The sequence below is a fragment of the Tinamus guttatus genome, unplaced genomic scaffold (genome assembly GCF_059628265.1).
Source record: "Tinamus guttatus ecotype Peru unplaced genomic scaffold, ASM5962826v1 Tinamus_guttatus_pri_ptg000029l, whole genome shotgun sequence".
NCBI lineage: Eukaryota > Metazoa > Chordata > Aves > Tinamiformes > Tinamidae > Tinamus > Tinamus guttatus.
Window position 1 is genome coordinate 340,823 of NW_028288563.1, and position 71,526 is coordinate 412,348.

The 71,526-nt window shown below is 49.4% G+C and overlaps 1 protein-coding gene and 1 pseudogene across 1 annotated transcript; both read left to right on the plus strand.

Annotated features, from left to right (window-relative positions):
* The first annotated feature begins 19,941 nt into the window (after positions 1-19,941).
* On the plus strand, positions 19,942-36,402 carry LOC148596151 (uncharacterized; annotated as a pseudogene).
* A 3,612-nt stretch (positions 36,403-40,014) lies between these two features.
* Positions 40,015-40,947, plus strand: LOC104569358 (olfactory receptor 14A16-like). The gene has a single exon (XM_010216315.2). The coding sequence runs from the start codon at positions 40,015-40,017 to the stop codon at positions 40,945-40,947; it is 933 nt and encodes a 310-aa protein (XP_010214617.2).
* Positions 40,948-71,526: the final 30,579 nt, after the last annotated feature.

Below are 71,526 nucleotides of genomic sequence, written 5' to 3' on the forward strand. Positions count from 1 at the left end.
GCTCAAAATGAGCCAAAAGCAACTAAAGCATACAAAGATTATGATGAGGTCAGATTGCTTTGCTACTGGAATGCTGTGATTTTCTGAACTCCATTTTTCAAGTTTAGCTTTAAAAAAAACTTTGCTTTGTTATGTATGGTAATAAATACAAGCTGTCTGTAATAGACTTGCCCTGACTAGGAAGTAAAGGAGCAAATTCCTCTGCTCTTACTGGGAAACGAAATGTGAATTTTATAGAATCATAGAATCATCAGAATCATAGAATCATTACAGTTCGAAAAGACTTTCAACATCATCGAGTCCGACCATAAAATCCTCAGGATCATACCTGCTAAACCATGTCCCTAAGTACCCCCTCGTCTGCACATTTCTTGAAGACTGCCAGGGATGGTGACTCTGCCCCTTCCCTGGGCATCCTGTTCCAGTTCTTCACCACTCTTTCTGTGCAGAAATTTTCTCTAATATCTAACCTGAAGCTCCCTGGCACAACTTCAAGCCATTTCCTCTTGTCGTATCAGTAGTATTCTGGAGATCAACACCCGCCTCACTACGACCTCCTTTCAGGTTGTTGTAGAGAGCAATAAGTCTCTTATCGCTTCTCTTTAGTCCTCTTCTCCAGACTAAATAAGCTCCCCAGCCACTCCTCATAAGCTCTGTGCTCCAACCCCTTCATCATCAATGCGTTCTGCAGACACACTGTAGGGCTCCATGTCTTTCTTGCAGTGAGGGGGCCAAAAGCAAACGCAGTATTTGAGGTGTGGCCTTACAAGCGCCGAGTACAGGAAGATGATCACTTCACTAGTCCTGCTGGCTACACTATTGCTCAAACAAGCCAGGATGCCATTGGCCACCTGGGCACAAGGCTGGCTCATGTTCAGCCTGCTGTCAACCAACACCCCCAGACTCTTTTTTTGCCACACAGCTCTCCAGCCACTCTGCCCCAAGCCTGCAGCAATATATGGGGTTGTTTTGAGTGAAGTGCAGGATCCAGCACTTGGCCTTGTTGAACTGTTGCACCTTACGAAAGAACGGACTCAGTCTAGGATGCAGAGTGAGACAACTTTATTCTCAAACCAACTCCTTTTATACTCTTTTAACACAAGTGTTGCTAAAATTACAATCAGTCAGCATCTTGCCAGCCGTGCAGTTGTGGTTATCTTCTTCTCCTTGCTTTGTTCCTTATCTGCTGACAAGACATTCCACATGTGGTTGTAGTCCTCCTCCTTTTCCTGCTTTGTTCTTTGCTGATAGACATTAGTCCTTGCGGGTCAGCCCATCAACCGTGCACTACTAAGGCATTCTTGTGATTAACTATCTACTAATAAGGCATCTATTATCTACTGACAAGGTACTATGCCTCCACATTGAACCTCATATGCTTGGTTGCAGCCTACTGATGCAGTCTGTGAAGATCCCCTTGGAGAGCCTTCCTACCTCAGGGAGATCAACTCCTCCTCCCAGCTTGGTGTTATCTGCAAATTTGTTGAGAGTGCACTCAATCCGCTCATCCAGATCCTCGATGAAGATCTTTAATAGGACAGGTCCCAACACTGACCCCTGGAGAACTGACCAATGACCTGCTGGATTGAACTCCAAAGTCTAAGTAGACCATGTCCACAGCCTTTCCCTTATTCACTAGGTGAATCATCTGTTCAAATCAGCACAACTCCTGCCTCTCTGAAGTGCCTGTACCATGTACACTAATGCATGTATCATGGAAAGCAAATGAGACATGAGAGTTGTGTGTTGTTGAAGAGTTATGATTCAATTGAGGTCACTGAGACATGATGGGATATCACAATCTCTGATGTCGCCATTGCTTGTCACCCTGCAGAAGATGATCAGGCTCAGACTCAGTTGTTTTCCTTCCCCCACCATTCAAGCCCTTTTGCGGCTTCCCACCTGTAACATGTATTTGGGAAAAAAAAAGAAAAAGAAGAAGAAGAGAGGAGAGGAGAGGAGAGGAGAGATGACAAGAACAACAGACACCTGAGACTGAAGGAGACTGTGTGAATCAGTCTTTGGTATGTAAAGAAATCTGAAGAAAACAAATCCCTGTTGTCTGAATATGTCTGCCCCTGTGAAAGTATCTTCAAGTCAAAGAGATGGTTGGAAAGGGGAAGCATCTGTGTAAGAGATAGATACAGGTCTGTGAGCATTGAGAGCATTTGCACATTGGCAGCATGCTTGGAGAGTGAAATTCTGCTTACAGTCCTGGGACACATTCCCTGGATCTGCAGTTTGGAGCAACAATGGGTCTTCTGTTGAAAACATCACACAGTTTGTGAAAGATAAATCTTGCCTAGAAACTGCGAGTGGCTTCACCTCTCACCCAGCATTGTGTTTAAGCTGGAGGAGTGGATGGCCTTGGATGGTGTTTATAAATCACGATCTTACTGAGATATTCATCAGGTGCAGACAATACTCCCACCCCAGAACCCACCTCTTTTGGAGCCTCACCATCTCCGTTATTTTTTTCCATCTATTACCTCTCCCTTAGTAGTCCACACAAAAATACCTCAGCCTGGCACAGGTTCCCACAGTCCCCAAAAAAGAAAAATGCTGCCATTCAGCTCCTGTGTGTGAGAACAGGAGTATGGGAGAACACACCAGACTGCTCGCCAGAAAATGCAGGTGTTCTGGAAAAGGGACCAGGACACAGAGGTTGTAGAAGAGCAGAGCCCAGGTTGTTTCCTGTGTTGCAGGCACACACTGGGGAAGCTGCACCAGGTCCATCCTCCCAGAGCAGCCCCTCACATCACCCCTTTCCAGCACTGGCTCCTCACCCCAGCAGTACTGTGGGAAATGGCCATCTCCATTCTCCTGCACATCTCTCCATGCCCAGTATGTTCCCAAAGACAGCATGAGAGCCCTGGCCCTGCAGTCATTCCAGAAGTTCCTGCTGCCCAAAGACAGAGCAGCCTGTCCTGAGCTCATGGCCTGGATCCAGCCTGTGGTCACTAGCAGATCACACAGGGACAATGAACTTGTCCTCTGGACTCCACTAAGTTCACAGGCAAATCATGAGGCCCTTTTATTGACCCGGGTGTATTTTCAACTCCATCTTCTCAGGAAGATGTCAAGTATACAGCTGAGGAGATCCCCTTGTATTTTAAAGGTGCCCATTACCTGCTCCTGCCAGTACTCACAGGAATGCAATGGAAACACCACCAAGTTGTGAGAGCTCTTGGGTGCTATACACATACCAGAGCACAATGCAGAGTGTGCAAATGAGGAGAGCAACCCTGACAAGAGAAAGTCCTGCTGCTGGAAGTGGAAGTGTCTCCAGGAAAACTGCAGACCCCATGCGATGGCTGCAGCCAGGAAATGCCTGCTGTAGCAGTGAGGGGATGGTCCGGAAGAGCAGAGGGTCTATCCCCATAGGTTGCATCCAGGCTCTCGTCCCCTCCATTCCCACTCCACTGTGAGCACTGGAGCACTAGAAAGGGAAAAGGAAAAGACCATCCCCAAGGCATACCAGGCTGGCACCCTTGCAGGAATGAGCGTGATATCACATGGTGACTCTGGCCAGGAGAGCTGTGTCCTCCTAATGGACACGGGTCCCATGCTCTCAGCCCATCTTGACTTGCCAGACCCCTTGGTGTCGTTGCTGAAAGAGACACCGCAAAGGGAAACTCTCTCCATGGCACTGAGGACATCTGAGTGAGCTGAGATTAGCAGGTTATGAGGTTCCCACATCTTTGCTGATGAAGGGAGAAGTCCGTCCTTCTCTTTCAACAAGGTCTCTAGGTCACATTCAAAGGATTCCTAAGGACAAGGGGCATGACCAAAAATATATTTTCTTTTAATAACAAAGAAATGAACAGCAGCCTTGATACCAGCTACCCTGGGAATGAGGAGGAAATGCACACGGGACACCTAGGAGTGCTCACATTGAACCTGCCGAAGCAATTTTCTCAGCGCATCCTTGAGCTCCTTGTTCCTCAAGCTGTATATGAGGGGGTTGACTGCTGGAGGCACCACAGCATACAGAACAGCCACCCCCCAGTCCAGGGATGGAGAGGAGATGGAGGGGGGCTTGAGGTAGGCAATCATGGTGGTGCTGACAGAAAGGGAGCTTACGGTCAGGTGAGGGAGGCACGTGGAAAAGGCTTTGTGTCGAACCTGCTCAGGGGGGAACCTCAGCACAACAGTGAAGATCTGCACGTAGCACAGCACACCAAAAATGAAGCACCCAAATATTAAACAAAGACTAAATACCATAATAACAACTTCCCTGAGGTAGGCATCTGAGCAGAAGAGCTTGAGGAGCTGGGCAATTTCACAGAAGAACTGCTCCACAACATTGCCTTGGCAGAGTGGTAGTGAAAATGTGTTGACTGTGTGCAGGAGAGCATTGAGAAAACCACTGCCCCAGGCAGCTGCTGCCATTTTGGCACAAGCTCTGCTGCTCATGAGGGTCCCATAGTGCAGGGGTCTGCAGATGGCCACAAAGCGGTCATAGGCCATGACAGTGAGAATAGAACACTCTGCTGAAAGTAGGAAAACAAGGAAAAAGACCTGGGCAGCACATCCCAAGTAGGAAATGGCCCTGGTATCCCACAGAGAACTGGCCATGGATTTGGGAACAGTAATGGAGATGGAGCCAATATCCAGGACAGAGAGGTTGAGAAGGAAGAAGTACATGGGGGTGTGGAGGTGGTGGTCATAGACTATGGCTGTGATGATGAGGCCATTGCCCAGGAGGGCAAACAGGTAGATGCATAGAAACACTGGAAAGTGCAAGAGCTGCAGCTCCCGTGTGTCCACGAATGCCAGGAAGAGGAACTCATTGAAAGAGCTCGTGTTGGACATTTGCTGTCTTGCATCACTGAAGGGGACTGTCTAAGGAAGAAGAGATGTAGCAAAGTTAGTAAAGACTGCCATGAGCAGAACTTTCTCATAACTCCCCTCCCCATCTCAGCAAAACCATCACTGAGCTCCATGGCTTAAGCTCCATTTTGTGCCGAGTTTGCTGTGAGGACATAGAAATCATCTGGATTTCTCCTCCATTTCGACTGAGCCACTGTGATTCATAAGAGCAGGAGTCACCATGGTGGTAATGCAGAGTGAGGAGGGCTCCTTGTCCACCCACCTTGTTCGCAGCCTCTCTACTTGCACCTCTGAAGTGCAGGACCTTTGCATTCATGTTACCCCGGAAAGAAATGACACCACTGAGCATATAGGAATCAAGTACCAAAGCTCACATCAGTAAACTCTGCACCCTTCCTCAGATGATCTCAGGATCTGCAAGGTTGGTCTCTGAACTGCATCTGAAGCCCACCCTGGCCAGATAGTCCCAGGGCAAGAACAGAAGCAGCATGTGCAAGTGGGAAACACAGAGCAATACCATAATACTTCTGCTGAAAGCAGACGGGACAGGGAGAGGGAGAGGTTGCTGAGGAGTATGAGGTCCTTCCCAAATGGAGAATGGACCTGCCCTGCAGGGGGTCTGCTTCCCCCAGAGCTTCTCCCTGCAGTCGCCAGGCAGGCTGAGTGTTGACCCTTGCAGGCAGCAGAGTCACTATCCCAGGCACACGGCACCCTGGAGTGGCAGGGACAATCTGACAGTGTGGCAAGGAATCCCGGCTCTGAAAACCTCCTGCTTCACAACAGGGAAATGGGGAGAGCCAAACTGGCAGATGCTATCGGCCATGGGATGTGGTAGCTTTAGAGGACTCCTCAGGATATCTTATGGTCTTTGCCTGGCAAGGGATAGACTTACTGTGTTAGAGGCTATGAAGATTTCTCCACCACGGAGCTCTCAGAAATCCTCCTACTTCTGAATATCTTTAACTTCTTTCTGTCTCACTTGCCTCACTCATCTTGCTTGTCTCGAGTTGGCACCTGTAGGAAATGCCTTGAGCTCTGTTGCTCTTTGCAGAGGAGCTTCTTCTGGACACACTGCTGCCAGGTTGCTATGAGCTCCACCCCAGGAGCCTGGCCATGCTCAGAAGAGTGGCACAGCTGGAGGCATGACTTGATTTGTCCTTTTGCTCATTCCTCCTCCTCCTGGGAAATAGTCATTGAAGCAGACTAATTATCTATGGTCTCCCTCTGAAGAACAAAGACAGACTGAAGCCAGCATTAGAAATTGTCTCATCAGAGGGCTGTTATCTAGGAAAGATGGAACTGTCCCACTCTGGGAGGCCCTATTTCCACCTCTTAATTATATAGGAAACTTTTGATGGGGTCAAGGTGTGAGTTCATTTACCCATCATTCAGGTGAGTTAATCTGAGAGAGCATCTCATGCCAGGTTTCAAAGCCCTGTGATGGAATGGAATTCAGATCCCTCTTGTGTACTCTGCAAACTCATAAGTAGTTGCATTCCTCTTGCCAAAGCTGATGTGTACATAACAGATATCTAAATGTGATTCCCTTTTCTAAGGTCTCGTTATAGTCACCAGAGATGGAAGGTCAGTTATGCACATGCAAACATAGAATAACACAAAGAATCACAGAATGGTTGAGGTTGGAAGGGACCTCTGGAGATCATCCAGTCTAACCTCTATGCTCACGAAGGATCACCTAGAGCATATTGCACAGAATTGTGTCCAGGTGCTTTTTGAATATTCTCAAGGAAGGGAGACACCACACCTGGAAACCTGTTCCAGTGCTTTGTTATTCTCACAGGAAATAGGTTTTTCTTCTTATCCTGATGGAATGTCCTCTTTTTCAGTTTGTGCCCATTGCTTCTCATCTTATCATAGAATCATAGAATCATAGAATGCTTAGGGTTGGAAGGGACCTCTAGAGATCATCTAGTCCAAACCCCCTGCATACGCAGGGACACCTAGAGCACGTGGCACAGGACTGCATCCAAGCGGGTTTTGAAGATCTCCAGAGAAGGAGACTCTACAACCTCTCTGGGCAGCCTGTTCCAGTGCTAATCACTGCTAATCACTGGGCACCACTGAAAATAGTGTGGCCCCATCCTCTTGACACCCACCGTTAAGATATTGGTGTATGCTGATGAGATCCCCTCTCAGTATTCTCTTCTCTACTCCAGGCCGAACAGTTCCAGCTCTCCCTACCTTTCCTCATAGGAGAGATGCTCCAGTACATTCAGCATCTTTGTAGACCTACTGCAGAAGTCCATTTCGAGACACCATTAGCCTTCTTGGCCACAAGGGCACATTTCTGGCTCATGGCCAGTTTGTTTTCCACCAGGACTCCCAGGTCCCTCTATGCAGAGCTCTTTTCCAGCTAGCTGGAACCCATACGGATATTTCTCCCTAGGTGAAGGACCCTGCCCCTCCCTTTGTTGAACTTCAGGAGCTTCTTCTCTGCCCATCTCTCCAGCCTATGCAGGTCTCTCTCCATGGCAGCACAGCCCTCTGTTGTTTCAGCCACTCCTCCCAGTTTTGAATCATCAGTAAACTTGCTGAAAGTGCGTTCTGTTCCTTTAATCGATCATCGATGAAGTTGAACCAACGTTAGACCAAGTGCTTATTTCCAGGGAGGGCTTCTAGCTACTGTCATGGAAAGAGTGGTGGTGGATGTGAGTGACACAATGCACTTCACTCCTGTGAAAGGAATAGTAATAAGTTTTATGGATATGGATAATGGTTTAAGGGGATTCTATGGGAAGGTCACTTATTTACTGCATGGGGTGCTAGATATTCACCGAATTATCAAGGAGATCCTCCCATTGAGTCACGGGTTTGAGATTGGACTCTCTTGCTTTCCAAACTCCTTCTGACAGGAGTCTGGGTGCAGCTGGATCCAATCCTAGCCCTAGACCTGATCAACAGTTTATGACTAAAGCATTTTGTGCACAGTTACATCCATAAAGTTTACAAATTCAGAGAGTGTAATATAGTCACTTCCCACGGATCTGTTGTGGCAAGGATCTATTAACCCCAAGGAATATCCTTGAGAGGTGCCCCGATCAAAGGGAGATCCTGACGTGCAGCTCACTACCGTGCTAGGAGAGTTCCATGGGCTCTCAGACTCTCCCCGTATTTATGCGTAAGATGATTGACTTATTCTTTCATTTCAGCCAAATTTTGGCTGGTGTATGCTCAGCTAGCCCTTATCTCCCTGTCAGAATGCAGCCATCGGGACTGTTACAGTTATTGCCTGAATGGGGGAAGAGATCAGGGAGGCAACCATCAGGATCAGATAATGTCACGGGTGGTTAACACCTGCGTAGTGCTGCCTGTGAAAAGTTGTGGGAGTCATCGAAAGGAGCAGGGGCTTAAGGTTTAGGACAAGAAGCCATTTTATTGAGCATCAGACCAAACATATATTCTCCGCGTATGTGAGCATACACTGTCCACGCGCTGTCCACACGCTCCCTCCCCCTGCCTCCAGCCAATTCCTTGACTCTATTGCTATCTGGGTCCAATCCTGCTAATGGACAACAGGTAACCAACCAGAGATCGGTGCGTCCAGCCTGTGTTTTAGGTTTCTCTATCTGCTAATCTGTTATTCCTAACTTTCACAGTTTCTCACTCCTAACTTTCACGGTTCCCACAGCTTCCCACAGTTTCTCAGTTTCCCACAAAAAGTCAGGTTGGGCTGACCCATCACAGCTACAGGCTTCCAACCAGACTCTGCACTACTGATCATAACCCTCTGAGCTCTGCCACTTAGCCAGATCTCAATTCACTTCCCTGTGCACTCATTTAACCCACACTTCCTGAGATTCTCCACAAGGGAGACGGTGTCAAAAGACTTGCCAAAGTCAATAAACAACATCCAGTTTTTCCACCCCACAGCCAGTCATTCCATCAAAGAAGGCTATCAGATTAGTTAAGCATGACTTCCCCTTGCTGAATCCATGCTGACTACTCCAGATTATCTTCTTATCCTTCCCATCTTAGAGATGGTATACTGGATGAGATGTTGCATAAATGTCCATAAGTGGATTTCTGACCTTGGCTTCCACACAGGGTGCTCCTAGTGGGAACCTCATTTCACCCTTGTGCTGCCACTTGCTCTCTATACCAGCATGTCCCTGCTCTGAAGCAGGGCCATTGCACACATGGTGTTCTTGGCTCTTTGTAACAGCTTTCACCATGACCAATCTGCGCTCTGTGCCACCACTGATGCTCTGCAGCCTAAATCTGCACAAAAGCATGCAGCCAGGGGCACAGAGAGGAGGTGATGGAGATGCAGAAGCTGTCACAGGTGTGCCACATTGTTGGAGTGTCTGAGAAGTGATGGTCTCACTCACATAACTGCAAAGCTACATTGGGAGGGTAGAAGCTCATCGGAAAAGACCAGCAAGGACATTAATGCTGGGGAGATGCCATTTGTGCGAAGGGGTGATTGGAACATAAGGATGTATATCCCATATTACATGGGATATAGAAGGGGCTGGATGCTTGTTGTTGGGCATCAGAGTGGCTTTGTGATGAGATTTACAGACCACTGTATCAGGGTGAGGCGTTTGGTGCAATCTTCTTTAAGCAACTTGGGAAAGTCTTTGCATTCCAGGCCTTGGTTCTTACAGGAGGTGGGCTTTAATTTCTCTAACATTCATTTAAATGAAGTAGAGAAGGTTTGTGGAGGGCCCTGAGGACAATTTCTTAGCATAGCTGACAGATAGGACAACAAGGGTGATGCTCAGCTGCATCTAGTACTCGAGGAAGAACTGGTCAGGGGTGTGATTAGCAGTAGAAACTTTGGCTGCAATGACTGTGAAATAGTCGATTGCCAGATCCCGAATGGATTGAGGAAGGACAGTAGCAGCCTGCAGACTTTGGCCTTCAGAGGAGCAGACTTGAGTCTCTTCAGGGGACTGGTGGTGGAATCGCAAGGGAGACAGTTCTGAAGAGCAAAGTGGCTCAGGAAAGGCATTAGGTCTTTAAGGACAGCACCCACCAAGCATAAGAATGTTCCCCACCCATAATCAATAAAATCAGTAGACATTTCAGGAGGGTAGCCTGGCTGAACAGGGAAGTCATGACTGAGGTACGTTAGAAGTCTACATACAAGTGCCCCTACAGCAGGGGCAGGCTGTAGAGAAGGAAGTCAGAAATACTCTATGGAGTGGTGAAACAGGTTTGGTGTAAGGGAAGCCAAAGCTCTCTAGGATTGACACTTGCAGGGGATTTCAAGGGTATGAGGAAGTGCTGCTACTACTCCACTAACAGCGAAAGAATAAACAAGGAACTCATGGGCTCACTGCTGAATGGGACAAGGGCTCAAGTAATAGCAGATGTAGATAGGTCTGAGGACCTTCTTAGATTCAGTCTTCACCAACAAGGTGCTCCGAGCTTTTCCGCCTTGAGTCAGGTCTCCAAAAGAGAAAAGCAATGTGCAATGATGAGCGAAAGCAATGCTGAAGGCTGAGAGGGATTATTTGCAAGAACAAAACATATACGTGTTTATAGGAATAGTTGTATGGTGTCTGTGGATGTTGAGTGAGCTGGCCACTGTCATAGCAAGGCCACTTGCTTTCATCTTTGAAAGGTTGTGGAGATCAAGGGAGACCTCAATGAATAGGAAAAAATGGAGTATGTTCTGCCTATCTTCAAAAGGAGACAAAAGAACAACCTGGGGAACTACGGTCTGTTCAGCCTCACTTTGGTGAGGAGCCTGTCATGGAGCGAATGCTCTTGGATCACATTTCTGGGTGCATGAATGAGAAGATGTCTGGGAACAGTCAGCATGGATTTACTGAAGACAAATCACTCCCCACCAAACCTATTATTTTCTCTGATAAAAGTCCTGTCCTTGTGGAGGAGCAGAGAGTTATGGATGCCATTTAGCATGAGTTTAGCAAGGCGTTTGACACACCACTGGCTGGCACACTGAGACTTCCATTCATGATGAGAGAATGATGCAGGGAGTCACGAGTCACATAAGGACACATAGTGATCTTAGACCATGGCAGACAGGCTTTTGGTGTTGCCCAGTAAAATGAAGAAATGCACCTGGGTAGCATAGTCAAGGAAGGAGAACTTGCCAACTTCGACCAGGAAATCCACCACCATTTCTAGCTGAGTGACTGATATGTAGCAGATAGCCTTAAACTCTGATGAATCAAGAATGAGAACAGCTCCTTAGAAAATATGTTTACAAAAGCATTGTAAACATTCAGATTATCCAAATAAAAAATACTGAGTGGTTTTCTTAAGAGAAGATTTGAATTCACAAACACACAAAGTTCTTTTATTTTTTTTTTTAAGTTTATTTTTGTAGCTTTAGTGGTGCCAAATCTCCAAGATAAAATTAGGGTTTTATGAGGGGTAAGTGGCCAGCATCTGATTCCTAATCTACCTATTTTTGCATATGAATGAGTAGGAAGATTAGAGTTTTTACTCATTTGTCCCATCACTTCCTTAAAAGAAACAGAGAACCTTTCTATCACAGGCACAGATCTGATTTTGGATTCCTCCACCCCACTGTTCAGTTCTAGCTCTCTTTTTGGTACTCCTCAGCATTTCTTCTCTTTCTGCAGTCCCCTATCTTATTTGCATCATCTATAGCTTGCACTTTAAAGATGAAGCAGTAATTGATGTTACTCTCCAGCAGAACACTTTATATGAATCTTGAAAGCTTTCTTTGAAAACATGATTATATGATGAACATTTAGTAAAATTTGTAATAACTAATTGTCAGCCATTACTTTTCATTTTGCGGCTTTTTTAGTGGTCTTTCTGTTCCTTTCAGTCTTACAGTCTTTTGGTCAGATTAGGAGACTGTTTTATGCCCAGCTAGCACATAGCACCACACAGACATCCATCGCTACCTAAAGTGCAGGAGAATTTCAGCGGGGCCTGACACAACAGTGCTGCCATGAAGTTGACCTTTGAGACGTGTGCTATTCCTCAACATCGGCCGTAACTGGATGCATTCTGACAGAAGACACCATGAATGCTGAGATCCTGTTGAGATTAGTCGAGGATTGACTTCCTACAAGCCACGATGATTCTCATGCCTTTCTGGCCTCCTCAGCCATCCCTAGCCATTTGTGCCAAGCATTTTTCCAGGCTTCTTTCATTTGCTGATTCCTTAGGCTGAATATGAAGGGATTTAAAAGAGGAGTCACAATGCTGGAGAGAACAGAGGATTTTGTCGAGGTGTCCAGCGTTCATCTGGGAAGGCCTGACATAGATGAAGATGGAGATGCCAAAACCTAGGAAGCAACAGTGAAGTGAGAAGCACAAGTAGCAAAGGTTTTCTGCCTGCCCTGGGCAGATGGGATACGGACTATGGTCAAAATGATCCAGGTGTAGGAGAACACAGTCACTGCCAAGGAGCCGAGGAGCAGGAGCATGGACACCACAAAACCACTTAGTTCAGCAACCCAAATGTTCGTGCAAGCGAGGTGCAGGAGAGGTGCACTGTCACAGACATAGAGGTCAATGATGTTGGGACCACAGTATGGCAGCTTGGCTTTCAGGTCATTTTGCTAATGGCAAAATGAAGACCATGCCACCCACCCATGCACCCAGGAGAAGCTGGCCACACACCCTTTCTGTCATGATCATGGGATATCTCAAGCGGTTGCATATTGCCACATATCAGTCATAGGACATGACAGCAAAAAGGATGAACTCTGTTGCAGTCAAGGAAAAATAAAAGTAGAATTGGCTAAATCAGCCAGCAAAGGAGATGGTCTTCTTCTCTGACAGGAAGTTTGCCAGCATTTTTGGCACAACAGAGGAAGTCACGGAGATCTCAATGAAGGACAAATTACTGAGGAAGTAATACATGGGAGAATGGAGATGGCAGTCTGGATAGACCAGTACACTTCACACCTTCCAAAGGCCGCCTCAGCTTGTGATGCCCACCTTTCCTCCATCAGTCAATGCCTCGCAAAGGCTGCTTCGCCCTGGTCACTTCACGTCTTCCAAAGGCCGCCTAGCCTCGCAAAGGCCGCCTCTCCTCACAAAGGCTGCCTCTCCTCCATCAGTCCACGCCTCGTGTAGCAAAGGCGGCCTCGCCTCGCAAAGACCATTTTACCTTTGTCAGTCCATGCCTTGCAAAGGCTGCCTCGCCGCACAAAGTCCACCTCATTTCCATCAGTCAAAACATCGCTTGGCAAAGCCGCCTCGACTCACAAAGGCTGCCTCCCCTTCTGTCAGTGCACGCCTAGCCTTGCAAAGGCCAACTCGTTTCCTTCAGCCCACAACTCACTTGGCAAACACCACCTCGCCTCGCAAAGGCTGCCTTGCCTCGCAAAGGCCACCTTGCCTCTGTCAGTCCATGGCTCACAAAGGCTGCATCACCTCAAAAAGGCCACCTCCCATCCACAGTACATGCCTCATAAAGGCTGCCTCGCCTCGCAAAAGCCTTCTTGCCTCCGTCACTCCACACCTCACTTTACAAAGGCCACTTCACCTCACAAACATCACCTCCCATCCATCAGTACATGTCTCGCTTCGCAAAGGCAGTTTCACCTCTCAGACTGCCTCGCCTTCATCATTCTATGCCTCATAAAGGCCACCTCGCCTTGCAAAGGCCGCCTCGCCTCCTTCAGTCCATGCCTCCCTTTGCAAACGTCGCTTCACCTCTCAAAGGCCGCCTCACCTCTATCAGTCCACGCCTCACAAAAGCCGTGACATCTCCCTTAGTCCACACCTCGAAAAGTCTGCCACGCCTCGCCTCCGTCAGTCCATGCTCGCCTAGCAAAGGCCACCTCACCTCCGTAAGTCCATGCCTTGTAAAGGCCGCCTCAGCTGGGAAAGGCTGCCTCGCCTCCATCAGTCCACACCTCGCTTCACAAAATTCACATCAGTTCTCAAAGGTTGCCTCACCTCCGTCAATCCACGCCTCAGAAAGTCTGCCTCGACTCGCAAAGGCCGCCTTGCCTCTTTCAGTAAATGCCTCACCTCGCAACAGTTTTCTTGCGTCCGTTAGTCCATGCCTGGCAAAGGCCTCATCGCCTCACAAATGCCACCTCGCCTCGCAACAGCCTCCTCGCCCCCGTCAATCCATGCCTCACAAAGCCTGCCTTGCCTCACAAAGGCCATCTCACCTCTGTCAGTCCACGCCTTGCAAATGCCACCTCGCCTCACAATGGCCACCTCACCTCCACCAGTCCATGCTTCTCAAAGGTCACCTCGTCTCTCAAAGGCCTCCTCGCCTCTGTCAGTCCATACCTTGCAAAGACAGTCTCGCCTCGCAAAGGTCACCTCACCTCGTAAAGGTTGCCTCTCCTCCATCAGTCCATGACTTGCAAGGGCCACCTCGCCTCACAGAGGCCATCCTCACCTCCGTATGTCCATGCCTTGCAAAGGTCAGCTTACCTCACAAAGGTTGCCGATCCTCTGTCAGTCCACCCCCCGTAAAGGGCTCCTAGCCTTGAGGAGACCACCTAGCCTCCATCAGTCCACACCTCGCAAAGCCTGCCTCACCTCCTTCAGTGCACGCCTCGCCTCGCAACGGCCGCCTCATCTCCATCAGTGCCCCCTCATCTCTCAAGGGCCGCCTTGCCTCCATTAGTAGACGTATAGCCTTGCAAAGCCCGCCTCGCCTCTGTAAGTGCACACCTGGCAAAGGCCGCCTGGCTTTGCAAAGGGCACCGTGCCTCCATAAATCCATGCCTCACAAAGGCCGCCTCGCCTCACAAAGGCCGCTTCGCCTCCCTCAGTCCATGCCTCGCAATGGCCGCCTCACCTCACAAAGGCCTCCTTGCTACCGTGAGTCCACTCCTCGTCTCACAAAGGCCGCTCTCCTCCATCAGTCCATGCCTCACAAAGGCCACCTTGCCTCAAAAAGGCCCGCTCACCTCCGTCACTCCTTGCCTCACAAAGGCCGCCTCTCTTTGCAAAGGCAACCTCCCATATATCAGTCCACGCCTTGCAAAGGCTGCCTCACCTCCATCAGTCCACGCCACAAGTACTGAGGTCTGACACTGACTCTCCCAGTATGGCAGATGGCCCCTTTTTTCTGCTCCTTGTCCTGATGTCATGCCTCATGTTCATAGGAGATGGTAGTGCTCTTTCTTTTCATCTGTGGATGGAAGAAAGCATTGCATTACACTTGGCACTTATCTTTGCAGCATGCTTTGAATTTCTCTTACGGAGAGATGATATCAACCCACCTGAGCTTTCCGGTAAGTTAAAGAAGGCTAAATGGGACAGAGCAGCTGGTAGCACCTCTTCTTAGCATGGAAACTTTTCCGTTTCTCCTTTTCTGCTTCTAGTCTTTTTGGAATCCCACCAGGAGTATGAGTGAATGCATTAAGTGAATGAATGGAGTGAGCGTATCAGTGAAAGTGAGTGAAAGTAGGACTGAATGAACTAATACTACCATTTCAGGACCTTCCCAGGCACACGGACAGTCCTTGTCTAGAGTAATTTAAGCTCTCTGGACAGTTTGTCTTTAGCATTTAGAGGACTTGGCAACGAAGAACACCCTGGCAATAGCTGTATTGGGTCCAACCATCCAGCCTGGAATCTCATCCCTATGTGCTTAGGAGAAAAGCATCCAAGAGAAGGGTGGGTCTAGTGTGTTCTCCCAGTAGACTTCCCTCCTCCCTGGATTAGTGCCCCTTTGTGTCAGCATCTTAATGGAACCCATGTCTCCTGTGGCTGGTGTGCTGAAGAAAAGTAAACCTGTTTGCTGCAGTTGCTTCCTTACTCTATTTGTGCTGACTAGCCCTCCTCAGTGCCCTGGAGTCACAGCAGACCAAAGGACGTCTTTCTGTCCTAATGTGTGTATCGGCACACTGCTAGTGGTGACTACAGCATCCCACAGAGAGAGAATCATTCAATCCCAGTGCCCTTTTCCACAGCCATTGTCCTCCAGGGTGGGTTTTTAGGTACATCTGGAGCGGTGAGATGCAAAATCAGGTGGATTTGAGCCCCTTGAGGGTTAAGACAGAGATGCAAGTAGGCTGTTTTTGAAGGGATTGTTGCCTACTCCATTACTTTGGGCAAGAAGTAGAAGCACAAGCAGAGCAAGGACACGACATGCCCCTTGAACACACCGCAGAGGTTTGGCCCTCCCCGTTGTTACGCAGTGTGGAAAGGTAAAGGAAGAGGTTTGTCTGTTTCTTCCTCAGTCGTGGAGGGGCTGCAGTGTGAATGTTGGGAGAGACTGTGGGGTTAATCCCACATCTGATCCTTTTTTTTTCCTCAGCTCAGGAGGGATCAAGTCCGGACAGCAGGGAAAACACAGTGGTCCAGCTGGTGAAATGTCTCCTCATGTGCTTCCCTCCCTTGATTTCTGCAGTACGAAATACCTTAGCTAACTGAGTCACTGAATGCTGAGCCTTGCAAAAGGCCTGAGCATGCTCCTCCCCTTTCTCCTTTGTTTCTGCCCAGTTGTTGTGCATAACTGAGGTGCTGCGGAGAGGAATAGAGGAAATGTATGTTTCAGAGGCAGCTTCTTCTCTAAGCAGTAGAAAAGATTGCTGTTGTTCTTTCTCCGAGCCACGGAGCCAGGGTCAAACGGATGTTCATGCAGAGGTTCAGTCGCCGCCTCATACGGTGGTGCCTATGGTGGTGGTGGTTCTTTCTGGCCAGTCTTATCATTTGGAGAGGCCCCCACCGCCTTCAGAGTAAGCATAATCTGCCACCAGGTAGTCATATGTTTTACTGCGGCTGCATCACCATCTGCCATCACCTCGTCAAGGGGCTTTCCAAAATCTTCCCACACCTCTGACTGGAATGGACCCTCTTTCAAAAAGACAGGCACCCTCTCCCAGATCCACTCTGGCAAGTCTTCTCCAGAGACTTCCTGGTTCAGCTTGCACACCTCTCACTGCAGCTCATCCAGACTGCATTTCTGCTTGCACACCTCTCGCTGGAAGGGGTCCAGACTGCATTTTTGCTTGCACACTTCTCGCTGGAGCTCATCCAGCCGCTTACACACCTCTCACTTCAGCTTGTCCAGACTGTGTTTCTGCCCTCGAGTCACAGAATTCTCCCATCACGCCCTCGGCTGCTTACCTTCTGTCTAGCAGCAACGTAATTGTGTGCGCTGGCTTCCTTTCAGCCCTTGTTCAGCTGAGCTACGCCACCAATATGGCAAATGTGTCTGCCACCTATTCAGGTCCCTGTTCCAGGCACCATTTGTGGTGTATTGAAGGCCCGGATTCAGGGCAGATGTGCCGAGACAACTTTATTAGACCACTTTATCAGCAAAACAACTTCTATTTATATCCTACTACCTGACGCCCCATCCCTGTTGGGACTATCTGTGGTTGCTCCAAGTAATTTTCCACTATGCCTGCACTGGCACATAAACGCCTCCTCATTCCAAAAACGTAGCGATTCCACCGCCTATCACTGCTCCCACGGATTCTCAGCTATGAGGCCTTGCTCGCTAGACCAAGGCCTCCGCAGGGTCAGGATTAGCAGATTAAACAGTTCAGTGCCTTCTCCCACATGCTGGATCCAATCCTGTTCCACTTCTTCATGAGTGACTGGATGAAGGGACAGAGTGCTCCCTCAGCAAGTTTGCTGATGATACAAAAATGGGAATAGTGCAGAAATACCAGAGGGTTCTGCTGCTATTCAGATGCACCTGGACAGGCTGGAAAGATTGGCAGAGAGGCACCTTAGGAGGGCTTTAAACTAGGTGAGAAGAGGGAAGGGGAGTGTCACACAGACAGGGCAATCAGTACCACGCAGCCAAAGTCAGATGGCATCCAGCGGGCGTATGGTAGTGGGGGAGTGAGGATAGGACATGATTATAGAGGGTCCTCTTTCATCCCTCCTGGGAAACCTGCAGGCTCGATTACTTCCCTGAAATTATTACTTCCCTGTAATTTTTAATTTAATAAAATTAATCCAATTAAATCGGATTACTTCCCTGTACAACAATGCATGAAGCATGGGGAATAAGCAGGACGAACTGGAGATCTGTGTGCGGTCCCAGTGTCATGATCTCATTGGAATCACAGAGACATGGTGGGATAGCTCACACAACTAGAGTGCTGCCATGGAAGGTTACGTGCTCTTTAGGAAGGACAGACTGGAAAGGCGAGGTGGTGGAGTTGCTCTTTATGTGAGAGAGCAACTGGAATGCATGGAGCTCAACCTGGGAGTGGAGGATGAGCGAGTTGACAGCTTGTGGGTAAGGGTTAAAGGGCAGGCTAATGTGGGAGACACTGTGGTGGGTGTCTGCTACAGGCCACCCGACCAGGATGAGGAGGTTGATGAGGCCTTCTATAGTCAGCTGGATATTGCCTCACGGTCACAGGGCCTGGTCCTCATGGGGGACTTCAACTACCCCGACATCAACTGGAAGGACAACACAGCCAGGCACAAACAGTCCTGGAGGTTCCTGCAGAGCACTGACGATAACTTTTTGACACAGCTTGTGGAGGAGCCAACGAAGAGAGGTGGGCTACTGGACCTCGTACTAACAAATAGAGAGGGACTTGTAGGAGATGTGGAGGTGGGGGGGGGGTAGCCTCGGCTGCAGTGACCATGAGTTGGTGGAGTTAAGGATCCATCGAGGAGGTGGCAGGGCTGTAAGTAGCCTTGTAACCATCGACTTCAGGAGGGCCAACTTCAGCCTCTTCAGAGACATCCTCGGAAGAATCCCATGGGCTAGAGCTCTAGAAGGTAGGGGTGCCCAAGAGAGCTGGTTAGTTTTCAAGCAGCACTTCCTCCACACCCAGCAACAGTGCATCCCTGTGTGTAAGAAGTCAGGCAGAGGGGGCAGGAGACCAGCGTGGATGAGCAAGGAACTTGCTCAAGCAGAAGAGGGCGGTATGCAGAATATGGAAAAAAAGCACAGGCCCCCTGGGAGAAATACAGGAACGTAGTCAGGGAATATGAAGAGAAGGCGTATTCATGGAATGTAGTCAGGGAATGCAGAGATGTGACAAGGAAAGATAAGGCATGTTTGGAAAGCAATCTGGCAAGGGATGTTTGTTGGGGCCTTAGCACTTTTACAGGAATACGAGGAGCTGAAGTGATGAGAACTGAGGAGCTGAAGTGATGAGAACCGAGGAGCTGAGGCGGTGAGAACCGGGAACTGAAGCGATGGGAACCAAGGCCACCCGGAGAAGATAACGCTCGTTAGCAACTTTTTAATGAACTAGGCCGGCCATAGCCAGATAAGCATCCGGGAGGACCAGCAATAGAGCATCGGAAAGGAATGTCAGCCAGCTGCAAGCTAGTTATGCATGGACACTATAGTTTAACCAATGAGAATGCTGTTGCTTAGCGCGTGTGTACGCTTACAGGTGATAGAATTGTATAAAGCTACACCGTAGAGAATAGTAAACGAATTGAACCTGCTTCACATTGAAGTGTCGTTCATTCCGTCTCGCGGGGTGGGCCTCGGCATCTGGTGACCCCGACGTGATACGACCGTGGGTAGAGTGGAGCCGAGAACGCGAGGGATCCTGCAGCCAGCGGAGAAGTAGCTGGGCGCCCGGGAGAGGTGGATCGTGGCCACGGCTGACCTAGTGAGTCAGGACTGACCTGGTGAGTCAGGGGCAGGATGGGGATTGCTGCATCAGCAACTAGGATGGAAATTACTGCATCAGCAACGGAGCGTGCTATTATAGAAAGTTTGTTAAAGCTCGCTCAAAAGACTGAAACTGAGATCTCAAAAGACGATTTAATTGACTTGCTGCTGTTTTGTAAGCAGAAAAAACTCATAGAAGAAACTTCTCAGGTATATAAGATCGAGTCCTGGGAACGAGTGGGAAAAGAACTGTGGGATGGTGTGCAAGTAGGTTCAAAGGAAGCTCGGCGACTTGCGAAAATATATCGTCCCGTGCGGCTAATGCTTGAACAATTGCACGGGGAGGCTCAAGTCGCTGCTGCTTTGCGAGAGGCACTCGGCGGAGAAAAGGGGGAGGAGAGTGGCTCAGGAGACTCCGAGTGGACTGAAATTATTGAACCGAATCCATACGAGGAAATGGACAATAAGGAAAAAGGGATTTCATCTCGACAGGCGTGTCCAGTAACTCTAGCTGAACGTGAAGTATGGGGGGAGTGGATGAGGATCTTCCACCATGGGAGGGGGAGGAACGACCACCCCCGGAACGACCACTCCCCACAGCGCCCGAAATGGACGTGGATCCGAGTAAAGTACCGATCCCGAATGGGTCGGATGACGATGACAGTACCATCCAAGGAATGCGACGAGAACTTCGGGAGCAAACAGAGAGAATGACGGAGTTATTGGAACAGATGCGGCGCTTAGATTGTGGGTCCAGGGCAAGGGATGTGAAGGCAGCATATAAAGCTGCCCATAAGGCTATCGTAGAGGGGTTGGAGAATGTGGATAAACAACTGGGGCAATGGGAGGCGCGAAAAGGTGCTTCTAGCTCTAAGGTGAATGAAGAGGTTATGAAACGACAAAAGGAGTGGGTACTGCAGAAGGTTAAAGAAGGGAGTATGACAATTGACGAAGCAAAAAATTATCTACAGGCAAAATTTGGTATGGAGGGTTACATTTTGGGTGGAGAGATTGAGGAGTTATGGAAGGCTCAAAAGAAAGGGGAAGCAGCTGGAGGGAGCGATCCAGATGAAGAAGGGTTGTTGTCGTGGTTCCGAGCCACTGTATGTGGAAGTGATAGTGCGGGAAAAAGTAAGGATGTGGCGCCACCTATTGATCCAACTTTTAACGCGGGAGCGCGGTATAAGGGGTTGATAGAGAATGCTCGGTTACAGGGGGACTTTATATTAACTCCAATAGCAGCCCCCGTAGTAGTGGGAGCCCAGGGCCCCAAGTGGGAGCCTTTAGATTGGAAATTGGTGCGAGATTTACAAAAAACAGTGATGCAATATGGACATGATAATAAGCTTGTTCGAAACCAAGTCTCTGCTTTGTTTAAATATTCGAGTATGGTTCCTGCAGACAGCAGGGCTATAATGGAACTTCTGCTTTCCTCTACTACCTATATGCTCTGGCTAGCAAAGTGGCAAGAAAGGTTAGAAGAAAAGCAATTGGAAAATCTAAATCGTAGTATGGATGATCCGTTAAGGGTCGCCACTCTCGACCAACTGATGGGAAATGGGCGTTATCGGGCAGTTGAGGCCCAAGCAGCGCTTCACCCTAGAGTATTACAACAATCAAAAAATGCAGCTTTAGCAACCTTTCTTGCCCTGCCACAGATTGGAACACCTCAATTGCCATATACTAAAATAATGCAAAAGCCAGACGAGCCTTTTTTCGGTTTTGTCGACCGGCTGAAGGATGCCCTGGATATGGCACCTAATGTGCCTCCAGAGATGAAAGCAATATTGGCTAAGGAATTGGCAACACAAAACGCAAATCAATCCTGTAAACAACTGTTGGCTACTCTGCCACCAGGGGCCTCGATTATTCAAATGATAGAAGTATGTTCCCGAGCACCACTGGTCGAAGAAGAGCAGAAGGCTAAAATACATGCCGTGGCTTTGGCTACAGCACTCAAGGAGGGGAGAATATCTGGAAAGGGGGATAAAGGATTTCATGGAGTGTGTTTTCAATGTGGCCTACCAGGACATGTGAAAAGAAGGTGTCCTAACAAATTTAGAGTTGAAAGTGTGGGCCCGAAAGGATTTAATGGGAACTGTGCTAAATGTCAAAAGTTTGGGCATAAGGCAGCAGAATGTCGGTCACGATGTTATAAGAACGGTACACAGTTGCAGGGAAACGGGAGCTGCCGCGTTATGAGGGACGCGGCGAACAAATATCCCCGAACGATGGCTGCCTCTGCGAGCTCTCCTCCGCAACTTGCGGAAGTGCAGGAGTCGATTTGGCCGTGGCAAAATCCACAGTAATTAGAGATTCTGATGTGCACATATTGGAATCTACGTGCACTGGTCCCCTGGGGAAGGGCCTATCCGCTTTGGTGATTGGCCGTTCCTCAGCTTCAAAAATGGGTATTTTTGTTCTACCAGGGTGTATTGATGCTGATTACTCTGGAAATATTGGCATAATGATTAAAATTTTCAATCCTCCTGTTACTATTCCAGCACTGAGCAGGATAGCCCAATTGATACCTTTTCGAGCTCTAGTTCCTAATCCTGGACAGGCCCAGCGTGGAAACAAAGGCTTTGGATCTTCTGGACCCCCCCAGGTTGCCTTTTGTGAAAAAATAACTACTCAGCGTCCGACAAGACTCGTGAGTATGGTGGGACCGGATGGTATTCGTCTTACTGATGTTGCCATGATGATTGATACAGGTTCAGATATCACTATCGTTCCCAAGTTTGCATGGCCACCTCAGTGGGATCTGCAAGAAATTGATGCTCCTGTGACAGGTATCGGAGGGCAATCTCCTACGCAGGTTAGTCGATGCTTTGTAACCATCATGGATAAAGAGGGAAACAGAGCCATGATAAAACCTTATGTGATGTGTACATCACTGTGGCTGTTGGGAAGGGATGTTCTGGCCCAGTGGGGAGTCATCTTGCAGACACCTTTTCCCTAGCGGCCATTGGGGGCAGCTTCCGCCCCACCTTAAAGTTAACATGGACCACGAAGGACCCTGTGTGGGTGGACCAATGGCCGCTGCCAGAGGAGAAGCTGCGTTACCTAAAGGAACTAGTTAAAGAACAATTAGACCAAGGTCATATTAAGCCGTCAACAAGTCCTTGGAACACCCCTATTTTCACCATTAAGAAAAAATCAGGAAAGTGGAGATTGTTACATGATCTCCGAGCTGTTAACGCATGCATGGCAAACATGGGAGCATTACAGCCAGGGTTGCCTTCACCTGTTATGCTCCCACAAGCATGGCATTTGTTAGTAATTGATCTGAAAGATTGTTTCTTTACAATACCCCTCGACCCGGAAGACAGTGACAAATTTGCCTTTACGGTTCCTACAATTAATAGGGAAGGCCCATCGGAACGATATCAGTGGGTAGTTCTTCCACAGGGAATGAAAAATTCGCCAACCATCTGTCAATGGTTTGTGAATTTGGCCCTGAAACCGTGGAGGAAAAATCACCCAGATTTAATTACGTATCATTATATGGATGACATCCTAATAGCAAGCCCTGAAGTTTTACCAGCTACGCACGAAGAGGAATTAATTACTTGTTTAAAGGAATTTGGTTTGGTCGTTGCCCCTGAGAAAGTGCAAAGGCAAGCTCCTTGGAATTATTTGGGTATGGTTATCACAGAGGCTAGAATTAGACCCCAAAAGCTTAAATTGCAGACAAAAATTGACACTGTTAACTGTGTGCAAAAATTAGTGGGAGACATTCAGTGGATCAGAAATTTTTGTGGTATTACCAATGAGGAAATGGAGCCGTTGTTTCAACTGCTCAGAGGAGCTAAAGAGCCTGCGGAAAAGCGGAGCTTAACTCCACAGGCTGCCACAGCCTTAGAACGAATTGAGGGGAAGATAGCCGGAACAGCTGCCTATAGATTACAGGAAGGGTTACCAATATCTTTGGTGGTTTATAATCGGAAAAGGGAGGTAGCAGTAATCATTGCCCAGATAAATGAGAAGGGGATCTTGTTTATACTCGAATGGGTTTTTCTTCCAAGTCACCTACGACGCACCTTAACTCAGAGGCATGAGGCAATTGGAATGGGAGTTTTGAAAGCCCGGCAGCGTTTACGAACAATTGCCGGTAGGGAGCCTGACAGTATTATTCTGCCTCTAAAGGCTCTGGAGATAGTCGAAGAATGGTGCTTGAACAGCGTAGAATTTGCCTTAGCCATTCAGGGAATTAAAGTGGACAATCACTATCCTAAGCATCCTCTCTTCCACACCTCTTTGGAGCTGGAAGAGCGAGAAATCCGGAGCTCAAGACCATTGTCAAACGCGATTACTGTATTCACGGATGCTAGTAGCAAAACTGGAAAGTATGGGTATGCTTTCCGGGAGTCAGATCTCTGGAAAACACAAATTCGGAAAGAGACTGCATCCGTGCAGGTCCTAGAACTAAAAGCTGTAGTTTGGGCATTTTTAACCTTTCACGATCAGCCCATAAATATAGTCATTGATTCCTTGTATGTGGTAGGCATTGTTCAACGAATTAATAGGGCAATTATAGGGCACGTAAACAACCATAGTCTCCAAGCCTTGTTTGTTCAGCTTTGGAACATCATACAACAGAGGAGGTATGCTTTTTGGGTATCACATATCCGTAGCCACACTGCACTCCCTGGTCCTTTAACAGAAGGCAATGCAGTCATAGATAGTGTTGTGTCAGCAGCAGGTATTCCTTGCTCGGTGGAACAGCAGGCATCATCTTCTCATTCATTTTTTCATCAGTCTGCTCGAGCGTTACAACGCGAATTTAAAATTTCCCGAGCAACAGCTCGTGCTATTATTGCTGCTTGTCCTGATTGTGCACGCTTGACCCCTTTACAGGAAATGGGTACTAACCCGAGGGGATTACAACCAAGACAGATATGGCAGTCAGATGTAACAGAGTTTGCACCTTTTGGGCACCTCAAGTATTTACATGTTACTGTGGATACCTGTTCAAAGGCTTTATGGGCCACCCCAGCCACTTCTGCAAATGCCAAGTCAGCCTGTAAACATTGGACTCAGGCAATTGCTGTTTTAGGAAAGCCTGACATCATAAAGACAGATAATGCACCTGCGTATAAGAGTAACACCTGTGCAACCTTTTTCCAGCAATGGGGAATAATCCATCAGACGGGTATCCCTTATAATTCTGGTGGTCAGGCCATTATCGAGCGTCACCATAAAAATTTAAAACAATTATTGTTTGCTTTGAAAAAAGAGGGGGAGAAGAGTCCCTACGAGTTAATCAGTAAAGCATGTTATGTTTTAAATTGGCTTAACCCTCGAAATGATGATAGTATACCTATTTTCATCCATTTTTCTAAAAACCCAGCTGATCTTTCAGGAAAGAAGGTGCAGGTAGAAGTTTTCTGGCCGCAGAAACAGATCTGGGAAGGTCCGGTCGAGTTAATTACGTGGGGACGGGGTTATGCTTGTGTACTTGCAGGAGATGGAGCGACCTGGGTACCAGCCAAGTGGGTACGACCGTGGTTGCGGAACAGACAGGAACAATCAATGGACCAGGATGTCAGAATGGACCAGGTTCAGCTGTTTGGTAATCATCTTGATAACAGTGACAGGAATAGTGCAGGGGAAATGGCAGACAGAAATTCAGCAGAGGGAGAACATTTGGGTCACCATAGCTAATCAGACAGGCCAAAGTGCCTTCTGTCTTAGCTTGGAACGTCCAGGAGACCCTTTTCGCACTTGTTTGATAGGAGTCCCTGTTTGGCAACCTCAAGAATTCAATGGGTACGTAGCTAATTTTGCTGTGCTTAATGATACTCTATTAAATACTACTATGTGCTCTTACCGATCAAAGCGAACGGCAGAACAGTTAGACGGGTGCTGGCAATGTGAAATCATTAAAAGTCTGAATGGCACTCTGACTTCCCCGCCGGAGGAATTAGACTTGTTGGGAAGTCTGAATGCCACAAATACCACCCGAAACGGTGGATGGGTTAGTTTTGAACCACATGGCAAAGGTGCACTTGAAGAAAGTACATCGCAATGGGCAACAGTTAACTCGGGGCTGAAAATTAATGATGTTTATCTTCACACATATACCCAATGTAAATTAACGAGCTTCTCTGCAAAACGGCTACCACCAGGAGTGTTTTTAATATGCGGAGACCGGGCATGGAACGGAGTACCGTCCAGTCCACAAGGAGGTCCATGTTATCTGGGGAGACTGAGTTTGTTTCACCCTAATATATCTCAAGTGATGACCTTTGTATCCAAAAGGAAGAAAACGATCGATACATGAGTTAGATTGTACAAAAGTTGGGGGATCCAAGATTTTGGTCAAGGGTCAAAACTATCTTCGTGTCCCTGCTTATCCCAGGGAGCACTGCCGCACGAGCAATGACTTCCTTGAAACAGCTAGCATGCTGGACAAGGAATGAATTAAATTTAACATCAGACATTTTAGATCAGCTATCGCAAGATGTAGCTAGTGTAAATCATGTAGTATTGCAGAATAGAGCCGCAGTAGATTTTCTGCTTTTAGCACATGGGCATGGGTGTGAGGATTTTGAAGGTATGTGTTGTTTAAACTTATCCGATCATTCAGAGTCTATCCATAAAAAGATTGCACTCTTGAAAGAAGGGCTGCACAAGTTGAAGGAAGAAAGTTGGGGATTAGAAGATTGGCTCAGATCGTTAGGCTTAGGACCATGGATTACAGAAATGTTGTACCACTTGTGCGTGATCGGGATGGTTATACTCGTGCTTGTGATTATGTTACCTTGCTTTTGCCAATGTTTGCAACGCTTGATGCATAATACCGCTAATTCTGTTTTTGAAAAAAGAGGGGGAAATGTTGGGGCCTTAGCACTTTTACAGGAATACGAGGAGCTGAAGTGATGAGAACTGAGGAGCTGAAGTGATGAGAACCGAGGAGCTGAGGCGGTGAGAACCGGGAACTGAAGCGATGGGAACCAAGGCCACCCGGAGAAGATAACGCTCGTTAGCAACTTTTTAATGAACTAGGCCGGCCATAGCCAGATAAGCATCCGGGAGGACCAGCAATAGAGCATCGGAAAGGAATGTCAGCCAGCTGCAAGCTAGTTATGCATGGACACTATAGTTTAACCAATGAGAATGCTGTTGCTTAGCGCGTGTGTACGCTTACAGGTGATAGAATTGTATAAAGCTACACCGTAGAGAATAGTAAACGAATTGAACCTGCTTCACATTGAAGTGTCGTTCATTCCGTCTCGCGGGGTGGGCCTCGGCAGATGTTAAAAGTAACAAGAAAAACTTCTTCAAATATATTAACAGCAAAAGGAAGATCAGGGAAAACGTGGGTCCACTGGTGAACGGGATGGGCACCCTGGTTACAAATAACACAGAAAAAGCAGATTTGCTCAATGCCTTCTTTGCTTTGGTGTTTACCAAGGGCAGCCCTTTAGAGTCCCAGGCCCTAGGGACAAGAGAAGAAGCCTGCAGAGAGGAAGACTTGCCCTGGGTAGAGGAAGATGGGATCAGAGAGCACCTACGGAAACTTGATACCCACAGATCCATGGGCCCTGATGGGATGCACCCTAGAGTTCTCCATGAGCTGGTGGATGTCATACCTAAGCCACTCTCCATCATTGAAAGATCCTGGAGAATGGGAGAGGTGCCAGAGGACTGGAAGAAAACCAATATCACGCCAGTCTTCAAAAAAGGCAAGAAGGAGGACCCAGGCAACTACAGGCCAGTGAGCCTCACCTCCGTCCCTGGAAAAGTGATGGAATGGCTCCAGGCACATGGAGGACAAGAAGGTGCTCTCGAGTAGTCAGCATGGATTCACCAATTCACCAAGGGGAAATCTTGCTTGACTAAGCTGATTGATAGCCTTCTATGATGGAATGACCGGCTGGGTAGATGAGGGGAGAGTGGTGGCTCTCATCAATCTTGACTTCACCGAGACTTTTCACACTGTCACTCACAATATCCTCCTGGGCAAGCTCCAGAAGTATGGGATAGATGAGTGGACAGTGAGGTGGATTAGGAATTGGCTGGATGGCAGAGCTCAAAGGGTCGTGATCAGCGGTGTGGAGTCTAGTTGGAGGCCTGTAGCTAGCGGGGTTCCCCAGGGGTCAGTCCTCAGCCCAGTCCTGTTCAATCTATTCATCAATGACCTGGATGAAGGCACAGAGTGCTCCCTCAGCAAGTTTGCTGATGATACCAAACTGGGAGCAGTTGATGATACCCCAGGGGGCTGCGCTGCCATCCAGGGGGACCTGGACAGGCTGGACAAGTGGGTGGTGAAAAACCTCATGAAATTCAACAAGGCCAAGTGCAAGGTCCTGCACCTGGGGAGGAATAAGCCCAGACACCAGTACAGGCTGGGGAGTGATCTTCTGGAGAGCAGCTCTACAGAGAGCGTCATGGTAGATGACAAGTTGACCATGAGGCAGCAGTGTGCCCTCGTGGCCAAGAAGGCCAACGGGATCCTGGGGTGCATTAAGAAGAGCATCTCCAGCAGGTCGAGGGAGGTGATCCTGCCCTTCTACTCAGCCCTGGTGAGGCCACCTCTGGAGTTCTGTGTCCAGTTCTGGGCCCCCCAGTACAAGAAGGATGTGGAGCTGCTGGAGGGAGTCCAGCGCATGGCTACAAGGATGATCAGGGGCCTGGAACATCTGCCCTATGAGGAGAGGCTGAGAGAGCTGGGCCTTTTCAGCCTGGAGAAGAGAGGGCTGAAAGGGGATCTAATCAGTGTATATAAGTACCTCAAGGGAGGCAGTGAGGAGGATGGTGCTGGCCTCTTTTCAGTGGTGGCCACCGACAGAACTAGAGGAAATGGCCACAAATGGAAACACCAAAAGTTCCACAGGAACTTAAGGAAAAATTTCTTAACAGTGAGGGTGACAGAGCACTGGAACAGGCTGCCCAGAGAGGCTCTGGAGTCTCCTTCTCTGAAGATCTTCAAAACCCGCTTGGATGCAGTCTTGTGCCACATGCTCTAGGTGACCCTGCGTGTGCAGGGGGGTTGGACTAGATGACCTCTAGAGGTCCCTTCCAACCTTAAGCATTCTATGATTCTATGATTCTCAAAAGCAGGAATAGGCTGAGCCGCAGGCTTTTGAAATACGAAGTCCTGGGTAGGATGAAATCCCTAACCTGACACAGGTAGATCCACCAGAAGCTGATGATCCTTTTGACTGCGGGGAAGCAGACCCCAACAATGAACCTGATTTGTACCCATAGAATCATAGAATCAATACGAGAATATGATCTCCAGGCTTCGTTTACTATAAACCTTATGCAAGCTATAAGAGAATCTTATGTCATGATTCCTGATTGGCAATACTTAGAATGATTCTATCACGGGCACAGTATACCGTATGGGCATTAGAATATAAGGAGCTAATGAGTGCACAGGTTAAGGATAGTATTGCTGTTGGACAAGATATTGGAGAAAACAAGTTGCTGGGCCGAGGCAATTACATCATGGCGAGGGGAGGGATGCAAGCTGCACAAGTGCAAGACCAGTATTTATGCAAGCCATGGAGTTAACTATTAAGGACTTGCAAAAGGTGCCAGATTTGGGCCAGCAAGAAGCATCTTTTGCATCAATTCAACAGGGATCTCAGGAATCTTATGTTCAATTCCTAGATTGGTTACAAACTGCTGTTATGAGACAAATTGAACAAGAGGAAGCCACTGAAATTTTGCTATTTGAGCTTGCAATTGAAAAATGCAACTGCAGACTGTAAGAGAGCAATTGATCCTGTACGTAATTCAGCAAAACCGATTGCTGATCTCATAAAGGCTTGTCAGAACATTGGATCAGAACAGCATAAAGCAGAAATGCTCGCCCCTGATTTAGCTCGGCAGATGGTAGTGGCACAGGTTGTGCTTAAATGCTTTGAGTGGGGTCAAGAGGGGCACATGAAATGAGATTGTCCCCAAAATAGAAAACAAAGGCAAAATATGAAACAACCACCTACTCAGCTCAACCAATGTCAAGCCAATGTCACTCAGAAATTGATAAGCAAGGAAATGCTATCCAGGGAAATGGGGTGCAAGACCTGGCACCCCGAAAATGCACAACAGGGTCCCTCAACAACACTTGGCATACCCAACCTGGGACCAAAGCATGGTGAACTCCAGCATAAAACCATTCAGTCTCTCCGATACAGCATAGCCCATAGCACCAGGTTGGATCTGGACACAGCGACAATCAGAGCAGATGGATCAGTTAACCTTATACCTACTAGGGTACATGGCCCCCTACCTCACAATGTATGCGGTCTATTAATTGAACATTCTTCAACCACCAAGTCAGGACTTTTCGTATTACCTGGAATTATCAATTCTGATTTTCATGGAGAGATTAAAATAATAGTCTGGACTGCAAATCCTTCCTGTAGTATCCCGAAAGGGGAGCATATTGCACAGTTGATTTTATTAGCATTATGCTGTCTTGTCAGACAATAAACAAAGGCAAGAAGGAGCATTCACCTTTGTGAGCTGAGACGGCTTTTGTGAGGCATGGACTCATGGAGGCAAGCTGGCCTTTGCGAGGCAAGGCAGCCTTTGTGAGGCATGGATTGATGGAGGCGAGGCGGCCCTTCACGAGGCAAGGCGGCATTTGCGAGGTGTGGACTGACGGAGGTGAGGCCGCCTTGTGAGGTGAAGCGGCATTTGCGAGGCATGGAGTGATGGAGGCGAGGCGGCGTTTGAAAGGCGGAGCGTCCTTTGTGAGGCTACGCGGCCTTTGCGAGGCAAGGTGCCCTTTATGAGGCATGTACTGACCAAGGTGAGTCGGCCTTTGAGAGGCACAGCGTGGACTGACAGAAGCAAGGCAAATTTTGTGAGGTGAGGCAGCCCTTGTGAGGCGAGACATGGACTGACGCAGGCAAGGTGGCCTTTGCGAGGCAACAATGCCTTTTTGAGGTATGGGCTTGTGGAGGCGAGGTGTCCTTTGTGAGGCGAGGCATCCTTGGCAAAGGGAGGCGTGAACTGACGGAGGCGAAGCAGCCTTTGCAAAGCTAGGGCTGACACAGGTGAGGCGGCCTTTGTGACGCGAGGCGTCGTTCCGGATGGGCTCGGGATTTGGCAATAATCAGCCAGAACGAGGTGACTACATCGAGCATTTATTCAGGTGAAAGCACATAAAATAAGCCAAGTATGGATAACTACTCACGAGGTGATACCTGCCGATCTGGACCCGAAGATCCTCTCAAGCTGGCAGACCAGGGAGAGAGAGTTGCTGTCCGGCTCCCACGGAGACAGCGTAGGCCTCAAAGTCAGGAGTTTCTTCTCCCCCTGCCCGCTCTCTCCGCGCTGTCCACTTTTATGCCCGGTGCATCCTGGCACATAGGGTCAGTCCGACCCAGGAGGCAGCCCCGGGGGCAGACAGACTCCACCTCTAATTGCGCAACTCTCCCCTCTGGGTGCGCAGGTGCGCATACCAGTTGGGAGTCCCAGCCCTCAATTCGAGGGTCCTGCCTTCCTCCTCTTCTTCCTCATTTCCGGGTATTTGACCTCCAAAGCTAGTTTGGAGAACGTCTGTGGTTAAGTTGGCTACAAGCCCAGCCGAGCGGCCAGCTTCAACAGTTTTCCAGAGGGAGGCTGCCTGTGAACCCAGCTGAGCAGCTGCCTCTGTGCTCCTTATCACTCAGCCTAGGCAGGCAAACATCTTCTTTCCCAAGGTCTGGCCTCTTCTTCTCACAGGAGGTTTTTATGACTCTACAGATCACAGAAATTTCCATCTCCAGTACAGACGTGGACTGCCAGATGTGAGAGGTCCTATATGGGGTGAGGAGGCCTTTGCAAGGAGTGGACTGATGGAGGAGAGGTGGTCTTTGCAAGGCGAGGCAGCCTTTGCGAGATGTGGATGGATGGAGGCGAGACTGCCTTTGTGAGGTGAGGCAGCCTTTGTGAGGCATAGACTGACAGAGGCAAGGCGGCCTTTGCGAGGCGAGGTGGCTTTTGCAAGGCGTGGACTCATGGAGGTGAGGCATCCTTTGCAAGGACAGGAGCCCTTTGCAAGTTTTGGATGGATAGAGGCAAGGCCGTCTTTGTGAGGCGACACAGTCTTGGCAAGGCGATGCAGCCTTTGCGAGGCATGGACTGACAGAGGAGAGGCGGCCTTTGTGAGGTGAGTCGGCCTTTGCTAGACTATGCAGACTTTGCGAGGTGTGGACTGACGGAGGTGAAGCGGCCTTTGAAAGGCGAAGCGTACTTTGCGAGGCGAGGCGGCCTTTGCTAAGGGAGACGTGGACTTACGTAGGCGAGGTGGGCTTGGGAAGGGAGGTGGCCTTTGTGAGGTGAGGCATGGACTGACGGATGTGAGATAGCCTTTGCGAGGCAAGGCAGCCTTTAGGAGATGTGTGCTCACAGACATGAGGCGGCCTTTGTGAAGTGAGGTGTCCTTTGCGCGGTGAGGCAGCCTTTGCAAAGGGATGTGTGGACTGACGGAGGCGAGGTGGCCTTTGTGAGGTGAGATGTGGACTGCCGGAGGTGAGACGGCCTTTGCGGGGCAAGGTAGCCTTTTTGAGGCGGCCTTTGCGAGGCCAGGAGGTCTTTGCGAGGCGTGGACTGACATAGGCGAGGCGGCCTTTGCAAGGCGACACGGCCTTTGCGATTTTTGCACTCACAGAGGCGAGGTGGCCTTTGCAAGATGAGATGAGCTTGGTGAGTTGTGCACTGATGGAGGTGATGTGGCCTGTGAGAGTCAGGAACCGAAGGAGGCAAGCCGGCCTTTGTGAGGCAAACTGGCCTTTGTGAGGCAAACCAGCCTTTGCGAGACTAGGCAGACTTTCCAAGGTGTAGGCAGACAGAGGCAAGGTGTGGCCTTTGCAAGGCAAGGTGTCCTTTGCGAGGAGTGGACTGATGGAGGCAAGGTGGCCTTTGCAAGGCGAAGTGTTCTTTGTGAGGCAAGGTGGCCTTTGCGAGGCAAGGCATGGACTAATGGAGGTGAGGCGGCCTTTGCTAAGTGAGGCGGCCTTTGCAAGGTGAGGTGTCATTTGTGAGGCGAGGTATGGACTGATGTAGGCGAGGCGGGTAATGGGAGGTGAGGCAGCCTTTGTGAGGTGAGTCGTGGACTGACAGAGGTGAGGCGGCCTTTGTGAGGCGATGTGGCCTTTGTGAGGCGTGGACTCACAGAGGCAGGTGGCTTTTGTGAAGGGAGGTTGTCTTGATGAGTTGTGAACTGACGGAGGCAATGTGGCCTTTGCAAGGCATGAACTGATAGAGGCCAGACGGCCTTGACGAGGCGAGTCATTGACTGATGGGTATGAGGCGGCATTTACGAGGCAAGGCATGGACTTGCGGAGGTGAGGCAGCCTTCGTGAGGCAAGGGGGCCTTGGCGAAGCATGGACTGATGGAGGGAAGGTGGCCTTTGCAAGGTGAGGCAGCCTTTGCGAAGCCAGGCATGGACTGATGGAGGCGAGGCATGGGCTGATGAAGGTGAGACGGCCTTTGCGGGGCCAGGAGACCTTTGTGAGGCATGGACTGATGGAGGCGAGGTGGCCTTTGTGAGGCGAGGCGTGGACTGCCGGAGGGGAGACAGCCTTTGCAAGGCAAGGTGGCCTTTGCGAGTCGTGGACTGATGGCAAGGGGGTCTTTGCGAGGCGAGGCGTGGGCTGACAGAGGTGAGGAGGCTTTTGTGAAGGGAGGTGTGGATTCACAGAGCTAAGGTGGCCTTTGCAAAGCAAGGTTAGTGCCTAATGGCCTCTAAGATGGTTGTGGCTTGTTACCCAGATACGATGTCACAGTCTCTGATGCACCATTGCTGGTGACCCTGCAGAAGATGGTCAGGCTCAGACCTGTTTGGCTTCTCCCACTTTTAAAACCCTTTTGGGGCTTCCAACCTGCAACATGTATTTGGGTGAAAAAAAAAATAATAATAATAAAAAAAAATGAGAGGAGAGAAGAGGAGAGGAGAGAGGAAAGGAAAGGAGAGGAGAGGAGAGGAGAGGAGAGGAGAGGAGAGGAGAGGAGAGGAGAGGAGAGGAGAGGAGAGGAGAGGAGAGGAGAGGAGAGGAGAGGAGAGGCCAGAATGGTAAGGCAACTCCTCACCTCTACTCATGTCTCTGTCCTCACTTGTTTCTGCTTAGAAACACCAAGCCAGAGGATGATCACAGAGATCCCTCAGAGAGAAACCTGGAGCACCACAGGCCTACTCTTCAAGTTCTCTCAACCTCCCTGCATGGACACAGTCATCCCCCACTATGCGTAGGACTTGACACTTCTCTTGCAAATCTCCGTGAAGTGCCTGTTCTCCAAATCAGACAAGTTTCACAAGGACCTTCAGGACTGAAGTTTCCCTCTGCCAAACAACAACAACAACAACAAAAAACACCAATGGAGAAAGGGTAGACAGATTTGGGCTCTCTGTATCAGAACATGGTGGTGGAAGACACAAATTTAGAAGGGGGAAGGAGAAAAAAAAAGGGGAGGAATTGAAAGTTAAGCAAAAGGTTGATCAGGAGCATTTGGGGATTCCTTCCTAGAAGTTTTGCATCTGAATCATGGTGAATGGAGGAGTTCAAGAAAGCTGACCTACTTCCACAGACAAGGAGAATCTGTATGCAGATACAGAGATAGAAGGAAGAATCATGGGCTCCTTTAGGGTGGAAGGGAGCTCAGGAGCTCTCTAGCCCTATCTTCTTGCTCCCAGCAGGGTCAGCTCTGGGCTCAGCGAAGTTGCTCTGCGCTTGATCCAGTCTGAGCTTGTAAATGTTCAAGTGGGGAATCTGCAAAAGCTCTCTGGGCAACCAGTTCCCACTTGCTTGACCATCCTCTGAAGGGAAAAACTTTTCCTTATCTCCTCCATGAATAAGTCTTCTTTCAATTTATGCCCTTTATCACTTATCCTCCCATCATGCATCAGGATGAAGATCCTTGTTCCATCTTCTTGATGAACTCCTTGCAGCAATGGAAGGCCTTTCAAATGAGGTCCCTCCAAAGCCACATCTCCTGCAGGTTGAACAAGCCCCGTACCATCACAGTCAAAGTGCTTCAGCTCCCCAGTTTTCTTGAGGGGCCTCGAACGTATTTCCTCCCAGTTACCAACTTTTTACTTCTCCCAGGGACCCACACTGGACACAACATTCTAGATGTTGTCTAGGGAATATTGATGAGAGCAGGACCAGCATTTCCCTCCAGCTCCAGGCTCTGTTCCTGCTCATCCGGGCCTGGATGCTTTTGGCCTTCTTTCTTGCCACCAAAAACTGCTGGCCCACATTTTCGCTGCTGTCCATGTCTTTTCTGCAGATGTGCTACTCAGGCTCTCAGGCCCCAGCTTGTTAAAGACTCCAGCTTGTGACAGAGCAACTGTGGCGTGTTGTTCTGTCCCTAGTACAGAACCTGGCATTTTCCTTGGTAAGCTTTGTGAGGTTTCTGCAGCTTCTTTCTCCTGCCTGTCTAGGTCCCTCTGAAGGGCAGCCCTCAAGCATATGCCTGGTCTTTCCCTTGCAGTTTCAGGTCATCAACAAACATGGCAAATGTTCCCTCCTGTGTGTCACTAACAGAGATGGTAAAAGGGTCAGATTCCTGGAGTCATCCCTGTTCCTCCATTTCTCTCTTGACTCTCCAAGAGGGCTACCCATTCATCACTGCCCTCTAAGTGTGACCATAAAAGCATCCTTCTATGCATCAGGTTGCCTAACCCTCTAGATGGTAAATCCTTAAGTTGCGTGCAAACATATGGCAGGAGGTGATGTTAAACACCTTGCTAAAGTCTGGATAAAAGATGTTTGCTCCTCTCCATCTACAAATGCACTTATTTAATCAGAGAAGGCAATCAGACTGGTGAGGCACAATTTCTCCTGGGAAAACCATGCGCCCAGAAATGTGGTGTGGAAGGATTCACTCCATTGCACGTTCCTCACCAAAGTGAGGCTGAACTGCTTGCAGGTCCCCATGTTGTCCTATGGGCCTTTTACAAAGAGGGATGTAACATTTCCTTTTTTTGCAATAATTGAGACCTCTACCAATCTGCACAAGCTTTCAAAGATGATAGGTAGTGACCTTGCTATGATAGAGTTAATTTTAAATGCATCCTCCTATGCAGCTCATGCAGTGCCATTGATGGACATTGTATAGTTTGAGTTCTCGTGAGTACTTCCTCAGTAATCACAAAACCTGCTGGTTGTTTTTCTCCTCAGAGTCATGACTGCAGGCACAAGAGACTGGGAAACCTTTTGGGTGAAAACCGAAGCCAACACTGTGATGAGTTCCTCAGACCTTTCTGCATCTCCTGCTCCCTGACCACTCAGCAGTCAGTCTACCTTCTCCTTTTAAGGAAAAATTTTTTAACAGTGAGGGTGACAGAGCGCTGGAACAGGCTGCCTAGAGAGGTTGTGGAGTCTCCTTCTCTGGAGATCTTCAAAACCCGCTTGGATGCAGTCCTGTGCCACGTGCTCTAGGTGACCCTGCATGTGCAGGGGGGTTGGACTAGATGACCTCTAGAGATCCCTTCCAACCTTAAGCATTCTATGATTCTATGATTCTTACTGGAGCAGTGGCAACTCATCCTCATGCCTTTAACATCCCCTGCCAGTGTCAATCCTAGGGCAGCACTGTCTACCCTAACACTATGTTTCTTTCATAGTTCTAAATTTCTGATGTGCAGCCTCTCTTCCATCCCCCTCCTGTATGTTACCTTATTGCCCTGGTGCTCAGCTGTGAGTTCCCTGTTTAGTCAGGTGAGTCCTCTGAGGTGTTTATTAGCTTTACTGAGCATGAGAATTGAGCATTCTTGTGCTTGGTGGGTGCTGCGCTTAAAGACTAACTGGCTTTCTGGAGTTCCTGGTTCCTTCAGAGGTGGCTCCCTTGGGATCCCCCACCTAGATCACCCTACTCTGCTTCTGTCCTTCCTCACTCCACTTTTTCAAGGCTGCTGTAGGAAAGTCTGGAGCTAGCCATCCCAGGACCAGGGCCTGTGAGCCACAGATTTCCTTGGGATGTTTAAAGGCATCTGTGTCAACCTCACCCTAATCAGGTAGTCCATAACTTCAACTGCAGTGTCACCCTTATCCTCTGATGCTCCCCCACAGGCCCTCACTCAGACCCTTGTCTCCCCCAGCATGAAATTCCACACATCTGAGTTTCCCCTTCACACAAAAGGCATCCTCCCTCCTCTTTGTCTTCCCTCGCAAGCTCTCCTGAAGTGCCTGTACTATGTTGTCATAGGCTGCCAGTTGTTTGAGTGACCCTACCACATGCCAGTTATTCTAGGAATGTTTCTGCCCTGTGATAGCTTGTTTATCTCCATCTGCTCCTGTTTGTGCCCCAAGGTGCATTCAATTATGAACAAATGGTCTGCAAAGCCTCTACTGTGGCAGAGAGGATGCACTGATCGTGGGGAAACCTGTTACGAAAGGCCTAGACCACCCTGTGTGCAATGCCCCCACTTCAGAGCAGTGACGTCGTGGCATAGATAGCTGGTGGCAATGTAATAGTGGAATGTGACTTTCCCTAACAGAGCAAACGCTGCAGGACCTGAAGCCAGGAAGAAGGAGAACTGGGCTGGCTGCAGGAGAGAGATTGCTGCCTGAGCTTACTTCATAACACTTTGGGCCATATAACAGAGGTGAACTAGTCTCCAGGAAGGATAAGGTGCAACTGAAAAAGTTCCTGGGCCTGTAATCCAGTCACTCTACAGGTCAGCCTGTAATCCAGTCACTCTGGGGAGATCATTTACACAGTCCCTGGTCATACCATCTGTGGGCGAGAAGAGGTTCAACAGGTGTAGAACTAGAAGAGTTTGTGAATGTAGAAACTACAGTGTAAGCTTTGCAGTGATGTGCCTCTCATGTATGCAGCATGCTTGGTTGTAGATGGGATGCACCTTGACTAAACACAATGGCAGAATTTAGTTGTTTGGGCACAGGTTGGTAACCTGGGATGCCCAGGGTCGCTTGCCGAGCAACCACCTAAGAAGGAAATGGCTTCTCAGGAGTTCCAGGAGCTGTATCTGCTCAGTTCTCAGGAGTTCTCAGGAGCTGTATCTGCTAGACATGTGTAGTTGTGTTGGACAAGGCAGACATTAGACATGGCCCTAAGGACCTATTTTTATGTCAGTGAATCAAGTGTCCGCACTGAATTACATGAGCTATTTGCACTGTCGGGGTCTGCCTGTGACTCGATTTGGTAGTGCATGGAGCTGTAGTGGTAGCAATAGGTCTCTAGAACAATTGCAGATAGCCAATGAAATTCCACACCTGACCCCCATGTGATGCTCTAGAAGCTTGAAGGTCTCAAACTTGTTCCATCAAAGCAAACAAACACTGGCACAAATCTGGAAGCACCTTGTCTCTTCAAAGGTCACCTGGTATTTTTGTGTGGGCAACTGTCTCTCAACCTGCATTTCCACTGATTTATAATAGGAGCTTGGACAAGGAGCTTGCGTGCATACATCCCTGTTGTGTACCCTTCAGCTTGGGCAAAGGGAATGCCACCTCCTGTGTGTTTGTGGAGTTCATGGGAGTGAGCTGAATCCCACTTCACGTCAAGAGTTTATAAACTGGCATGGTATGTCCAGACTGACTATCTCAAGAAACACTTGAACCCTGGGAAAATGAGCTCCCTTCTTGTTCCTTTTCAGGGGTCCACTGTAGCTAAGAGATGGGAAGAGGTCTTTCCAGAGTGGAGCATTTCCACCTCTTGTAGTTAACCATCCCCCAGTTTGACAAACTGCAGTGTTGGAATCAGTCTCTCTGCACTGTTCAGAGAAAAAACATAGGGTGACATCAGTGATTGCTTCCCAGCAGGAAGAGAAATTCATGCCTTTAGCAGGGTCTCTGCCAGGCTCCTGGGATGGAGGGAGCTTGTTGAAACCTGGCAGCACTTCCAAGAGGCAGCTCTGTGTGACCATGAGCTCCTCCTCCCCCATCTCCTCCTCAGGTGGTCTTCTACCTTCACCCTCAATTTGACCAATCCATAAACAATACATAGGGAGGGGCTAATTGAGTATGAAGCAAGTAAAATCCATCTAGTATGCAAATATGACTATGAGTCAATCATCTTTCTTCCCTCCTCCCAATAAATAGCATGGGCAGCCCAGAGCGCATTGAGCTCTCCTTCACAGCAACGGACTGTACTGCAGAAACTCCTCTTGAGCAGGGACAACTCTCAAGGATTCTCCTCGAGGATGAAAGATTCCTTACCCATGACAGATCCTCGGTAAGTGACTAATATCATGTTGAAGCTTTGCAAACCTTTAAAATTTTCCTCAGCTGTATCTCTGATTGATTGTGCGTATAATCCTTTAGAGGTAACCTACTGACCGCATCTGAGACCAGGACGGGATCCAACCACCTGCAGGCTCCTTTGACAAGGCATTTGGAAAAGTGAGGGGGTCCATTCTGAAACTCGTGATTCAACAGGAGGGTCTTCTTGATGCTTCTATCTGACCCTGTTCTTCATGCAGTACATAAGTGAGTAAACCTTGCCATGGTTCATTTTTAAATCATTATCTTATTTATCATGAAACTATGTTAAATCACTGTATCTTACCTCAGTAAAACATATTACTGCTTCTCTTTTATGGGAGACTCACATCGTTCTTCACCATCCTCAAAACTCTGTCCTGGAGCAGTTCATGGAAAAGAGTAATAGGGCTGCAGGAACTGCCTGCTCTTGTTGCCATAATGTGACAGAAGGTAGAGAGATGTGAAAGGCAGTGTGGAGCAGGAGGGCAGAGGAGAGCTCCTTGTGGGAGAAACCTTCACAGCCTTTTGCGTGGGAAATATCAGGTTGTGGATTAATGCTACTAAGGTACCTGGAGGAGTCTTGTAAACTCAACCTGTTCCATGACTTTGAGTGGGATCACTCTCCCAACTTCTGCAGTAGGGAGGAGGAGGAGATATTTCCATTTGGAATTCACTGCCACATGGTCTAAAGGACAGAGTGTTCTGCTACCTTCCCAGGGACGCTGCAGGGAGACGAATCTAGTGGATTCACACAGGTCCATCTAGAGCTGTGATTCAGAGCAGTTCTGAGGGCCCAGTGGGTGGGATGTGGTCTGCGAGCACTGAAAAGTGAGAGATGTGGGAACAGAGACACTGCTTCCTGCATGGACAGCTCCAGGCAGCAGAGTAAATGTGCGGGTGTAAGCTACGAATGTCAGCACCTCTTCTCCTCTCCCACTCAGAACAGCCCTCAGGCCTGTAGAGTCTAGGGCAAGTGTTATTTCTTTGGTGGTTGCATACCCAGAAGAGGAGAAACACCAGAGTGCCTTCCTGTTTCTCTGTGTCTCTGCCTCCCTTGGCAGTAATATCATGCCATTGCTCTATGTCTCCCCACCTGTCTTGCTGCTCTTGTCCTTTCCTTTGGACTCGCTGGTAAGGAGAATTCAGATGCAGCTCAGACAAGGCACTTGCGGCATGTGCCATGCAGACCTGTCCTTAAAAATGAGGTGCCCAAGTCCCCCTCTGACATGTGCAATTCTGGGCCATGAACTGTGGGGTGAGAGCGGCTGTCTGGGAATGAGCCAACCTCTCTCTTCAGGACACCCCATCCACAGGACATTGTCCATTTGACTGTGAAGGCTCTTTGACATTTGACACTGCACAGAAAGAAAAGATGGGGAGGGATAATATCTGCTTTTGCAGGGAGGGCAGAGGTGTAAGAATAAGAAAGCACTGCTCAGAGAAGTCTGTCCTAACTTGTCAATGTCTTTCTTTTCCTGGACAGTCCCCATGCCCAAAGGGAGCAAATGTTCAACGGAAGCTCCTTCAATGAGTTCCTCCTCCTGGCATTCTCAGAGACACGGGAGCTGCAGCTCTTGCACTTCTCACTGTTCCTAGGCATCTACGTGGCTGCCCTACTAGGGAATGGCCTCATCATCACAGCTGTAGCCTGTGACCACCACCTCCACACCCCCATGTACTTCTTCCTTCTCAACCTCTCTCTCCTCGATCTTGGCACTATCTCTACCTCTGTCCCCAAATCCATGTCCAATTCCCTGTGGGACACCAGGGCCATTTCCTACTCAGGATGTGCTTCGCAACTCTTTCTGCTTGTCTTTTTCATTTTTGCTGAGTACTTTCTTCTCACTGTCATGGCCTATGACCGCTTTGTTGCCATCTGCAGACCCCTGCACTATGGGACCCTCCTGGGCAGCAGAGCTTGTGTCAAAATGGCAGCAGCCGCCTGGGGTTGTGGTTTTCTCTGTGCTGTCCTGCACACTGCTAATACATTTTCACTACCACTCTGCCGAAGCAATGCTCTGCACCAGTTCTTCTGTCAAATTCCCCAGATCCTAAAGCTCTCCTGCAGAGGCTCCTACCTCAGGAAATCTGGAGCTATTGTGGTTACTGCCTGCTTAGGCTTTGGATGCTTCATTTTCATTGTGGTGTCCTATGTGCAGATCTTCAGAGCTGTGCTGAGGATCCCCTCTGAGCAGGGACGACACAAAGCCTTTTCCATGTGCCTCCCACACCTGGCTGTAGTCTCCCTGTTTGTCAGCACGCTTGCATTTGCCCAGATGAAGCCCCTCTCCATTTCCCAACCAAATCTGGATCTGGTGCTTGCTGTTTTTTACTCGGTGGTGCCTCCAACAGTGAACCCCCTCATCTACAGCTTGAGGAACAAGGAGCTCAAAAATGCCAGAAGGAGATTGACCCAATGGGTATATTGTCAGCACTAGTAACAATCTCAGGTGCCTCTACTACCCATTCCCAAGGTATTTGATATCCAATCTATGTATTGTTCATTTCATTGTTGAGTCACTTTTCTTTGATGCATTCTTGTGAAAAGGAAAGATTTTGGTTCTTGTAGCTTTCTGACTGACCAGTAAACCCCTACCATATAAGAAGATGTAGAGGACACAAGTAGAGGGTGAGGTGCCCAGGAATCTGAGGAATCATGTAGCATGTAACCCACTAATCACTGCTGTTGTACAGAGTACAGACTTCATTCCAACACGCAGGGCACCAGAGGATGACCTTCATGTTAGAGAAGCAGCTATATCTCTCGAGCAGATTAACAGGTGTAAATGTTTATTCTTGAGTTGATGAAATGAATGTGAATATCTCCCTGAGATTAGCCAGGGAAGCGTATTTGTGGCTCAGCCCAGGATAGGGTATAAATCCTGAACAATTAAGAAAGGAATTTTGAGGACAGTAGTGGGCTTGTGCTCACTTCATCCCGTCTATTCCTTTCTGGCAACTAGGGATGCCCAGCATTGCGAACATGAACATACTGTAGATACTGATAACAGTAATCACATTGGTATTGAGACTCAACTGTGTAAGTACATTTGTGGTTTCTGTACACCATGGAATCACACTGCTTGTAAAATTTCTTGTAACATCAACTGTCTTGAAAATAAACTTGTTCTGTGAAACCTTGCACTCTCTATATGAATGAAATATCAGGAAGAACCTGCTCAGATAATACTGGACTCTTACAGGCAGTTGCTGAGCAACCACTCCAAAAGGGCATGGTTCTCCTGTGGGTCCTGTGCTCTATCTGCTAAAGACATGCTAGACAATGCCAAGCATGTGACATGATGCTGGTCTATTTTTCTGTCACTAGATCAGGTGTCTGCACACAATTTTATTAGCTGTTTTAATAGTCTGCTCAGTGAGCATCACCTAAGATGAGAGAGTATAAAGCAGAAATCATGTCATCCGTTGAGCTGTGCCATTGTTCCCAAGGCTCTTGGGATAGGATGGCAACCATGCTGCAAAACCAAGAAACAGCTCTGTCCAGGAGCAGCTCCTCTGTGAAGAGCAGCAGAGCTCCAGGCACTGCCCGCTTCTAGTGACATTAGATGAGAGAAGATAGAATGGGAGAGAGAAGTTAGGGTGTAGAGTGAGGGGACAGAAGAGGGCTCACTGTTGGAGAAATCTGCACAGATCTTGATGCAGCAAGTCTCTGGCAGAGGAGCAATGCTACTGGGGTCCTGGGAGGAGTCTTCTCAAATCATCTCAGGGTTGTTAATTCAGAGCAATGTCCTGTGCCACAGGTTGCTGTGTGCCCAGGGCAGACACTCTGCCACTTGCAAGGGTCAGTGCTCAGCCAGCCTCGAGATTTTCTCATGAAGCAGCAGGGAGAAGGTCTTGGTTTCTGGAGAGCACACCTGAGCACAGAGAAGATAGAAGGGGACCATAATATCAAAGCATCTCTGTGAGTGCTGGCACAGAAAAGATGTTGGGACAGAAGAACAGCTCCAGGCAGGGACAGCTGCAGGCAGCACAGAAGGACAGAGAATGAGAGGAACTAAGAGAATTGTCAGGGCAGAATAGATGTGGGCAAGTCATGGCCAGTCCTGCTCGTGCAGACACTTTCCTCTGATCAAGTCCTCCACCTCTACTCTCCCATGCAGCAGAACCTCTGCCCTGCAAGCCATGGAGTCAAGGGCATGAACCGCTTTCTCTGCACTCACAGCCCTGCACAGGACAGGCATGTGTCTCCTGCCACGGGCCTATTTCATGATGCCCAATAAAGAGGTGGAGAGCGAATGCTTTGCCATGTTGCTGCCTGCAAGGCAGCATGACTAGCTGGGAAAAATGGTGGCCGTTCCTGAGGACCTGTCTGCCTCTAGTGCTCCTTATGGCCCCTCTTCTCCAAGCTGATCCTGTTCTGTGCTTGAGTTCTTTGGGGTGACAGGTTTTCAGCTGCAGTTCAGAGAGCTGCCCTGCGAGCTGTGCTACAGAGAGATCTGTGTGGGAGTGAGCTTGCTCCAGTCCCCTTCTAACCTATGGGGCTCCACGACACACAGAGTAGGAATTGATCTGGCTCTCCCTCAAGGAGACACCATCTTGAGGACATTTGTCTGTTTCCCCGTCATGCTCTGCCAGGCTGTGAGATGCCCTCCAAAAAGGCTTTGCTGTCTCATAGCATCTTCAATATCTGAGAGATTGTGAGGAAGGAACATAAGTCTCTCAGGGCACCAGGAGTCAACTGTTTTCCAACCGGCTGGGAGGGAGTGCTTAAGTAGTACAAAAGTCTTTCAGATAGGATGACAACCTCACACTTTTTATTGGAAATGAATAAACAAATCCTAGGTTTGATTATGATTCCAAAGCCACATATTTTTCTTGCAAGTCATGGGTGAAGATTACTACATGAACATTGCAAAATGTCAACAGCATGACAAGCAGGATCATGCTTCTCACTAACCAGCCCCCAATTTATGTTTCGCAGTGACCGTTGGGTTTCTTCCACCCTAGGTGAAGCACTCTGCCCTTTCCTTGACTGAATCCCAGCAGTCTCCTGGTTAGCATGAGTAAGAGCAACTCGGCCCTGCAGCATGTAGAGCAGTAGATAACAGAGACCAGAGCTCTTGGATCATGAATCGATGGGCATTGAGGATATTACCGTTCCTACTGCAGCCTTGCAGAGGGTCAAGCACTACTGTGCAATCAGTCACAAGGAGGTAAAATTATCTGAGCTTTCCTGCAAAAGAGCATGGATGTGGGACAGTGTAGAATTAGTTGGAGGTGTTTCATAGGTATTATAGGACTGAACAAAGCTTATGCTGGGAAGTTCCTGTGAGCCAAATATCCACAGCCTGGATCACAGCAAGGGGCTGTTCCTTCCAAGGGCAGGAGTTTGCATTTGTTCTTGCTTGAACTCATTTGGTTTCTGTTGGCCCATTCCTCTAGCCTGCCAAGGTCCCTCTGGACAGCATCCATACCCTCGAACTTATCTACGGTCCCCTCTGTTTAAGGATATTTTGCAACATGATGATCAAGTACTCTGTCACCTCTCCTATGATAAAATTCATTGCTAAAGCTGAGAAAAAAGCTCATGTCCCTGAGGTATGCCACAGTCACAGTCCTCCTGGTTGATTATGACCCAGGTACTACTATTCACTGAGTTTAATCATCCCACTCTTTTTGTTTTCTTTTTAATGCATCTGATTGTCCAGCCATCCAGACCATGACATTCTAACATGGATAGAGGACAATTGTTGGACATCATGTCAAATCCCTTCTTCAAATCACAGAAAATGACTTATAGTGCTTTTTATCCTCCACAAATCTACCCTTTATGTCACGAAAGACACACAGGTCTGGTAGGTAGGAAGGCAGTCAGGTCAGCCAGGTAGGTAGGACATAACCTTGATCATTCCACGCTGACTGTTCCTCCCTTATTTGCCCAGAAATATCTTCCAGGAGGACTCCCAAGAATTTCCCAAGCACCACAGTGAGGTTAATAGGCCTGTAGATCCCCAGATCATCCTTATGGTCATTTTTGAAGACGGGTGCAAAATTGGCTTTCCTCCAACATCTCAGTTCTCTCCTAACCTCCAAGCATTATAAAGACAATAGACATAGACGAGAGATGCCTTGAAAGGATGTTGGGGTTGTCCCTTAGCAGCTTCTGATGCAGCCTTCTGATGCAGTTTTTTCAGCTTTGAAACCTGACATGAAATGCTCTCTGAGATTAACTCACCTGAAGGACGGGTAGATGAAGTCACTCCTTGATCCCATTGAAGTTTGCTATATAGTTAAGAGATGGGAATAGGGCCTCCCAGAGTGGGACAGTTCCACCTTTCCTAGATAACCATCCTCTGATGAGACAATTTCTAATGCTGACTTCAATCTGTCTTTGTTTTTTCAGAGGGAGACCATAGATAACTATTTGAGTTTGCTTCAATGACCATTTCCCAGGAGGAGGAGGAGGGAGCAAAAGGAGAAATCAAGTCACACCTCCAGCTGTCCCACTCTTCTGAGCATGGCCAGGTTCCTGGGGTGGAGCTCATGGAGACCTGGCAGCAGTCTGCCCAGAAGAAGCTCCTCTGCAAAGAGCAGCAGAGCCCCGGGCATTTCTTACAGGTGCCAACTTGAAACAAGCAAGATGAGTGAGACAAGTTAGATAGAAAGAAGTTAAAACATTTTCAGAGGTGGGAGAACGTCTGAGAGCTCCATGGTGGAGAAATCTTCATAGCTCCTAACACAGTAAGTCTCTCCCTTGCCAGTCAATGACATGAGATATCCTGAGGAGTCCTGTAAAGCTACCACATCCCATGGCCGATAACATCTGCCTGGATGGCTCTCCCCATTTCCCTGGTGCGAAGCAGTAGGTGTTCCAAGCAGGGATTCCTTGCCACAATGTCAGAGTGTCCCTGCCCCGCCAGGGTGCTGTGTGCCTGGGACAGTGACTCTGCTGCCTGCAAGGGTCTGGACCCCCTGTGGGGCAAGTCCATTTTCCATTTGAGAAGGATCTCATACTCCTCAGTGCCTTCTATCTCTCCCTGTCCCTTCCACTTTCAGCAGAAGTATCATGGCAATGCTCCGTGTTTCCCACTTGTCCATGCTTCTCCTATTCTTGACCTGGGACTGTCTGGCCAGAGTGGGCTTCAGATGCAGTTCAGACACGGACCCTGTGGATCCTGAGGTCATCTGAGGAAGGTGGCAGAGTTTACTGATGCTCCCTTTGGTAGTAGATTCCTCTGTGCTCAGTGGTGTCATTTCTTTCTGGGGTAACATGAGTGCAAACATCCTGTACCTCAGAGGTGCAAGCAGAGGGCAGTTGTGAACAAGGTGGATGGACAAGGAGCTCTCCTCACTCTGCATTAACACTGCAGTGACTCCTTTTAGGAGGCTCTTATGAGTCACAGTGGCTCACTGTGAGTGCAGGAGCCATCCGGGTGATTTCTATGTCCTCATAACAAACACAGCATATAATGGAGCTCAAGCCATGGAGCTCAGTGACAGTTTTGCTGAGATGGGGAGAGATTAACATTTTACTGAAAGGAAGGGGAAAAAAAAAAAAAAAGAAAGGTTGAGAAAGTTCTGCTCATGGCAGTCTGTACTCACTTGGCTACTTCTACTTCCCTTCTTCCTTGGACAGTCCCCATCAGTGCGGCAAGACAGCAAATGTCCAACATCAGCTCCTTCAATGAGTTCCTCCTCCTGGCATTCGAGGACACATGGAGCTGCAGCTCTTGCACTTTACAGTGTTTCTGTGCATCTACGTGTTTGCCCTCCTGGGCAATGGCCTCATCATCACAGCAGTAGTTTATGACCACCACCTCCATACCTCCATGTATTCTTCCTTCTCAACCTCTCTGTCCTGGATATTGGCTCCATCTCCAGTACTGTTCCCAAAACTATGGCCAATTCTCTGTGGGACACCAGGCCTTTTACTGCTTGGGCTGTGCTACCCAGGTCTTTTCCCTCTTTTTTTTCTGCTTTCAGCAGAGTATTCTCCTCTCACTGGCATGGCCTATGATCGCTTTTCGGCCATGTGCAGACCCTTGCACTACGGGATCCTCATGAGCAGCAGTTTGTGTGAAAATGGCAGCAGCTTCCTGGGGCAGTGGTTTTCTCTGTGGCCTCCTGCACACTGCCAACACATTTTCACTACCACCACTGCCAAAGTAATGCCGTGGAGCAGTTCTTCTGTCAAGAAAATTGCTTCAGCAAGTTCAGTGTCAGCACCAGTAAGCCTCCCATGAGCATCTCCTCCTCATTTCCAGGATAGCTGGCATCAAGGCTGTTGTTCATTTCTTACTAACTTTTCCCTGTTACATTCTTATTAGAGGAAAAGTTGTTTTGGTTCATGCCACTTGTCTTCAGGAATCCTTTGAATCTGACCCAGAGACCTTGTTGAAACAGAAAGACAAACTTCTGCTTTCATCAGCAGAGATATGGGGACCTCATAGTCTGCTAGCCTCAGCTCACTCAGATGCCCTCAGCACAATGCAGAGAGTTTCCCTTTGCAGTATCCCTTTCAGGAATGACACCAAGGGCTCTGACAAGTAAAGATGAGCTGAGAGGATGGGTCCCATGCCCATTAGGGGGGTGCAGCTCTCCTGGCCAGAGTCAGGGTGTGATCTCACATTCCTTCCTGTGAGGGTGCCAGCCTGGTGTCCCTGTGGGCTGGTCTTTTCCCTCTCCAGTGCTCCAGTGCTCACAGTGGAGTGGGAGTGGAGGGGTTGAGAACGTGCATGCAACTTTGGGAACAGACTCTCTGCTCTTCAGGACTATGCCCTCATTGCTACAGCAGGCATTTCCTGGCTGCAGTCTTCGCATGGGGGCTGCAGTTTTCCTGGAGACATGTCCACTTCCAGCAGCAGGACTTTCTCTTTTCACAGCTGTTCTCATTCCCACACTGTCCTGTTGTGCTCTGGAGTGTGTATACAGCCCAAGAGCTGTCATAACCTGGTGCTTTTAGGGTTGTATTTCCATTGCATTCCTGTGAGTACTGGCAGGAGCAGGGAATGGGCGCCTTTAAAACACATCTCCTCAACACAAGAGGATCTTCTCGGACATATACCTGACATCTTCTTCAGAAGATGGAGCTGAAAATATGCCCGAGTCAATAAAGGGGCCTGGTGATTTGCTTGTGAACTTAGTGGACTCCAGAGGACAAGTTCATTGCCCCTGCGTGATCTGCTAGTAACCACAGGCTGGATCCAGGCCATGAGCTCGAGGCAGGCTCTGACCTTGGGGCAGCAAGAGCTGCTGGACTGACTGCAGGGCCAGGGTTCTCAGGCTGTCTTTGGGAGCATGGTGGGCATGGAGAGATGTGCAGGAGAATGGAGATGGCCATTTCCCACAGTACTGCTGGGGATCAGTAGGCAGGGCTGGAAAGGGGTGATGTGAGGGGCTGCTCTGGGAGGATGGCCCTGGTGCAGCTTCCCCAGTGTGTCCCTGAAACACAGGGAACAACCTGGGCTCTTCAATTCTACACCCTCCGTGTCCTGGCACTCTTCCCAGAATGCCTGGATTTGTATGGCAAGCAGTCTGGTGTGTGCTCCCACGCTCCTGTTCACACACACAGGAGCTGAATGGCGGGATTTTTCTTCATCCATGACTGGGTGCACCTGTGCCAGGCTGAGGTATTTTGTGTGAACCACTCAGGGGGAGGTAATAGGTGGAAAAGACTGTCAGAGACGGTGAGGCTCAAAAACAGGTGGCTTCTGGGGTGGGGGTATTACCTGCACCTGATGAATCATAGAATCATAGAATCATAGAATGCTTAGGGTTGGAAGGGACCTCTAGAGATCATCTAGTCCAACCCCCCTGCATATGCAGGGACACCTAAAGCATGTGGCGCAGGACTGCATCCAAGCGGGTTTGGAAGATCTCCAGAGAAGGAGACTCCACAACCTCTCTGGACAGCCTGTTCCAGTGCTCTGTCACCCTCACTGTTAAGAAATTTTTCCTTAAGTTCCTATGGAATTTTTGATGTTTCAGTTTCCGGCCATTTCCTCTAGTCCTATCAGTGGCCACCACTGAAAAGAGACCATCCCCGTCCTCTGCACTCCCTCCCTTGAGGTATTTATATACACTGATTAGATCCCCTCTCAGCCTTCTCTTCTCCAGGCTGAACAGGCCCAGCTCCCTCAGCCTCTCCTCATAGGGCAGATGTTCCAGGCCCCTGATCATCCTTGTAGCCCTGCGCTGGACTCTCTCCAGCAGCTCCACCTCCCTCTTGTACTGTGGAGCCCAGAACTGGACACAGTACTCCAGATGCGGCCTCACCAGGGCTGAGTAGAGGGGCAGGATCACCTCCCTCGACCTGCTGGAGACGCTCTTCTTAATGCAGCCCAGGATCCCATTGGCCTTCTTGGCCACGAGGGCCAATATATAAATATATAAAAAAATATATATTTTAAAATATATATTTATAAATAAAATATATAAAAGGTGAACTAAGGAGGGATATAGAAGGAAGGAAGAATGGGGTGGTAAGAATGGAAGAAAGAGAAGGAGGAGGAAGAGGAACTTAGAAGGAAGAGGAGAGAGGGTAGACTCCATCATAACTTCTAGATCAGTCGACAGGGTGAACCCCTTTCCTCCCCTCAGCTCAGGACACTGCCTGAGGAGACTCCTTGAGACTGAGAGCCCTCTCCCATCTTCTGTCTGAGTGATGGTTACACATTTGTACAATAGGCACTAGCCAAGAACCCCGCATTGTAGTTGAGAATTTCCTCTATTGGCATGCGAAACCTGTTTTCCAAATGTTATATTTTAATAAACTGTGCTATTCATGAATCTGACTACTTGTTTTGAAGGCAATCGGACCTACAGCTGGCAGACTGTTGGTGAATCTGATACTGCCAGAGTTGAGCTTATACTTGATCACATTGTTTGGGAACTCGATTAGCTCCTAGGAAGGCGATCGGACCCACAGTTGACAGACTGTTTGTGAATCCCGTACTGCCAGAGTCAGGCTTATAGTTACCACAGTATTTGGTATCCCTATTAAGAGATGAGTCCAGCCACTCCCAGTCCCTCTAACCTCTGAGGATCAGCTGGAACACAAGGGGATTCATCTCTTACCAAATTTGTCCCTCATCAAACTGCAACAGAGATGACCACCTGTGCTTAGAGGTGAAACTGTTAATGCCTGTGATTGCCCTCGGTCAAAGCAGATGAGATGGTCTGGCTGGGGCCAAGGTCAAGAAAGGACAAGAGACAACAAGGACAAGTAGCAGCAAAGAGAATTTCAAGAGAGTTTAAGGAAAAACTAATAATAACCATGACAGCTGAGCAGCACTGGGACAGGAGCCAGGAGATTTTCCTAGTGAAACCACCTACTGCCATGATAGAACAGTAAAGTTAGGCCTTCCCAGAGCAACCACGTTGCCTTCTGTCTCAAGATACATGCCTGTGTGCAAAAGGACAAAGCAGGGGATTTTGTGAACCCTCACTTTAGCAAGGGCATTGAAAAGGTTTCTCATAGTCTCCTTCTAGTCAAATTGTGGACTGACCTGCAGAGGTTTGGCGGACCATAAGGTTCACCATAAGGAAGATGAATGGAGGATCAGGCTGAAAACAGTGATCAACAGTACAGTGCTGCCAAGCAGCAGCTGGCTATTAGTGGCATCCCTCAGTGATCAGCATGTGGGACAGGACTGCTTCATCATAACATCATAACAGCAAGTTACTGAAGAAGACCCTGGATGTGGACAGCCTGTGATTTGGCAGCCTGAGGTCACCCTTAGCCCATTTCCTCTTCATATCCTCTAGGGGTGTGAAGAGTTTCTGGAGAGGGAGTGATAGAAGGTGTTAAGGGTGCAGCGACTAGAGCAGAGACCTTGGGGTGATGTGCCTCTCCCATTTCTGAAGCACGCTTGACTGGAGATAAGGAGGACTTGGCCTAAGGCACTGGTGGCATACAACTGTTTGGGCCCTGTCAGGAAACCACTGCAGAGGGTCCTATTTTTCCTGTAGGTGCCCTGCTGTATCTGCTAGAGACATGGGGTTGTGCTGGACACCCCAGGCAGCCCACCTGTCCCTGTGGGCCTGTTTTGGTGTCACTGAGTCAAGTGCCTGCACTGATCGACATCAAGTGCTTGCAGTGTCTGCATGTGCCTCAGCTGCCTAGTGAGAGGAGCTCTGGTGGCAGTGGGCATGTGGTGTCCTTTGAGATCACCAACTCCCTACCTGGTCCCCAATTCACGCTCTTGACAGAAGTAGGTGCATGCCTTCAAGCACCTCGCTCGCTTTCAATGCCACCATGTGCTTGTGTGTGAGCAGCTGGCTTTCCCCCTCCATCCCCAGTGATTTTAGAGGGAGCATAGAGCAGGATCTTGCTTGCTCACAGCCTTGCTGTGCTCCCTTCTGCCTGCACAAGGAGAATCCCACCTCCTGGGTGCTTTTGTAGAGCACATGGGAAGGATCTGAATTCCCCTCCAGCCCAGGGCCTCCTAGGCCAGCCTGAGAAGCCCAACCTGGCTTACCTGAGTCAATACCTGAACTCTGGGAAAATGAGCCCTCTTCTTGTCCCCATCTAGGTGTCCTGCCCAGAGAAGAAATAGCAATTGGGTCTTCTAGAGTGGGTCATTTCCACCTCTTGCAAATAACCATCCTCTGATGAGACCAGCTGCATCAATCTTCCTTCAGTGCTTAGACAGGGACCACTTTAATTATTTCAGTCTATTCCAGTGAACATTCCCCAGGAGGAAGGAGCACAAGGGATGGAGAAATTCATGAGTTCAGCTGGGCCTGTGTTCCTGAGCAGGTGTGCCGGATGGGCTCAGGATTCAGCAATGAAAACATATCTGATGAGACAGACTAACTGACACTGATGCCTTTAATCAAAACAACATAGGTACAAGTACAAAGGAATAGGAAACGGTTACTTACTGATTAATACTTGCTAGCAGAACTACGAGACCACACATTTCTCCAAGATAGCGGAGTGGAGAGGCTGGCAGGCTCCCAATCATAGTGGGCATCCCTCCAGGAGACAACGTTCACTTCGATGTTGGGAGTCTCCGTCCCACTGGAGTCTGCCCTCATGTTTTATTCCCGGGGCGTTCTGTAACGTAAGGCCAGTACCTGCCAGGAGGCTGCCCAGGGGCAGGAAAATCTCCACCTTCCTGTTATAGAATCCTTCTAAAATTGTGCACACACACATTCCAGAAGGGGGGTCTCATTCCCCAATGTGGTGGTCCCGCTTTCCTTATCCTTCTCATTCTCACATTCTCAAACATCCTTAGACAGCATTTTGTAGTCAGGCTGGCAGCAAAGCAGCCTGAATAGCAGTTCTTGTTTCTCCTTAGCTAGCAAACTTCTTTGTTTGTTTGGATAACATGTAACCGCTATGTGCTTTCCCTTCTTCCTCAGAGATCTGGGTGTTACAATTATCCTTTGTTGGTGGCCTCCGCTGAGCAGTATCAAAGCTCAGTATTTTTCCTCCAGCCCCAGCCCCAGCACCGTCATTCTCACCCAGGACAGGAGGAGGGGAGGCCTGGGAGAAACAGAGCTGGGCTGTGCAGAAAAAATGGCAGGAGCGGGCTTTACCTTGGGACCTGTGACAGAGGTGAACCAATCTCCGGGAAGGACAAGATGCCAGCGAAGAAGTCCCTTGCCCTGAGTTCACAGCCTGAGGTCATCATTGGCCCAAGTCCCGTTCATGCCATCTAGGAGTGTGAAGAGTTTCAAGAGAGGGAGAGCTAGAAGGTTTTAAGGGTGCAGAGACCTTGGTGTGATGTGCCTCTGCCATTTATGAAGTAAGTTTGGCTTAGACTGTTAGGACTTGGCTGAAGGACAGTGGTGGGATCCAGACGTGTGGGCACTGCTAAGAAACCTGAGTGCCCAAAATCACTTGAAAGGGACACATTTACCCTGTAGGTCACAGGGTGTATCTGCTAGAGACACGCGGCCGTGCTGGACACCCCAGGCATCCAGCATGGCCTATTTCTGTGTCACTGAATCAAGTGCCGGAACAGAATGAGATGAATTGTTTCAATGTCAGCATCTGCTCATGTGTCAGCTTCCTAGTGAGCAGAGCTCTGGTAGCAGTGGGCATCTGAGAACATTTTGGGGGACCAAAGCAATTCCCTACCCAGTCCCAACACATGCTCTAGAAGAAAGTAGATATGGTGATCACAGCAATCAGACACTGGCACATGCCTTCAACCACCTCTGACCCTTCCAGTGTCACCAAGGGTTTGTTTGTGTGCAGCTGACACCCACCCTGAACGACCAGTGATTGGGAGCATAGAGCAAGACCTCCCATCCAGGCATTCCTGCTGTGCTCACTTCAGCTTGGGCATGGGGAATCCCACCAGCTGTGTGTTTCTGTGGAGCTCACCACAGAATACCATGGCAGCGCAGGGTCTTCTAAACCAGCCTGAGAATCCCAAACTGGGTGACATCAATACCTGAACACTGGGAAAGTGAGCTCTAGTCTTGTATATATTTATCTTGCCCAGCTAAGAGCTGGGAAGAGGGGCTTCCCAAGTGGGACATTTTCAGCTCTTCCAAGTAACCATGCTCTGATGAAACAAACCACAGTGCTGACACCTTTCCTAGTGTTTAGAGAGGGACAATCAGGGGATTATTTTAGTTGACTACAGTGCACGTTTTGCAGGAGGAGGAACATGAGGGACAGAGAAATTGGTGAGTTCAGCTGGGCCTCTGCTCCTGAGCGGGGCCAGGCTCCTGGGACAGAGGCAGCTCATGGCAGCCTGGCAGCACTGCCCAGAGACAGCCGAGTGCAGGAGCAGCTCCTGTGCCAAGAGCAGCAGGGCTGCGGGCACTGCCTGCTGCTGCGGACAGGAGAGGAGAGAAGGCAGCGAGAGGGGAACGGCAGTGTGGAGCGGGAGCACAGAGCAGAGCTCGCTGAAGGAAGAAATCTTCACAACCCCTTGCGTGGTAAGTCTCTGTCTGCAGGGCAATGCTGCTGAGGTTCCTGGAGGGATCTTCTGAACCCATCCGCCCCATGACTGATAGGACTTGTCTCTTCTGGAGTATCCAGGGCATGGCAGGAGAAGGAGCTGATTCAGCTCAGGGATTCCCTGATGCACCTTCACAGGGCAGGGCACGCTGCTCCTTTCTTCCAGGTATCGCTGCAGGGGTGTCAAGTGCTGGGTGTGCACATAGGTCTCTCCAGGTTTCTGAATCAGAGCAGCATCCTTGCACCCAAGGGAGCACCCCGGGCAGCGACTCTGCTGCCTGCAAGGGTCAGTGCTGCACAGAGAAGCTCTGACAGGGCTGGTCCCAGTCACCCAGGATCATCTTCCTGTTGAGACTGTGCTGCCTCGGTCAAGTCTGCTCACCTTGTTCATGTACAGGACATGTCCCAAGAGTCTTTTCAAGAGGAAGATCAAAAGAAGGGCTACTTCCAAAGGCAAGAACTTTCCTCTTCCTGTCTGCACTTTCAGTTATCTCCCTAACTGCTGCAAGGAGAAAAGAGGAGTGTATTCTGTTTTGTCAAGGAAGTGAGACTCAAGCCTTCCCTCTCAGAGATCAATAGGTCTGTGAGAAACTTTATAGAGCCTCTTCAACCCACCTTAGTCTGCAGACAACATCAGCACCACCTTTGTGCAATTTATTTTGCATGCTCCATAAAGTGTCTGCACAGCGATGCCGCTGGACAGTGCCCTGTCCCCAGAGGCTTGTGTAGGGCAGAACTGAGCACACAAAAGTGATGTGCTCTGTGAGCACAGACTGACAAAAATTGTTGGGACAGAGTAAGCTGCCATCAGGGACTGCTGTGGGCAGCAGAGATGGTCAGGGAAGGAGAGGGAAGTGCCCGCCATGATGGGAAGATGGATTTGGGGAAGTCATGATCAGTCCTTCCAATGCAGACACCTTCCTCTGAGCAAGCCCTGCCATGTCTCCTCTGCCACCCAGCAGCCTCTCTGCCCTCACAGCCTTGGGGTCCAGGGTATCAGCCCACTCCACTACAGCCAGATCCCTGGCAAAGGACAGGGGCATCCCTCCTGCTATGGGCACACTTCCTGCTGCCCAATATAGGGGCTTCAGATGCATGGCCTGCAATGCCACCATCTGTGAGGTAGCATGCCCACATCGGTGAGGTAAGGGTGTTCCTCAGCGCCCCTCTGCCTGTCTTCCCTTTCTCCCCTTGGCAGAAGGATCGCAGGATTGCTCCTTGTTTCCCCTCCTGTTCTTCTCTTGGGCTCTCTGAGGTTGCAGAGTTTTCAGATGCAGTTCAGACACCCACCCTGCAAGCTCTGAAAGAGAGGAAGTGAGGCATCTCCAGTTCCCTCTAACCTGTGCAACTCCAGGAAATGCAGCCCATGGGTTTAGGAACTGAGCTAACTCTCCCTTAAGCACAGTCCATCTTCAATGGCACTTCATCTGACCCTTTTGCCTGTAATGTCTTAACAGACTTGGAGGTGCCCTCAGGAGGGACATTGCTGCCTCCTGACATCTCTGTGATGTCCAGGAGACCTCTGAAGAATCTGTTACAGAGACTGAGAGTATGAAAAAACAGTTTGGAAACTGCATATGGACAGCTGAAAAGAGCCCTGCATGTTCTTGGCTAGAAGCGAAGCTTGGAGATCTCCCTCAGGTGCCCTGAGAAAGGAAGAGAAGTTGGAGATTCGAGGTTTTGAAACTGGACTGGTCTGCTCTTAGAAGGGGCTGGGTTCTTTCTAGGACAACTGATTAGGATAATCACCATGCACTTCAAAGAGGTTTGGGCACACAACAGCTGCAATCAAGGCTAATAGGCAGAGGACCTCACTCTGCATAACGTGACTATAAATCCATTTTCTCACGATTCCCAGTAGAAACGCTGAATAATTCTTCCTCTGAGGAACACTCTGCAGAGGTGACAGGGGCATCCCAAAGAAAATACATGTCAAAATAAATGTTAAAAATCCCCAAATTGTGCTCTCAATACACATTCATTAGAAGTGGTTCTGTAGATACTGAAAAGCCCTTTTACAAACCAGGGGGATTTCACCCGAAAAATTGTGAATCTCAGAGCTCATCACCACTCTTGTCCCCTTCCCACTAGTGTAGGGCTGGACAGACTTCTCTGGAGCCCATTGGGAAATGCCCCTGCTCCTCACAGCACATTCGGCCAATCCACACTGAGGCTCAAGGAGAGGAGCCACAAAAAGATCTCCATGAAGAGGCAATATGGGCAGTGTATTAGAACTGGAACAAGTTAGGAGATATTTAACTTTAAAACATCCGGGATAACTGCTCAATATCTTTTCTTTTTTGAACAATCCACAAAGCCTGGAGAGAGTGAAATGTCCAACAACATCTCCCTCAACGAGTTCCTCCTCCTGGCATTTGCAGACACACGGGAGCTGCAGCTCTTGCACTTCTCACTCTTCCTGGGCATCTACCTGGCTGCCCTCCTGGCCAACGGCCTCATCATCACAGCCGTAGCCTGCGACCACCACTTCCACACCCCCATGTACTTCTTCCTCCTCAGCCTCTCCCTTCTCGACCTGGGCTCCATCTCCATGACTATTTCCAAAGCCATGGCCAATTCCCTGTGGAACACCAGGGCCATTTCCTATTTGGAATGTGCTGCCATCCTATACCTGCTCCTGTGTCTCTGCAGACTGTAGACACCCAACCTGCATCTCCACCAAGTTCTCACAACAGGTTCTTCTTCCCTTCATTGAGGGCTTTTCCAGCCTCAGTGACTGTTTCTTGAAACACAAAGCCATAGGTGGTGGCAGACTACCTTTGGGTGCCCTGTTGCACCACTGCACTGTCCTTCAAGTGATATTTCTTCATCCTATTGCGTGATCTGAGCTTCCCAAGCTGCCTTTTGGGCCTGTTTCCTCTTTTCATGCTGCTTCCCACTACCAAGGAAAGTGCCTAGCAGGCCCACAATGTGGGAGCGAGTATAACCTTGTCTATCAGGACAGAGTGTAAGATGAGGAACTGAAGTGCCAGGGCCTCTATGACAGGCCTGAGTCGGGATTGACTTACAGATGAATACGGCACTGCCTTTGCAGTGCACAGAACTTGCCTGTAGAATTGCTCATGCTTACCTGCACATAGGCTTATTAAACTGTAGCTTTTATAGGCTCTCGTGAAGGTTTTTTTGACCTTGAAGGGAACCCTCCCATTGAAGGCATGGGCTCTGGCCAAGTCCCGGTCCCCATTGGGATGATAGGGACAGTATGCTACACCAGATGTTACTCCTCACAAAGGAAATGCAAGTTATCATGATTTGCTGATTTGGCTCTATAGAAGCTGGACACCCGTGCCGCAACTTTGGAGACCTCACTTACGAGTGGATGCACCACCTAAGACCTCCCAGTTGCCGGGAAGGTTCTCCAAATCCTTGCTGCAAGAGGGGCTCCTCAGCAACTGCGGATCTGGATGATGGTAACATATATAGGCAATTGCTGATGTATATTTTTCTTAAGCACTATTCTCTTTCTCGTATAGTAATGGTTAGGTGTGTTACCTTGTTTATTTTTTCTGTTGCTAAAACCGAGTGTGTAGTAAGCTTACTATTTTGTTAAATCTATCATTCTATATTGCCTTAATATTAATAGTGAAATAAGACGTTCTTTCCATTAGTGTCTGGTTCTTTCTGTCGTCCCGTCTGTCCCAGTCAATTGGCAAAACACCATGTTCTTTGCAGATGCCCATTGCAGCTCTCAGGATGCAAGATTGGTCTCTGATTTTCAGCCTTGCAGGCCACGGTATTTCTGAAAGCAGCTGTACTTCTGGTCTGGTGCTGCTTCCTGCAGTTGGTCACCCTTAAATCAAGATCAGTTGGAGGGGGCCACAAGTGTTTCCAGCAGCTCTGAAGAGGTAAGGAAGGACTCAAGTTGCACCTGGAGTTCTCTCAGGGAGCAGTTGCCTGCTCCAGCGCAGTGAGCAGGCAAGTGTTGCTGTACTCTCCATTTGGTAAATGGGTGTCCTGTTCTTCATACGATGTTTTTCACTCGGGTCACAGATTCCTCCTCCCTGGATCCTGTGATGTAAAGAAAGAAAGAGGAAAACTCTCCAGTTCCCCATGCTTTCTGTCCTTTCTTCTGTCCAAACCTGATTTCTGGGCTCTGCATAGCAATCAGCAGATGGGCTGGAGGTATGGATCTTGTCACCTAGGGTCACTGCTATCCATGGGAGCTGGGCCATGGAAGAACCAGGGTCCAAGCAAGTCTGGAGGAGGAGCTGACCGGTCAGCAGGAGCCCATGTTCTCTGAGTGCTGGGCAGGCCAGCAGCAGGCAGGCAGGGGTGAGCATTGGTTGTGAGGTCTCTCCTGCCAGAGGACCTGCGAGGGCAGCAGTGGTTCCTGTCTGGGGAACGTATTTTGGGCAAACTCCTGTCTCTAAAGGGCACAGGCCAGCAGCAGGGATGTGGTGGGGTTTGCACCTGTGAGGTCACCTCAATCAGGGCAGCTGACGGGTCCGGAGAAGTTACATGAGCCTTCTGCAAAGAGAGGCACCCTGATAGCGTGACGGGCAGCAGGGGAAAAATGAACAATGTTAAATGCTTCCTAGAGGTTAAGAACAGAATCTTTTTCTCCATGAGCATGGCCTAACTGTGGCACAGAGATGAAGAGAGATTCTCTCCATCCTCAGAGATAACCCAGACTTGCCTGGAAAAAGCTCCAAGATAGGTCCTGTGCTGGGAATTGCCTTGAGAAGGGCGCTGGACACCCTATTGCAGGCTCAAGGAATCTGCTGCTGTGAGACAGGCTCCACAGGCTCTTCACTTTCAAAAGTTCTCAGCAAGGTTTCTTGGTCTGTGGTCATATGCCAGAAAAGAGCAAACGTGCCCTTAACACATTCCTTCCTTCCGGAGAGCTTTAGCTGGAACCCTGGTTCCTGACAGGCTCCAAAACCATGAGTCACACCAGGTAGCCAATCTAGGCAGTTTTTTCATATCCCATGAATATTTCCCAGCTTTCCTTCATCTGATCCTGAGGAAAGTCATTTCTCACCTTGGAGCTTAGTCCCGGGGATTTTCCTTGACACCTCCAGGTCGTGTTTGTCCCCTGAATATAGTTCCTGGCACCCTGGACTCTCTTAGCACCCTGCCTCTCTTTGGGATCTGTAGAACCCTGGCACCCTGGATCTCCTCTAGTTTGACCCCGGCGCCTCACGACATGCCCGCAAACTGCAGTGCTGCTGTGCAGACTCCCGTATGGAGCCTGTGAGGCGTTGCCGGCCTCAGGAGTTGCATTTTGACTTGTTCACAAGTTGATCAGATGACCATATCCCAGCTCCCCAACTGCTGAAGCTTGTGAGCATCCCTAGAACCAACATTCCTCTCCTCCTAGTCTTTGCACAGTCCCAAGGCCAGTCTTGCAGACGGGAGACCCTATCCTCCTTCAATCCTGCCAGAGACTGGGCTTTCCAAGCCACCGCAAAGGGCAGCAGGACCTTTACTCATTTCTTTGGGTTGCCTCTTTGGCCTCTAATACCCTGTCTGTGGCACAGGGAGCCACACTTTACACCTGGGGTCTCGCCCCTTTCTCTCCCCTGTTTCCTCTGTGTCTGCTCAATTTCCTCTGTGCACCAGGGTCATGGGAAATACTGGTTTGCGGGAGTTTCCTTGAAGCCGTGGCAAGTCGTGGAGCTGAAGGCCTGATGGAGGGAAGTCTGGCCCATGGCTGTTTCCCTATGCTTCCTCATGCTCCCAGCCTCAGGATTCCAGAAGGTCTCCAGGAAGAGCAGAGCTTTTAGTGTTGGTTGTTTGGGTTTCGTTTGACATCCCCAAGTCCTGCTCAGGTCTCTCTGAGCAGCCAAGAAAATCCCTCTTCTCTAGGGTCTTGCATCAGAGATTTCTCCCTACTTTTGTACAGAAGCGCAGGTGAGTCCAGGATCCCCAACAAGAGCATTTGCTCACATCATGGACCAGGCCTCTCAGGAGTTGTGTGGCTCTCCCATTCCCATATGTCCTGCTTAAGTTGGCAATTTCTACCATTACCTTTACAGCACGGGAGGTGGACAGTGTAAAGTCTCTGTATTGTGACTCCTTCTGTTACTCTTTGTTCACTCAGTGACGGGGAGGGGAAGGGTGTCCATACAGCACCTGAGCTCTGGGATATGCTTTTCCTGCATGCCCAGGCTTCATCGGGAGTCACTCAGGATTGATAGCAGTTGGAGCATGTTGCTGTTACTGAGTCTGGAGACTGAATTATATTAACAATAAAACCCTTTAAAAGCAGAAATACTTGTCTATAATTGATGTCTCCACCTTTCGTCTACACTCCCTAATTACAGGAAGAAACATGATTTGTCAGAGCTTTTTGCTTTTTAATGAGCCCTCTGGTGTGTTTTATACTGAGTCCATGAACCTTTCTTGCTGAGAGGGGAATGAACAAAACATTCAAGAATTCAAATACAGTCATTGACTCTTCCACGGCAGCCTGTTGCACCACAGCACTAGCCTTTAAGTGATATTTCTTTCTCATAATGTCCAGTCTGAACTTCCCAAGCTGTTTTTCTGTTGTTTGTTTGTTTGTTTCCAGGCAGTTTTCTCTTTTCATACCGCTTCTTACTACCAAGGAAATCTCTTGGGAGTCCCACAGTATTGATAACGATACAACCTTGTCTATCAGGACAGACCAGAGCGTTAGAAACTGAGGACTGGCCTGAGGAGAAGAACATGAGTGTTAGGAGGTTGATGCCATATGAGCCAGTGGTGCACGTTCACATGAATAAGGCCAGATGCCTATGGAGCTGCATTATTAGTAGCATGGCTACCCAGAGGAGGGGAGCTATTATCCCCCTGCAAGTAGGACTTTGCCTGAAGGCAGTGGCTGGAATCAGTTTTTGGGGAGCAAGTGTGAAAACCAAGGGTGTCCTGGGGTGTTTGTCCACTAACCACTTCCAAAGGGCCTGATTTTCCTGTTGGTTCCCTCTTGAATATGCTAGAAACTTTGGTGGTTGTGCATGTGACATGGCTGAGTGGGCCTATTGTCATTGCATGAAATCAAAGGTCTGCACTGAGGTACACAAGTGCTTTGTAATGTCTGGTCTGAGCTTCTTGCATGAAGCTCTAAAGATAGCAGGCATCAAGTGTCATTTCAGATGGCCAAGAAGATTCTCCACTTGGCCCCCAACTGATGGCTCTAGAGGGACATGGGTCTCCTGGTTGCTCAATCAGAGCAAGCAGATGCCTGCATATATCCACCTCTGTGCCTTCAAATATTCAAAGGGCGCTGTGTGTGTACCCCTGATTCCCTCCCTTCATCTCCACTAGTTACAGCAGAAGCTTAGATAAGGAGCTCCCAGGCAGAAACCCAGTTCCAACATCCCAAAACTTGGGCAAAGGGATTCCCACCTCCTGTCAGTTCATGGAATTCTTGGGAACCAGTGGAATCCCGCTCTATTCTTGGGGTTTCTCAGTGGTTACTAGATGTCTTAAGTCCTCCAATCAGTCCCTGAGGCACAAGTAAATAAATTCCCTTCTTCTCACTGTGCAGGGATCCTGTCCTGTTATGCAATGGGAGCAGGGGCTTCCAGAGCAGAACATATCCCCCTCTCTTAGATAACCATCCTCTGACTACATCAACTGCAACGTTGTACTCAGTCTCCAAGGCTCACAGAGGGACCATCCGTGATCATTTTAGACTACCTCAGAGGACATTTGCCTAGGGTGACCTGCTGCCTTTCAGGAACTGTCAGCTCTGCAGCCCCAGAACCACCTGGAGGGTGAAGTGGGGACAGAAAATGTCCGTTCTGCAGCTGGGTCCCTGCTCCTGAGCTGGGCCTGGCTCCTGGGGCTGCAGGAGCCCATGGCAACCTGGCAGGTGCTGCAGAGAGACAGCTCTGCCCAGCAGCAGCTCCTCCTAAAGGAGCACCAAGACTCAGGGCACTGCCCACAGGCACCAGTCTGAGACGAGTCGCTCATAAGTGAAAGGCAGTCAGGAATGCGAGAATGTCTGAGAGCTCTCTGCAGGGATGAATCTTCCCAGCTCTTCCTAGACACAGTAAGTTTCTGGCTGCAGGGCAACACTGCTGTGGTTCCTGGAGGGATCTTCTGAACCTGGCACCTTCAGGCTTATAGGATGTGTCGGGGTGTCTCTCCCAGATTCTCCCGTTTGGAGCAGGTGGTGCTTCAGAGCAGGGACTCTCAGCCACACATTTAGAGGGACAGGGCATGACGTCTCCCCTCTCCTAGGGAAGATGCAGCAGTGTGAATCTGGAGAGGGCACCCAGGTGTGTGTGGGCAGTAATTCAAAGCAGCGTCCATGTACGCCAGGGTGCTTTGTGGCCAGGGCAGTGATTCTGCCACCCACGAGGGTCAGCACTCAGCCTGCCTGGGGAAACGCCCATTGTACTGCAGGGAGAAGCTCTGAGTGGCAGGAGAGACCCCCATCAGGGCAGGGTTGTTTCCCCATCACAGGAGTGTTCCATGGGTTAAGGCTGCTCTCCGCTTGAGCTGATCCCCAGGATATCTGCTAGGGGTCTCTTCAAGAGGATAGTCGTGATAGCTTAACTTAAGGACTTTTCTTGAGTCTCTGCTTTCAGTTTCCTACCTATTTAATTATTTATTTATTGGGATGGAGGATGTATGGTTTTCTCTGTGCCATTCTGCACACTCTGAATATGTTTGCAATAGCAAATCCATCTGAAATCCTCCAGATCCTCAAGTTCTCCTGCTCAGACTCCCACCTTAGGGAAATTGGGATCCTGGTGGTTATTCTTTCTGTAGACTTTGTGTGATTTGCTTTCATTGTCGTGTCCTATGTGCAGATCTTCACAGTCATGCTGACGATCCCCTCTGAGCAGGGCCAGAACAAATCCTTTCCTGTGTGTGTCCCACACCTGGCCGTGTCTCCCTGTTTGTCAGCACTGCAGTGTTTGTCTACCTGAAGCCCCCCTCCATCTCCTTCCCAGCTCTGCATCTGGGGCATTCTGTATGCAGTGCTGCCTCCAGCAGTGAACCCCATCATCTGCAGCATGAGGAACAAGGAGCTCAATGATGCACTGTCAAAACTGATCCAACAGGTACTACTGTTCAGCAGCAATAAGTTCCCTATCCCTCTTTATAAGTAAGAGACTTCTGTTTTGTCTCAGACCACTCTTGTGCTTTGAGCATTCCCTCTGTGATAAGGATGTTTGTGCAGAAGTATTGCAATTCATCCCACTTCTCCAGGAGGATGAATCCAGTCTCTCTGATCCAGAGGCTCACAGCCTATCACTGTGTTAGAGCTGTCCTCATTCTGATAAAAGGGGATGCTGTCAGTGCAGTTCTTGCAAGTTGAGCTCTTCTTCCAAAGCTGGAGGAAAGAATCTTCTCAAAGATTTCCACCCTGAAAGGGCCTCTTGCTTTCCAGGGCTCTCCATGGGCTGAAGATGATGAGCTCATGGGGTCACGTGTTGGGGAATGAGGGCTGGATTCAACTCTCTCGTGTGGGTGCCCAGTGCTCCTGGTAGTGGTGAATGGTCAAGCAGTATCTACCTAGGACTGTTTCATGTATGAAATGACTGGTGGCAGACGGAAAGGGAGCCTGGAGAGTGGTTTATGTCACCTTCAATGGAGAACTGTGGTCTGAAACTAGTACTATACCTGAACACAGTCTGAGCCATTTCAAAAGGCCTGTGATTGCTCAGAGCACCATCCATGGCCACAGACTCCTTGGTAGGAGGTTGTCAGATTCAGTGATACCCGTCCAGCTGGATCTGCTTCTCACCCAAGTCACCATGGCGAATGTGGAGTTACCTTGCGGCCCTGGGCACCACAGTCCTCTCACGCTGCAGAGCAGCCCCTCCAGCTCGGGAGCCTGCAGGGAGCACAGGGAAAGCTCCAGAAATGGCCAGGCAGGCCAGCACTGATGCACCAACCCGGGAAGGGCTTTCTGAGGAACAGGGATGTCCCTGGAGAAGAGGAAAGGAGCAATTGTGCGACTGCAAGCTGATGTCTTGAATGTTGATTGCAAGGCCACTTCTGCCTCAGTACCTGATACAGCATCAGCAGGCACCTGGCTTGGATCATGTTTATGAGGTCACTGCTGTGCCTGTCCCTGATAGGCCAGCCGCAGGTACATGGCCTGGTGGTTGGTTGTGAGGTCACTGCTATGCCTGTTCCTGATAGGCCAAAAGCAGGGACATGGCTCTGATGGTGACTGTGAGGTCACATCCTTCTCTGCAGACTTGAGGCCATCAGAAGGCTCTGGGTTGCAGAGGTTTCTTGTGATGTCACCTCTGTCCCTGCTGCTGATAGGCCAGAGCCAGTTGAAGGTTCCAGGGCACACTGTGAGGTCACTGCTGCCCACATGCGGGATTGGCTGGCAGCAGGACCAGCACCAGCCAAAGGCCTGTGAGGTCCCCTCAGTGTGAGCAGCTGATCAGAGGATGGGGCTGTGACACAGACTGTGCGGACGCGTCTGTCTGTGCGGAGGACAAGCCGGAAATGCGCCGGCCATGCAGGGCAGCTCCCTGCGGTGCTGGGGCTCTCCAGGGGTCCTGACCGCCCCCAGGAGCGCTCACGGCAGGTCCCGCTGCCCTGGATCCAGCAGGCACCTGTGGTCCATGGAATAAATTCCATGTGCCTTTTCCATGTGCCTCCTACACCCGGTTGTGGTCCCCCTGTTTCTCAGCAGTGGCACATTTGCCTGCCTGAAGCCCCCCTCCATGTCCTTCCCATCTCTGGATCTGGTGGTGGCTGTTCTGTATGCAGTGGTGCCTCCAACGGTCAACCCTTTCCCCTACAGCATGAGGAGCAAGGATCTCAAGAACGCCCTAAAGAAACTGTCTCAGTTGGTGCTAGAAATAAGGTCCTTGTCCTTCCTAACAAGTGGTTCCTAATGCATCTCAGATAGTTTTGTGCTTTGAGCATTCTCTCTGTGTTTATAATGCTTTTTTTTTTACATAAGTTTTTGAATGCATCCTACTTTGCCAGAAGCATGAACCCGCTCTGTGTAATTGCCATACCTGCTGTAAATATGTCTGTCCTTGCGTTTCTGTGTCAGTCCTGGCTTAGTTCAAATAAAAGTGGATTTCCTCACTGCAGTACTTCAAGGTTGGCCTCTCCTTCCAAAGTTGGATTCTAAAATGTGCTCAAAGACTTTCACCATCAAAGTGTCTGTTTCTTTCTCAGGGCTTTCCAGGGCCTCCAGGCAACGGTTTCATAGATGATGTGTTAGGGAAGAAGGGATGGAATCAGTTCTCACCTGTGGGTGCTCAGAGCTCCTGCAGCTGGTGAATGGTCAGACCATATCTCCGATATGACCGGGCTAGAGATGGAAATGGAGCCTCAAGGAGAGCACAGGGCATCTCCAAGGGCACTATGTTCCTAGGAGTGAATGGAGCTTTAGGAACTCAAGGGGAGCCATGCAAAGGGAAAGGGCTAAAGCAATGAATGTCCAGGCTAGGGAGAGATCTGCATTCCCACAAGAGGCACTGGGGACCTGGGAGGCGCAGGGAAGGGAGCCCGGAGAGTCACTGAGGTTGCCTTCAGTGTCAGTGTTTGGCTGCCTGGGCAGCTCCTTCCTGCCGGCCTCAGTGCCTGTAGGCAGAGCACCAGCCAGCCCTGCCCAGACTCTTTCCCAGCTCAGATGCCACAGACAGCTCTGCACCAACCCCAACGTGGTACAAGGCTGGGGCTCAGTAGCATTTGTGGGGGGACAGGGCAGTGCGGGCTGTCATGGGGACAGTGTCAGAGAGACATTTCCCCAGGGCTGAGCACCCTGCCCTGGGTGCTGTCTGTACAGTGGAGCCAGGGAGCCGTATGCAGGGATTGGCACAGGTGGAAGCCCCTATGTTCCACCTGGGAGAAGGGAAACTGCCAGGAGCTCTCCCAGCCCAGCCTCATCAGCACCAGTGATGGCCAGCCCTGCTGCTGCACCCACGGTTTCTCCGTGCTGAACCCAACCATGTCCCCAAGCTGCTCCCTACAGCTGACTGAAGGGGCACCCATGGGGCCTGGCCATTCCTGCTCCTCACAAGCCGCTTGTCCAAGGCAATGCTAGAAGACCTAGAGCCATCCTCTTGGCACTGCACTGCCTGTGGCTGTGACAAGTGAGCAGTCCCCTGCAGAGAATGGTTCCTGGGACAGGCACTTGGGAGCAAGCAGCTGGCCATGTTGATGGGAGTCCATCTGGGACATGTCCTCTGGGTGGACAAGGAGGCCTCGGGCTGCCCTCAGCCTGTTTGGAAGGAGTTGTCCGCTGGGAGGAGTGCGGGGAGGAGGGACATGAGTCCTCCTGTGGTTTGAGAGGTGAAGGTGCTGACATGTCCCGGGGACCAGGGCACTGCTGCCTCCTCAGCCCTCTCCCAGCTCCTGGGAGGTCATTGCAGGAGCCAGCCAGGCCTGGAGAACAACTATCCCCACAACCTGGGAGCCAGTGCAGGGAGGGTGTGTGCACATGGGGTGCCCTTTGAGCCGCACACTTGCTCACATTGCTTAAAGGGGACTGTACTCACCTCCTCATCCTGCTTGGGTGGTTGGTAACTCCCACTGTGGTCTTGCCCTTGTCACCTACAAGCTCACACCCAAGCCCTAGCCCTCGTGTTCAAAGAGCTCCACACATCTGAGCTGCCCCTTCACACAAAGGGCAGCCCCCTTGCTCATCTTCCTCTGCTCACTCCTGAAGATCTCGGACCCTGCCACTTTATGGGCTGTAGAATCTGGTGTGAGATTCTACCACATCCCAGCTATGGTAGCAATGTGTCCATCAGATGGGCACCTCCATCTGCTCCTCTCTCGGCCTCAGACTTTACGCACTTGTGCAGGTTTCTGTTGCAGAGCCTCAGCTGTGGCGCAGAGAACAGATTGGTGATGGTCAAACTTGTTATATCAAAGGCCAAGGACACAGCCTTTACAGTGGCTGCACTTCAGAGCACAGGCATGCTGTCATGGAGAGAGGTGGCAATGTGATGGTGAGAGGAGGTTGCCACTAAGAGAGCAAAGCCTGCAGAGCCCAGGGCCAGGGGGAAACAGAGCTGGGCCACCCAGCCCTCGCAGGAGAGGTTTTTACTGCCTGAGCTCACTCTGCAGCACTTTGGGGCCTGGGACAGAGCTGAGCTGATCTCCAGCAAGGACAATGCACCGGTGAAAAAAGTCCTGGCTTGGACCACAATCCAATGTCCCTGTGGAAATCATTAACACTGTCCTTGTTCCTGTCATCCGGTGGTGAAAAGAGGGTAATGGAGAAGAGAACTAGAAGGTTTCAGGAGCTCAGGGACATGAGTGGTGACCTTTAAAGCAGCACGCTTGGATGTGGACAGCGCAGACTGTGCCTGAAGGCAGAGGTGGGACTCATTTGTTTGAGCACAGGGGGACACCAGGGATGCCCTGGGGCACTTGCCCAGCACCACCGCAAAAGGGCATGGCTTTCCTGGGGGCTCTATCTGCTAGAAACATGCAGTTGCGCAGGATGGTCCAGACATCTGACATGGCTCTTCAGGTCTCTCTTTATATCATTGGATGAAGAGTCTGAGAGGATGGCATTATGATTTTGCATCATAGGGGCATACTTGTGTCCCAGCTTCATAGTGGGTGCTGCTCTAGCAGTAGTGGTCATATGAGGTCATTTGTGATGACTACGGAAATTCCCCACTTGGCCCCCAACTCATTTAGAAAGATATGGGTCTCCCAGCTGCTCCATCAGAGCCACCAGACACTAGCAAATGCCTTGCACCACCTCTGTCTCATCCAATGTCGTCATGTGTTTCTGTGTGGCCACCACATTCTCACCCTCCATGTCCAGGGATTACCTGAAACACCCACACAGATGCCCACTGCCACCAGAGCTCCTCTCACCAGGCAGCTGAGACTCATGCACACAGTTGTTGTCATTCAGAGCAGGCACTTGATTCAGGAACACATAAATAGACCTGCAGGGACATGTGGGATACCTGGGGTGTCCTGCACAACCCCATGTCTCTAGCAGATACAGCATGGGGCCTTTAGTAAAGCCATGTCCCTTTGGAGTGGTTGCTGGCAAAAGGCCTATAGCGACTCACATTTCTTACCAGGACCCAATTAACTGGATGCCACCACTGCCTAAGGCAAAGTCCTCCTTAACTCCAGCCAAGCATGCTTGATAAATGGGAGAGCCACATCACATCAAGGTCGCTACTCTAGTTGCCGCACCCTTATAGCTCTCCCTCGGTGGAAACTCTTCCCACACTTAGATAAGGGAAATGGGCTAATGATGACCTCAGTGCGGCAAATCACAGGCTGCCCTGATCCAGGTACATCTTCAGTGGCACCTTGTCCTTCTGGAGAGGGGTTCACCTCTGTCACAGGCCCAAGGTGCCATTAATTACCCCTAGGAGGCAAATCCCTCTCCTGTTTCTCCCTGGCCTTGGGCATTACAGATTTTGCTCTCTTTCTGGGAATCTCCTTTCAGTATAACCCTGACAACTGCTATCGACACGAGCATGTCCCTGCTGCCAAGTTGGGCAATTGCACACAGATTATCCTTGACTCTTGGTAACAGGTTGCACCTTTGCAGATCTCTTCTCTGTGCCACAGCTGAGGCTTTCCAACTCCAATATCCCACACAAGTGCATGCAGCCTGGGTCACAGAGGGGAGCAGATAGAGAGGCACAAGCTGTCACTGCATTGAAAGGTGGTTGGAATAATGGAGATGCTTTGAGGCCACTCACATGACTAGAGGACTGTGATGGCACAGGACAAGCTCCACAGGCAGGAAGGTTAGGGGGGAAGAGCAGGGTGGGGTGAATGTCCTTGATGTGAAGGGACAGCTCGGAAAGAAGGAGCTCTTGCATGGGGTGGATCAAGGTCTGGGTGCGAGCTTGTGTAGGCTCCCTCCGGGTGAGAGAATCTGACAATCTGAAGGGCAATGGAGCTTAGGAAAACTGGAAGGTCTTTAAGGACCACAGCCACCCAGCACAAGGATGGTCCATCCCAATGCTCATTAAAACTAGAAGACACCTTGGGAGATCAGCTTGGCTACACAGGATAGTATTGTCTTCTTTGAAGGGATGGTGTTACAATAAGGACAAAAACCAGGTCCTTAGGACAGATCAGCCCTCCCAGTGATGTGGGCTGGGGAATGTCCGTCTGGGCAGCAGCTCTTTGGAGGACCTTTGTGGGCAGCGAGCTGCATGTGAACCAGCAACATGCTCTGGAGGCCAGAGTGTCCTGGACTGCATGAACAGGAGTCCCCCTACTCTGTACTCATTAGAGTACCTCTAGCTACTGCATCCAACTGGGGCTCTCTGCTCATCATGTGAAGTGAGTTCAGTCTCAGGCCTCCAAGAAGGTTGGGGACTGGAGCATCACTTCCCCATCCTGTGAGGAGAGTATTTGGGTTTATTCAGTGCAAAGAAGTTAAGGGTTCTGCTGAAATTTTTTTTTTTTTCTTTTTTTCTTTAACCTGTGGGTCAGCACCTGACATGGCCTCCCCAGAGCCAGGCCCTTCTCTTGTTGTGAGATTGCTTTTCAAGCCTGGTAAGCACATGGCCTGCATAGAGAAGCTGGGAGCCATGAGCTTCTTTAGCCTGCTCAAGTGTCACAGTTAATGGGAAGAGAGTAGAGCCTGTGACTGCCTGCAGGGCGGTTTCAAGGATGATGGAAGTTGTTCTGGTAGTGGGAAAGAGTTTGAGAAGAGGAAAGAACCACCAACTGCATCTTGAGATACAGACTTGACTTGAATAAAAGAGAAATGTCACTTAAGAGCAGTACTGTGGGTCAGTCCTTGGTCCAGTCCTGTTCAATGTATTCATCAATGACCTGGATGAAGGCACAGAGTGCTCCCTCAGCAAGTTTGCTGATGATACCAAACTGGGAGGAGTAGCCGATACCCCAGAGGGCTGTGCTGCCATCCAGAGGGACCTGGACAGACTGGACAACTGGGCGGTGAAAAACCTCATGCAATTCAACAAGGCCAAGTGCAAGGTCCTGCACCTGGGGAGGAATAACCCCAGACACCAGTACAGGCTGGGGACCGAGCTTGTGGAGAGCAGCTCTGCGGAGAAAGACCTGGGTGTCATGGTGGACGACAAGTTGACCATGAGGCAGCAGTGTGCCCTCGTGGCCAAGAAGGCCAATGGGATCCTGGGCTGCATTAAGAAGAGCGTCTCCAGCAGGTCGAGGGAGGTGATCCTGCCCCTCTACTCAGCCCTGGTGAGGCCGCATCTGGAGTACTGTGTCCAGTTCTGGGCTCCACAGTACAAGAGGGATGTGGAGCTGCTGGAGAGAGTCCAGCGCAGGGCTACAAGGATGATCAGGGGCCTGGAACATCTGTCCTATGAGGAGAGGCTGAGGGAGCTGGGCCTGTTCAGCCTGGAGAAGAGAAGGCTGAGAGGGGATCTAATCAGTGTATATAAATACCTCAAGGGAGGGAGTGCAGAGGACGGTCATGGTCTCTTTTCAGTGGTGGCCACTGATAGGACTAGAGGAAATGGCCGGAAACTGAAACATCAAAAATTCCATAGGAACTTAAGGAAAAATTTCTTAACAGTGAGGGTGACAGAGCACTGGAACAGGCTGCCCAGAGAGGTTGTGGAGTCTCCTTCTCTGGAGATCTTCAAAACCCGCTTGGATGCAGTCCTGCGCCACGTGCTTTAGGTGTCCCTGCGTATGCAGGGGGGTTGGACTAGATGATCTCTAGAGGTCCCTTCCAACCCTAAGCATTCTATGATTCTATGATTCTATGATACTGTGGTGCAGCAGGTCACTTGGATTGGACCTGAGATCAAGTCATGCCTTCAAAGAACAGTCACCAAGGACAGAGAGACATGGGAAAAGACAGAGAGATGCTGGGGTGAGAAGAAGGTGAGGAAGCAGCCTGGGTGTTTACAGACTGCAGGGAAACAGGCGCAGGCATGGGAAAGTGTAGGAGAGCCTAAGGGGGAGACAGCCAAGGGCAGTGCCAAAAACCTCCTCAAGAACTAGATCTATGTCCTCTTGGTCATGGCTAGTGTGTCTGCCATTGAGGCCTAGGAGAAGACACTTCTTCCTTCTGGCAACAGAGCCTCTGTGCCTGCTTTCCCCCAGGGACACAAGGTGTCCTGTATCAGTGTCCTGCCCTAGGCCTTGAACACTGCCACCCACACACTGCTCCAACCAAAAGCCTTGGGCAAAGCATGGTGGGAGGTCTGTACTCAGGGACTGGGCATCTCTATTTGGTCATTCTGCTTGATAATACACATGAAGCATTGACTTGGCATCAGAGGAACCTACACGTTGCCTTTTCCTATCTGCAATAATGGCTTCCAACTCTCTGCTCTAATCAGCCCCTGGGGAGGCTTTCCTTGGTAATGAACCACAGTGGGACCCATTAACCCTCCAAGAAACTTAAGGATGTGCTTCTGACTTGAACTTCTTGAGAAGTATCTTCAGATTCCTCTCAGCATCAGAGGTTCTTGGGCTCAGCTCCAACTACTCCCAAGGGATCAGTGAAATGCAAAACCCCTCAGGAGCCATGATTCTTGCCATAATTTTCTTCAATCTTCAAGTCTGCTGTAGCTAATTGGAATGGAGTGATTAAAATTAGGCAGATCTCACCAAGCACCTGAAAAAGAAAGATAGCTGTTTTTTTCAGCTTTCTTATTTTTTTCCATTTTCTGAATCAGGTATGCACTTTCTCCACTTCCTAGAGTGCCTCCCAATGAAGCCTGGACATGTGTGAAAAGCAGTATTTCTGAGGTGAGACCTGCATGCAGAAGCTTCCTGCCCAACTTCCCAGCCCTGCCAGTTCCCTCATCAGCCACTGGGGACTCGGATCTCTCTGCTTAAAATCAAACTCTTTTTCCACTCCAGTAACTGAATGGTATAGCTCATATGCACCAAATTCCCACCTGAACTAGTGGCAAACAGGCAGAAGTGTTAAGTGTGATGAAACAAAATAACCTGGATCCTGCGTCAATAGGAAACAAAATGCACTTCTCAACTGCAGGTTGAGTCCTGATTGCTTCCAAGGAGCTCCACAGCCTACAAGGAATAACCTTCCTTGAACTGTTTTTTGCAACTAGATAGAAAAGGCTGGATAGACACATGGTAAAGGAGCTGGTTAAGAGACAACAAGAGACTCCTGAAAGACTCCCTAAAGCTCAAAGCAGCAAGTGAAGAGTTGAGAGGTGTCTGAATGATAAAGACCAAGGGGAAGGGGAAGACTTAGAAAAAAAATGGAAAGTGCAGATGTGCC

Bases quoted from the DNA above. Each gene is read 5' to 3' on its own strand.
- LOC104569358 (XM_010216315.2), top strand. From the start codon at position 40,015: ATGTTCAACGGAAGCTCCTTCAATGAGTTCCTCCTCCTGGCATTCTCA.